General features: G+C 31.8%; 3 protein-coding genes across 5 annotated transcripts; 2 read left to right on the forward strand and 1 right to left on the reverse strand.

The window, feature by feature from the left end:
- Positions 1-368: 368 nt before the first annotated feature.
- Positions 369-2507, forward strand: LOC139529005 (toll-like receptor 4). Its single transcript, XM_071325242.1, has one exon. It carries the CDS (start codon positions 369-371, stop codon positions 2505-2507), a length of 2139 nt encoding a protein of 712 aa, XP_071181343.1.
- A 12896-nt stretch (positions 2508-15403) lies between these two features.
- LOC139529006 (toll-like receptor 4) lies at positions 15404-20038 on the forward strand. Its single transcript, XM_071325243.1, has 2 exons — positions 15404-17622; positions 19399-20038. Exons 1-2 carry the CDS (start codon positions 15404-15406, stop codon positions 19727-19729), a joined length of 2550 nt encoding a protein of 849 aa, XP_071181344.1. The 3' UTR covers positions 19730-20038.
- Positions 20039-26072: 6034 nt separating this feature from the next.
- On the reverse strand, positions 26073-37201 carry LOC139526981 (T-box-containing protein TBX6L-like). 3 transcript variants are annotated; one of them, XM_071322183.1, is made up of 8 exons: positions 37001-37201; positions 36152-36326; positions 34194-34377; positions 31139-31406; positions 29292-29438; positions 28968-29035; positions 28511-28575; positions 26073-27266 (listed from the first exon to the last, which is right to left on the reverse strand). In XM_071322183.1, exons 2-8 carry the CDS (start codon positions 36282-36284, stop codon positions 26611-26613), a joined length of 1521 nt encoding a protein of 506 aa, XP_071178284.1. In that variant the 5' UTR covers positions 36285-36326; positions 37001-37201; the 3' UTR covers positions 26073-26610. The 3 variants fall into 3 exon arrangements, with proteins under 3 accessions (XP_071178284.1, XP_071178283.1, XP_071178282.1); XM_071322182.1 differs by lacking the exon at positions 37001-37201 and having other exon boundaries at positions 28511-28563; positions 36152-36528; XM_071322181.1 differs by lacking the exon at positions 37001-37201 and having other exon boundaries at positions 36152-36528.
- Positions 37202-72089: the final 34888 nt, after the last annotated feature.

Below are 72089 nucleotides of genomic sequence, written 5' to 3' on the forward strand. Positions count from 1 at the left end.
TTCAGACTAAGAACAGAACTTTTCCTTGTCAGTTTGAGAGTCGTTGTGTGTGCTCATTTACAAAGCAAAATTTGATTAAAGCCGACTGCGCTGCAAAATGGATTCGTGATATTCCAAAACTTCCCTCTGATTTGACAAACATATCGTTAGCGTTTAACCACATTTATAGGATTGAAAATGGGACATTTGAAGCATGTGAATATCTTCTTTACTTGGATTTGTCATTTAATCAAATTCGGGAACTGAATTCAAGATCTTTTCACGGCCTTTCGAAATTGGAGACTTTGATTATCAGTAAAAACCGTATCGACAATTCTGCTATTTGGATAAATGTTTTCAAGCCATTAAAATCCTTACTCCACCTTATTATGAAACACAATTTCAAACAACCCTTTTATCCCAATGTTTCACCTGTATTGAAGCTCAAAACTATACAAATCGATGCTGTGTCTAGTGGTAAGGATCCATTTGGTACTGAATATGAACATCTTCGTTTCCTTCAAGATGTGGACATATCTGGATCTTCGGGATATTGCAAGCTGAAAGTTCTTTCACCAGATACATTCAAATATATTCCTTATGTTCAACGACTAGATTTGAGCGAGTGCGGTATCAATGCGATTTTGAGGGGAACCTTCAGAGGTCTAGTTCATTTGAAATATCTTGATTTGTCGTTCAACAGATGCCTGAAATTTCGAGGACTAGCTAATGTCACCTATGATCTGCCATCAACTTCATTAGAAATTTTAAGAATCAATAAAATCCATCAAACTTTTGACTTGAATACAGTACTAACTAAGTGCGTACTTAAGCCTCTGGAAAGTACCAATATAACAGAAATATCTCTTAACAGCAACCGGTTGCAGCTACTCGAACAAGGAGCTATCGATTTTTTACCAAAATCTCTAAAAATGTTGTCAGTCGCTGACAACGAATTTAGTTTTTCTGGTGCATACATTTATGATGTAATTAAATTATTCGTTCACGAAGTAAACATATCACATATGGGAATGTCACATTACTTGAAGAACCCGGATGAATCTTGTGATCATACACTCGAAACTCCATCACGTTGCAGTTACAACCCCGACATGGACACGAACGTTGCAATCAAAACGCCCAACTTGAACAATGATATCAGCAACTCCCTTTTTAGTTTGTTTGATGATGATATAGTGTTGATTCCCTATCAATTGAGAAAACTTCACTTGAGAGAATGCAAGTTACGGTATTATCTCCCTTACATTAGGTTTTCAAATAACATGCTGGAGTATGTCGATTTCTCTTCCAATACCTTTTATGACTGGCAAGGTCCACTCGATAATCTAGATCAATTGAAATTCTTAAACTTATCAAGTAACTATTGTTCAGATGTCTCTAATGCATTCTTTGCAGGCATGACAAACCTTACAACACTATTAGTGCAAAGCAACCTATTAGGATTTGTAATACCGAGCGATAAGTACGGCCAGATACTAGCACCACTCATTCACCTTCAAGTGCTAGATTTATCTGACAACAGAATCCCAAGCTTGCCATCAGCATTTTTTAAAGCCCAAACACAGCTACAAAAATTAAATTTGAGCGGGAATATGCTTGAAACTACCACATTCGAAATAAGACACATGAACCAACTTTCATATTTAGACATATCAAACAACAGACTTTCCGTTTTGGATCCTTTTTTTACAAAACAGTTAGATCACATCTCAAAAACCGTTCCTAACCTGACTGTTGAATTATCGGGTAATCCCATTAAATGTTCATGCGAATCAATTGAGTTTATTCAGTGGTTGTCAATTACAAAGGTTCATGTTCAAAACTTGTTGCATCAAGATTGTCGATCTCTTGAAATGCATCTGAATAGTTCAAAAGTCATTTACGAATATTTGAAGAAAAAATGCTCCTCATATACGACAACAATTGTCGCTGTCGGATCATGGGTAGCCATTTTTGCATTTGTCATAATTGCTGGAATTATTTATCGCTACAGATGGAAGATTCGTTATGCCTATTACATAGTGAAAGGCAAACATCATGGTCAAATTAAACCTCTTAGAACATATGGTGATTTCCAGTATGATGCCTTCGTTTCTTACGCTGACGAAGATTGTACATTTGTTCATACAAAGTTGCTTAAACATTTGGAGGACGATCGAAATATACGTTGTTGTGTTCACAAAAGAGACTTTTTAGCTGGAAATGATATCGCAACTAATATAACATCAGCCGTTCATAACAGCAGAAAAACGATCGTAATAATGTCACACCACTTTCTCGAATCTGATTGGTGTTTATTTGAATTCAATATGGCAAAAATGGAGAGTATCTATTCAAGAAGTAAAGAAAACATTATATTGCTCGTGTTCCTTGAACAAATGTCATCTAAAGATCTTCCGTTGAATATTTTGGAATTGATTCAATCCAAATCTTACATAGAATATCCAAACGATGAATATGGGGATGTCGTATTTTGGGATAAACTCACGGAAACTTTGGCTAGCTGATAGCTCATAACAGTAATACATAATATACATAAACCTTTAATTTTCCCGTTTAAATAAAGGATAAAAAAAACTAGCTGTCCATGTCCTTGATGTTAACGTTCAGGATGAATTAACAGTTCCCCATTTTTCAGATTATTTCATCACACCTACGCGTTTCAGCATGCAATGACATCCCACCTTTTAATAGTGTATTTGTTTAGCTCAACTATTGTATTTGTATATATATGTAATTTTCATTGCGAACTTGTATTTAGTATTAAGAGAATACAATATCTACTAGTATATATCTTTCTATCTATCTAATAGACTTGTTTATCTTCATTATCGAAACAAAACTTTGCAGAGATACAGGTATATTTTTAATTTTACAAAATATAAACTTTATGCTGTGTTGGCTTCGCACGCAGACTTTTGTGGAAATTCTGAAATAAATCATGCGGTTTAACAGACCTATTGATAGATGTAGTAACACAATCGCCAAAACTCGGCCGATTCCGTACCTCATAAGGAGAGAAGCGAAGTCACCCGAGGATTGCCGATTGTGTAGTAACATACATAGTGTTTGATTGGTTTCGTTACATTTGGCACAAAACTGATTTATCAAAAACCTCTTTATTTCATTGCATTTCGAAAATAAAAATCCAGTATAAAATTTGACTTTTGTCAGTGCATGACAACGTATTCTTCTGAATTTCTTTATGACTTTGCCTTGTTGTATCTAATAGAGGATCACCTGTGTCTATCTTTATAATACTTACTTTATTGATTAAAATAAGCATTTCCAGCCTTTTTGTTTTTATTATACATGATTTCTTTGTTCATCGTTATACTAAATGGTTCAAGTTAACTCATCATAGATACCAGGACTAAATGTGTATATGTAACAAAATATTTGTTCCGGCGTGACATTAGTTCCGCTGGAACAAATTTCATAAGAAATATGTTCCACTGGAACTTATGTCACAGAAAACATGTTCCAGCACTATAAAATTTGTTCCGGAACTAATTTTTTAACCAAGTGTAAAATAAGTTCCGGAACAAAAACCATAGCACCACGAGTTTTGTTCGAATATTTAAATTTAAAAAAATAAGTGAAATAAGTTCCTGTGATATTAGTTTTAATAATAATAATAATAATAATGAAAATTTATAGAGCGCCCTATATAAAAAATAAAAATTACTCAAATGCGCTGTACTTTCAGCATGGTAATAACAACAAATCAAAGACAATTGACTGCTCCATAGGCTTACATGCAAAATAGCTGATCTTTGAAAATAAAAAAATAAAAATGCTACATAGAAAAAAATTTTCATGTTCATGTCATGTATGTACAAATGTGAAATTGTGATTTAATCGAAAAAAGAGGGTCTTGCCACGAAGAATAAAAAATTACGCAATCCTGAAATCAAAACATTTTTTTCTACTTTCTGTTTGCTATTTTTACTAGGCCGCACCACTTGCAGTAAACATGATATCCTTCCAATTTCCTGGATTGATATCCCCAAAAGATGCAAGATATTTTAAAATTCTATATACATTTTTTCAATTCAGCATAAACCTATAATCAAACAGAAAAAAATTGAGTTCAGAAAAAAATTCAGACAAAAATGCACTATTTTGTTTCCCTCCATGTTTTGACATGCACCGGAAATTGAAGTTGTAATTCAAGACTGGCACCTTTATACCGTTTCTAAATAGCAAGCTGCATATTCATGACTTCTGTAATTAACGGAAATCTTTCGTTCGACCTGTTTGAAAAAAATGTAATTATCAAATCTGATACTTAATATATTTACTTTCAGATGTGTTTTTGTTATTTAGTTGAAAGTGCTGGGAGAATGTCAACATTTTATTGTATCACTCTTTTGCTCATTGCAACGGAAACGGTTCAGACTAAGAACAGAACTTTTCCTTGTCAGTTTGAGAGTCGTTGTGTGTGCTCATTTACAAAGCAAAATTTGATTAAAGCCGACTGCGCTGCAAAATGGATTCGTGATATTCCAAAACTTCCCTCTGATTTGACAAACATATCGTTAGCGTTTAACCTCATTTACAGGATTGAAAATGGGACATTTGAAGCATGTGAATATCTTCTTTACTTGGATTTGTCATTTAATCAAATTCGGGAACTGAATTCAAGATCTTTTCACGGCCTTTCGAAATTGGAGACTTTGATTATCAGTAAAAACCGTATCGACAATTCTGCTATTTGGATAAATGTTTTCAAGCCATTAAAATCCTTACTCCACCTTATTATGAAACACAATTTCAAACAACCCTTTTATCCCAATTTTTCACCTGTATTGAAGCTCAAAACTATACAAATCGATGCTGTGTCTAGTGGTAAGGATCCATTTGGTACTGAATATGAACATCTTCGTTTCCTTCAAGATGTGGACATATCTGGATCTTCGGGATATTGCAAGCTGAAAGTTCTTTCACCAGATACATTCAAATATATTCCTTATGTTCAACGACTAGATTTGAGCGAGTGCGGTATCAATGCGATTTTGAGGAGAACCTTCAGAGGTCTAGTTCATTTGAAATATCTTGATTTGTCGTTCAACAGATGCCTGAAATTTCGAGGACTAGCTAATGTCACATATGATCTGCCATCAACTTCATTAGAAATTTTAAGAATCAATAAAATCCATCAAACTTTTGACTTGAATACAGTACTAACTAAGTGCGTACTTAAGCCTCTCGAAAGTACCAATATAACAGAAATATCTCTTAACAGCAACCGGTTGCAGCTACTCGAACAAGGAGCTATCGATTTCCTACCAAAATCTCTAAAAATGGTGTCAGTCGCTGACAACGAATTTAGTTTTTATGGTGCATACATTTATGATGTAATTAAATTATTCGTTCACGAAGTAAACATATCATATATGGGAATGTCACATTACTTGAAGAACCCGGATGAATCTTGTGATCATACACTCGAAACTCCTTCACGTTGCAGTTAAAACCCCCACGTGTACACGAACGTTGCAATCAAAACGTCCAACTTGAACAATGATATCAGCAACTCCCTTTTTAGTTTGTTTGATGATGATATAGTGTTGATTCCCTATCAATTGAGAAAACTTCACTTGAGAGAATGCAAGTTACGGTATTATCTCCCTTACATTAGGTTTTCAAATAACATGCTGGAGTATGTCGATTTCTCTTCCAATACCTTTTATGACTGGCAAGGTCCACTCGATAATCTAGATCAATTGAAATTCTTAAACTTATCAAGTAACTATTGTTCAGATGTCTCTAATGCATTCTTTGCAGGCATGACAAACCTTACAACACTATTAGTGCAAAGCAACCTATTAGGATTTGTAATACCGAGCGATAAGTACGGCCAGATACTAGCACCACTCATTCACCTTCAAGTGCTAGATTTATCTGACAACAGAATCCCAAGCTTGCCATCAGCATTTTTTAAAGCCCAAACACAGCTACAAAAATTAAATTTGAGCGGGAATATGCTTGAAACTACCACATTCGAAATAAGACACATGAACCAACTTTCATATTTAGACATATCAAACAATAGACTTTCCGTTTTGGACTCTCTTTTTACAAGACAGTGAGATCACATCTCAAAAACCGTTCCTATCCTGACTGTTGAATTATCGGGTAATCCCATTAAATGTTCATGCGAATCAATTGAGTTTATTCAATGGTTATCAATTACAAAGGTTCATGTTCAAAACTTGTTGCATCAAGATTGTCGATCTCTTCAAATGCATCTGAATAGTTCAAAAGTCATTTACGAATATTTGAAGATGAAATGCTCCTCATATACGACAACAATTGTCGCTGTCGGATCATGGGTGGCAATTTTTGCATTTGTCATAATTGCTGGAATTATTTATCGCTACAGATGGAAGCTTCGTTATGCCTATTACAGAGTGAAAGGCAAACATCATGGTCAAATCAAACCTCTTAGAACATATGGTGATTTCCAGTATGATGCCTTCGTTTCTTACGCTGACGAAGATTGTACATTTGTTCATACAAAGTTACTTAAACATTTGGAGGACGATCGAAATATACTTTGTTGTGTTCACAAAAGAGACTTTTTAGCTGGAAATGATATTGCAACTAATATAGCATCAGCCGTTCATAACAGCAGAAAAACGATCGTAATAATGTCACAACACTTTCTCGAATCTGATTGGTGTTTATTTGAATTCAATATGGCAAAAATGTAGAGTATCTATTCAAGAAGTAAAGAAAACATTATATTTCTCGTGTTCCTTGAACAAAGATCTTCCGTTGAATATTTTGAAATTGATTCAATCCAAATCCTACATAGAATATCCAAACGATGAATATGGGGATGTCGTAAATTGGGATAAACTCACGGAAACGTTGGCTAGCTGATAGCTAATAACAGTAATACATAATATACATAAACCTTTAATTTTCCCGTTTAAATAAAGGCTAAAGAAAATAACTGTCCATGTCCTTGATGTTAACATTCATGATGAATTAACAGTTTCCAATTTTTCAGATTATTCCATCACATCTACGCGTATCAGCATGCAATGACATCCCACCTTTTAATATTGCATTTGTTTAGCTCAACTATTGTATTTGTATATATATATATATATGTATTTTTCTTTGCGAACTTGTATTTAGTTTTAAGAAAATAAAATATCTACTAGTATATATCTTTCTATCTATCTAATAGACTTGTTTATCTTCATTATCGAAACAAAACTTTGCAGAGATACAGATCAGAGATGGGTCCGATTACTTTCAATGTATTTGATTAAATTACAATTACTTTGTCATTTGTACGATTAAATTCAATTAACAATTACATAATTTCTGAAAGTGGCTGATTAAATTAATGATTACATTGCCAAAGTAAATAAAAGGATTAGGTTTGATATAATATAAAATAATAACTTTAAACCTCATCTTTTTAATAAACCACGAAAGTTCACTACAAACATGAACATTGTGTCACTGGTTTGACCCATTACACTTCATCATGATTGATCTCTGAATTATTTTGACTTCAATTGAATAAAGCTTTATACAGAGTTTGCTGTTTGTCTTCTAATCTCTTCCAAACTAAATATGTAATTCAAGGTGCAGTTTATAGAAGTTAAAATATGAATGATATAAAGTTACCAGTAAAAATCTATGTAATTTTTTTATAGAATTGTTGTCTCTTCTTAGGATAATGATAACTTTTCAATACTGTAACAGTTTATTTTTTGCTGAAGTATACAAATCAATCAAAATGCTTTATAAAGTAAACCAAACTATCTTAACATGTAAAATATTTATTAAAAAAAAATTTAATTTCTTGACCATAAACACAGTTTAAAAAAATCATTGTAATCGGAATGTAATCGGAATGTAATCAAAATGTAATCAGGATTACAGAGTATTGAAAAGTACAAATGTAATTGATTAAATAAATTACATGTAATCATATTTTTGGCAGCTGATTGATGATTACAATGATTACTTGAAAAATTGTAATCAATTACAGCTGATTAATGATTACAATTACAAATACCCCAAGTCTGATACAGATATATTTTTATTTTGTTTTTTAATTCTTACAACATTGCAAAAATCTAAACACAATCTGTGAAATTATATATGGAATGCGAAATTTACAAAATATAAACTTTATGCTGTGTTGGCTTGGCACGCAGACTTTTGTGGAAATTCTGAAATAAATCATGCGGTTTAACAGACTTATTGATAGTAAATTAAGTAAGTAAGTAAGTAAATTTTATTTAGAGTCGGCATATATATACATAATAACAAGAAAGAAAAAAGATAGATGTAGTAACATACATAGTGTTTGATTGGTTTCGTTACATTTGGCACAAAACTAATTTATCAAAAACCTCTTCATTTCATTGCATTTCGAAAATAAAAATCAAGTATAAAATTTGACTTTTGTCAGTGCATGACAACGTATTCTTCTGAATTTCTTTATGATGTTGCCTTGTTGTATCTAATAGAGGATCACCTGTGTCTCTCTTCATAATACTTACTTTATTCGGTAAAATAAGCATTTCCTGCCTTTTTGTTTATTATACATGATTTCTTTGTTCATCGTTATACTAAATGGTTCAAGTAAACTCATCATAGATACCAGCACTAAATGTATATACGCCAGACGCGCGTTTCGTCTACAAAAGACTCATCAGTGACGCTCGAATCCAAAAAAGTTAAAAGGATGATAATAAAGATGATAAAAAAAGAAAACTGGTGTAACAACATTGAAATATTGAAAATGACAGTTGTCTGAACCTGCAAAGTACGTTGAGAACACAACAAATAGAACAACTGAATGTGGTGAAAATGATCACTTACTTTACTTCGATATAAAAAATTACTACAAGTATTATATCAGTTGACAATGCAAAGGAGTAGGTTCAGTAAGGCCCCTTTTTGACCCCAAAATATAGCAGTTTTAGAAAATTGTGAAAATGTAATCTCTAAACTATAATTTCGAAAGTAAAATGCTTCTGCTACATAAATAAGAGCTGTTTTTGACGATACAATGCACACATATCGCGTTCTAGCATCATTAAGTCATGCTAAATTACTGAAATCTTCAAAATTTTAGCATTTTGGTTAATTTTTAGACTGTTTCCGTCTAAAATGAAAGTGGCCGCATTCGTGTTCATTCATAATATTAAAATGTAAGTTGTATTTGATGATAACACAAAACATAAAGGTTGAGGATAAACATGGATGCGGTCACTTTCATTTTTGACAAAAACCATCTGAAAAGTGACGTTTTTTGGCATATTTGATAGATTTTTCATTTTAAGCTTGAATCAGTGCGTTTTTAATGACTAAATCAGTTAAAATCATCCACATAAACTAATCGAATCAATTGAATTAGACACTTAAGTGTTTAAATGTGTCCAAAAACTTTCGTTAGATGAACCTGAAATTTGAGGCCAAAATCGGCCCTTACCAGAGCTACTCCTTTGTAAACTTAACATATAGTCATATTCACATGCTTGAGATTCGAAAACTATAAAAATGGCCACTTTTGTAGAACAAAAATAAATAACACGATTTTTAAGCACAATAAAAATCTACTAAAAATATCGTCTAATTTTGTGTTGATTAATGTTACAATCTGGGAAAATACCTTTGTAAGTTTTAAAGGATTTCCGTGTAGGCTCTTCTTCTTCAATCAAAAGTTTATGTTTATCTTTTGTGTACCCTTCTTAAGTCAATGTACTAGTATTTGATTGGAAAAATCTGCATATACTTTCCTAAACTGAGAGATAAATAGGTGTAAATAATATCAAATAATTTTACATAATTGGTGAAAATAAATTTTTGAGAACTTTTTTAAATTTTGTATTCACTGTATGATAAAGACCTACAGGCACTACTGGCCCTAGGTTTATAAAGATAGCAAAACAAGGAAAACGGTAATGATACATATTCAAATTAATTTCTGAATATCATAATGAAGTACTTCAATTAACTTTGTATGTAGAATTTTAGGCAGTGTGAGAAAATTGTGACAACTTTTAAAAGGTTAATATTATCCCTATGGGCCAGGAAATACTACCGTGTCACCTTAACATTACCGTTTTAGTAGTAAAAATCGTTACATGTAGTAGTATAACGGAACGGATATGAACTCTTCGCGGGGGGCTTTCAAAGATAATTAGTGCCGAAAAATGGATGTAGACCATCAGTTATTAATATTCAATCCAAATTTTTAGAATTGCGATTAAATAACATACTGACAAATAAATATGGGATTAGACTATTGCATGTATCATAAAGGTTGGTGAAAAGAACAGTTGTTAGTAATAGATAAATCAATGTACATATATGCTATTTGTGTCATTTGTTTAAGCGAAAATTAAATAAGTTAAACATGTGATGTAAGTAACGGTAGGCTTTGACAATGGCTGAAATTCCGACTAAAGATCTTCCGTTGAACATTTTGGAACTTATCCAATCAAAATTGTACATAGAATACCAAACGAAAAATATTGGGATGTCGTATTTTGGGATAAACTTAAGGAGACGTTATCAGTCTAATAACTCGCGATTATTCAATTGACCAATAAGGTTGTGATTCGTAATACTGAAACAAATTCAAAAATGATAACATCATAGACATCCGGAATCCGCCTGGTTAGGGTGCAATCCTAATGCCAATATATGAAATAATTCTAAGATTGAACTAAGACAATTAATAATTGAGATAAAAAAAAAGTTATCAAAGGTATAAGGATTATAATTGTATACGCCAGACTCGCGTTTCGTCTACATAAGACTCATCAGTGACGCTCAGATAAAAAAAGCTATAAAGCCCAACGAGTACAAAGTTGAAGAGCATTGAGGTCCCAAAATTCCAAAAAAATGTACCGAATACGGCTAAGGTAATCTATGCCTTGGATAAGAAAATCCTTGGTTTTTCGAAAAATTCATAGTTTTATAAATAGGAAATTTACAAAAATTACCATATAATTGATATTCATGTTAACACCGAAGTGCTAACTACTGAGCTGGTGATACCCTCGGTGATACCCCTGGGGACGAAACTGTCGGGAATTGCATGAACTCCGAACGGAACGGAAATAATTGCGACGACAGGGTAAGCATCCCCTGCTATGTAACCGCTACCTGCTATGCGATCTGCACTAAGTCAAAATTTCACAGTTGGAAATTAGACACATCGTATCGGTAACAAATTCTGAATATTGTATTAATAGAATGCGAATGGTTAAGTTCACAATGAACATTATATATGTATTCTACTTGAATGTTGTATAGAAGTCTAATAATGTTTGCATGTAACACGATAAAATTTTGTTCAGCACTTAAGGAAGTTCGCTTGTCATGATTTGGGATTTTTGTCAGATTATCGGAATCTTTTGGTTTTATCCATTTGAATGCCTTAAAAAATTTTGCCTATGACCCCCACTTTTCTTTTTATAAATCTTTTACATGTATAATGATAAGCCATATGTTAAAGTCTTATAAAATTTTAATTTTTTTTTAATAGTTTTTGAGAACTTTAACATGACAATGATAAAGCTGTGAAAAGTCAAGAGAGAATATTTCCCCGCCATAAGTTCAATGGCTAATATCTCGAAAACTAGCACATTGACCTATATGTTTTTTTTTGCACTTCTGATTCCTTTATTAATCCCCTATCAATATAAACTAGTGTTTTGAAAAGTTAATTATTTTGAAACTGAGAAGCGAACTCCCTTAATGAGATTTATCAGGACAAATGTAAAAATGTGCACTCAAATGAGCGGATAACATGCCTAAAGTTACATTATCATCGCCTTATATGGAAACATTAAACAAATGTAGCAATTAGAACTATTGGCTTGATTACAGGAAAAAAGTACATTGTTTAATATCAAATAGTTAATCCTTTAATTGTTAATGAAAGTTTTCCTTATTTCGTATGCAAAACAAGCCCAAAATATGACGAACAAAACTTGTTGATGAGAAAAAGCTTTCAGCAATACTTGTGTGTTTGTTTCATTTGTATGCAGCATAATCTTGACGGCTGTAAGTAAATAAAGTAAGTATGACAATTAGTAGTATATTTGATGGATACACTACAACCAAACGATTCACATAATCCATCAGATTCGGATTTTGATAACAGACAAGTGTCTATAACATACGTCAAGCCTTAAATTTTCCGAGGTAAGTAAAACAAACGATTTCTTTAGAATCTTAGTCGACCGTTGGCTTACTGCCTAATGATCTTTAATTACTATAATTTGACTGTTCTTTCGGCGTACTCGTTTTCCTTAAAATCTACTAATATTTGACCGTGTTCAAGTATATAATATTTTGTCGGATGACAACTACATTTGGATTCTATATTTGAATCATAAATGACGCGAATTAAAGGGTTATAATTCCTATTTCCCTTCCACTTGTTTATGGTTGCATTATTCAAATTTCTTTTTGTTTGTAGCGATAACACTTTTTTTACATTATTTGCACATAATTAATGACTTTATTTCTCAAAGTGAAAGAAATCAATTGTAAACATAAGTATAAGATACAAATATAAAAGATTGATTAATAGATTGTTGGTTTTTAACGCCAATTTTTTAGCGCCACATTTAGAGTAATGCGTAACGGCAAGTTGTTATTGGTGGCGGGAGACGGAGTGCCCCCAAAAATCCCACCAACCTGCGAAAGGTAAACTGACAATCTTAGTCAATTAAGATTGAAGTCGAGTACATCCGAACGGGCGGGGTTCGAACTCACAACCTCAGTGTTGACTGTCTACAGATATTACTCGATTTATTTCACTTGACTGGGCGGAGTTTAACCGATTCGGTCACAATTAACCTGGGCCCGTATGCATAAAGCTACTTAAGTTAAGATTTTCCTTAGTAAACACTTAAGTTAAGGAAACTCCGCCCTTTTTATCTAAGTGGTATGCATAAAAAATCTTAAACTAAGTATTTCCTAAATAAAATCTTAGTTGTTTTAAGTCACGCCCACAAAACTTAAGTGGTATGCATAAAACTCCTTATACTTAGGAAACGCCTAAGATAACACTTAAGTCTAAGGTACCTATAGAGCTACCTTAAATTTTCAAAAATAGTTAAAAATTAGTCGAAAGTTTGCGTTTTTGGTAGAACATGATTATGTTACCTACAATTTGATTGATTAATAAATATATCAGTAATAAACTAATTATTCGTTTATTTATTGCTAAATAATAAGTAAATATTAAAGATCATCGTTATTTTCTTCGAATCACGTATAATCAACAAATCAAGAGATAACAGTGGGTAGTTATATATACTATTTCCTAATCTCGATGTTATGTATACCGAAAAGTACTGAGTGTTACACACATGTAATTCATGGTACTTTTTTTCTTTTGTTTAATTTGTACGTGAACGTTTTTTTTTTTTAATTATTAGAATACACAGCGCGGTATCAATTTTAACCGTTAGTTAAAAACCGAATCAAGGAATGAAGAGAGCATGAAAAACCACACTTTATATATGTTTGGGGTGGTTTCTGTTTTGCCGGGTGGATGGGGTTGGGTGGGAGGTGGTGCGTCATTTGAACTTTCAATTCAGTTTTATTCTAAAGATGTAAGGCATACCCTAATTTTTTGTTCACTTACCGGGACAAAATCAAAAAGTTTTAAGACCTACCCAGAGGTGGATTTCTTTCATAAAAGGGGGGGGGGGGGGTATGAAACAATTAGGTTGATTGTTTGGAATCACTGTTACGGCAGTCAGAAGTCCCCATGGAATTCGTCGGTTATATAAGGTATTTGTGATACCTTACTCGTTTTAAATTATTTTTTCATATTACCTTATATATTCAGAGATATATTGCGGTTCGAAAATATTTCTAAGTTCGTTAAGATGTAGAGAATATACTTACTGTAATAATTTGTTTTAGTAAAGATTGTAGGACTTTTGAAATATACCCTAGTTTGTATATGGATTTCTGGAAAACAATCTACCCTCCCCCTTTTTTTGTTGTAAAAGGGAAGTGATAAAAATGTTAATTTCACATCAAAATAGATTTTTTTTAAACTATAAGCAAATGTAGGCAAGGGTTCTGGACAGGGAGATGGCAGCTCATAATAAGCTCAACGATAAGTGAACATTTTATTGAAAAAAAGTGTTTTGTAAAATTATTTGTTAGCACATGTATGCTTACAATGATGTACTCAGTCTTGTGCTACGCCACTGCTTTAACCTTGATCATGTTTTGTTAGAGTTTAAAACATATTGTTGTCTCCAGAAAATATTACACCCATGAAAGATAATTAAAGATTAAGTAGAGGAAAGTTTTGGATTACCAATGCTCATCCGTCAAAGCATCAACCATAAAAAGCGTTGTCTTATATGCGCCAATTGTTCATCATTAAACTATGTTACGTTCTATTGAATTGTTTTACATGCCTATATCAATTTAACCCCAGCTCTTTAAAATAAAAGCATGCATTGATCAATAAATTAAAATAATCATAACAAACTTTTACACGGATGAGTACATGTGATGAGCTAATATTTATCATACGGTAACTAGAGAAAGGTTCCGATTTAAGTATTCCTTAGTTAAGTGAATACTTAAGTAAGTTTATGCATACCATTTAAGAATTTGACTTAACTAAGGAAATTCTTAGTGAAATATAAGTTTAAGGAATACTTAAGTTAAGATGTTTTATGCATACGGCCCCAGTCCATCTATAGATAGGATAAATTCATCAATGAAGTGTCCAATCATTGTTTTGTAAATGCCTTTGATGACACTGATAGGTGATTAGAAATCAGTAATAATCATAACGGCAATCATCTTTATCACACACATCTTCTGTCCTTATGCAAATAAATACGTAAACTCCGCCCGATTAGTTGAAATAACATTGGTAATAACAGTTATAGAAATACTTAAACCACTTGGCCACCGAGGCCTCTCAATTATAAAATAAAGATGAAAGATAACAAAGGAACATTCAAAGTCGAAAAAAAACACGGAAAAATTCGTGTCAAAAAATGAAAAAGACAAACAACATTATAATAGAAAACACAATTTATAAACCAAAGACTGAGCAACATAAATATGCGTGTGTTAATAAAACAAAAAAAGTAAATTTGGTAGACTGACTTTTACATTATTTTGTAACTAAGAATGAATATGGAAAAGATAATTCCATTGCAAGTTGCATATTTCTGTGTTCTGCTTTAATGACAAGAAACTTTCCTGTTGATCTTTTTTTTTTAAACATGAATTACTTCTAAATCTGATACTCATTTTGTTCATTTTCAGATTTATTTTTAATTATTTTATTGAACGTGCTGGAGGAATGGCAAACCAAGTAACATTTTATCGCATCATTCTTTTGTTCATTGCAACAGAAATGGTTGAGACTTCGAATAAAACTTGTCAGTTTGAGAGTCGATGTTTATGTACATTGATAAACCAAAATATGATTAAAGCTGACTGTGCTGGAAAAGGTCTTAAAACTATTCCAAAACTTCCCGTCAATTTGAAAAACATATCGCTTTCGAGTAACTTTATCTCTAGAATTGAAAAGTTGACATTTGAAGCGAGCGAATACCTTCTTTACTTGGACTTGTCAGACAATAGAATTCGTGAACTGTCAGAATTATCTTTTCAGGGTCTCTCGAAACTGGAAACCTTAACTATCAGCAATAACCCTTTCTATCATTCCGCTATTTCGATAAATATTTTCAAGCCATTAGGATCCCTGCTGCATCTGACGCTAAAACGAAATTTCAGACAGCAGTTTTCGCTCAATGTTTCAGCGTTGGTGAGACTCAATACTTTAAAAATAGATGCTGTATCTTATGATAATGATCAATTTGGTGTGGAATATGCCAATCTCCGTTTACTTCAAGAAGTGGACGTGTCTGGTTCCTCTGGATACTGTACACTGAAAATTCTTACACCAGATACATTTAAATATATTCCTTATGTTGAACGGCTAGATTTGAGCGAGTGTGGTATCAATGCGATATGGATCGCAACCTTTAAAGGTTTAATTCATTTGAAATATCTAGATTTATCGTACAACAAATGCCTTAGATTTAGAGGATTTGCAAATGTGACACAGGATTTACCATCAACCTCATTGAAAATTTTGAAAATTAACAAAATTCATCAAACTTTTGATTTGAACACAATACTGACTAAGTGCGTACTCGAGCCTCTGCAAAGTACCAATATAACACAGATATACATTAACAGCAATCGGCTACAGCTTTTCGAAAAGGGTGCAATTGATTTTTTTCCAAAAACTTTAAAAATATTGTCAATCGCTGACAACGAATTAATTTTCTACGGAAATTACGTTGCCGACTTTATCAAATTGACCGTTCACGAGGTAAATATGTCGTACATGGGAATGTCACATTTCTTGAAGAATCGTGACGAGACTTGTGATCATACACTCGTCACCACTTCACGTTGCAGTTACAACCCCGACGTGTACACGAAACTTGCAATCAAAAGACCCAACATGAACAATGGTACCAGCTTCTCCTTTTTTAGTTCGTTAGGTAGTGATACTGTGTTTTTTCCATACAATTTAAGGATATTTCACTTGAGAGAATGCAAGTTACGGTACTACCTTCCGGATATGACGTTTACTGAAAATTTGTTGAGGTACGCCGATTTGTCTTCCAACACCTTTTATGACTGGCAAGGTCCACTTGGGAATCTAAATCAATTGAAATTCTTAAACTTATCAAATAACTATTGTTCCAAAGTATCTATAAGATTCTTTACAGGAATGCCAAACCTTACAACCCTTTTAGTACAAAGCAATCTATTAGGATTTGTAATACCAAGCGATAAAAACGGAAAAATACTAGCACCACTTGCCAACCTTAAAGTGCTAAATTTGGCTGACAATAGAATTCCAAGCTTGCCATCAGTCTTATTTAATGCCCAAACACAGTTACACACGTTAAATTTGAGCGGGAATATGCTTGAAACTGCTACATTCGAAATAAAACATATGACAAAACTTTCACATTTAGACATATCAAATAATAGACTTTCTGTTCTGGACACTTTTTTTACAAAACAGTTAGATCTCCTCTCATCATTTGTTCCAGGCTTGACTGTTGAATTATCGGGTAATCCCATTAAATGTTCTTGCGAATCAATTGAGTTTATTGAGTGGTTGTCAATAACAAAAGTTCGTGTTCAAAGCTTGTTGCACCAAGATTGTCGATCTCTTCAAATGCATTTGAATAGTTCAAGAGTCATTTACGAATATTTGAAGAAGAAATGCTCCTCATATACGACAACAATAGTCGCTGTCGGATCATGGGTCGCCATTTTTGCATTTGTCATAATTGCTGGAATTATTTATCGCTACAGATGGAAGCTTCGCTATGCTTATTATATAGTGAAAGGCAAACATCATGGTCAAATCAAACCTCTTAGAACAGACGATGATTTCCAGTACGATGCCTTCGTTTCTTACGCCGACGAAGATGAGACATTTGTTCATAGAAAGTTCCTAAAATATTTGGAGGACGATCGAAATATAAGGTGTTGTGTGCACAAAAGAGACTTTTTGGCCGGAAATGATATCGCAACTAACATAACATGAAAACACAGAAACTTGTGTGAAAATAGACCAACACAGGACAAACCTTTTTAAATCAAATATAGGAGTAAGACAAGGGGATAATCTCAGTCCCTGTCTCTTTAATATATATTTAAATGATTTGCCAACCTATTTTGACCAAACATGTGACCCAATCCCATTAAATACACATCCTTTAAATATTTTAATGTATGCTGATGATGTAGTTCTTTTATCATCATCAGAGCAAGGACTTCAAAATTGTGTTAACAAATTAAATAAATTTACAGTTGATTATAAAATGACAGTTAACATAAAAAAGACCAAGGTTCTTGTATTTAACAAATCAGGAAGACTTAAAAATATTAAAATATCATTAGGAAACCAGACTTTAGAATGTGTACAGAACTACACATACTTAGGTATAAATTTTTCATCGTCTGGGAGTTTCCAAATAGCAAAGAAAGAACTTTATAACAAAGGAATGAAAGCATATTTCAAATTAAGGAAGACCTTTTCAGTGGAAAGCCCAAAACCTAGTACTTTATTACACATCTATAACCATACAATCCGACCAATCTTGTTGTATGGATCTGAAATTTGGGGTTATATACCACATAAGAAACAAATACATTTGGATAACTTTATATCAAAAGAAACTGATTATCTTGTACTAGAGAAAATTCATACTAAGCTTTGTAAATTTTCACTTGGAGTTAATATAAAAACATCAAATATGGCATGTAGAGGAGAACTAGGTTCACTCCCTACACTGTATTATGTAATAATGAATATGGTAAAATATTGGATCCATCTTATGAAAGATATTGAACCTTCAAATATTATTCTAAGGGAAGCCATAAATCTATCTCATTCTATGGACAAACATAACCAGGAATCTTGGATAGGAAGCATTAAACATATATTTAAATTTCTAGACTTAGAATATCTATTTGTTAACCAGTCAAACTTTAAACAAAACCATATTCTAAAAAAAGTAAAAACATCTTTAACTATTAAATTTAAAGAAAGCTGGTTAGCGAGTTTAGAAAGCAATTCTGGGAAGTGTACTAATTTACAATCTGGCAATAAATTAAGAACTTACAGAAAATTTAAAAATATTTTTATGTTTGAACCATATTTAAAAATGATTTCAAAAAAAGACAGGCAAATAATCACAAGATTTAGAACTAGCTGTCATGATCTCGAAATAGAAAGAGGGAGGTATATTGGAATTAAAGCTGAAGACAGAAAGTGTAAGCTATGTAAGAACGCAGTTGAAGACGAACTACATTTTCTTTTAAAATGTCCTGTTCTAAAAGATACTAGATCTCAACATCTATCTAATTTAAATTCTAAATTCAAAAATTTTTCAAGATTACCTGATGAAATGAAATTTGTTTGGATTCTTTCATCTGAAGATTTGTTTGTTACTTCAAACTTATCTAATTTATTGCACTCCCTTTTTGAAGAACGAAAGAAAATTATAGAAAATATTGTTGTTTAAAAAAAAAAAAAAAAAAAAAAATAGAAGAAAAAATATATATTAGATATATATATATATAAATTAAAATTGATCAGGAGTTGTCTCCCATAGACCTAGAACTATCCTAAAGATTTATGTAATTTCTCCAGGTCACAGTGGCACCCATAACAACTATGTTTTGTCAATAACTTGGTTTATATCAGGTTAATTAGTGTAAATGTGTATTCATGTGGTTTTTTGTTTAATTGTACTTAAATCATTCTAATCATTTTCTGTGCTTTATTTTGTAATTCATTTGATTGTATAGCTCAAATTTTGGGCACCATGATTGGTTAATAAAATTATCTTATCTAACATCCGCCATTCATAACAGCCGTAAAACGGTTGTAATATTGTCGCAACATTTCTTACAATCTGATTGGTGTCTGTTTGAATTTAATATGGCAAAAATGGAGAGTATCTATTCAAGAAGTAAAGAAAACATTATATTGCTCGTGTTCCTTGAACAAATAGCATCTAAAGATCTACCATTGAATATTTTGGAACTTATCCAATCAAAATCGTACATAGAGTATCCAAACGACGAATACGGTGATGTCGTATTCTGGGATAAACTCAAGGAGACATTGTCAGTCTAATGATGCGTGATCATACTGCATATATCGAAATAACTTTTTGATCATCATTAAGTTTTTGAAACTTTCTATTAAAACCGAACAGCAAGGGGCGTTTGGAATCTATTTTTCCTAGAGAAGTTGTAAATCTGGTAGGCGGGTTCTCTCCCTTGCATCATCTTAGACACCCTTGTTAAAGGACAGAGAACCAGTCTATGAATCTTGTATTGAAAAAGATTGAGCTGAGAATTTCATGATAAACATGTTGTCAAAACTTATGAACTAGACTATATATGCATGAACAAATATGTAATTTAATTCTTAAATTGTGAACTGTATAGCTATTATATAATAATATAAAATATAATTTGTATAGTATGGCTTCTGTTTAAACTGATCGTTGAGCTATTTTTCAGTTTTCAAATAATTTTTGGGTTAATTAGATATTAAAATACTTCCTTCTGTTAAGTTTCCTTGTAGCCATTTTGTCCTTTGTATATAAGCAACTATGAATGTGATGATTGTTGGGGTTAAAAAATAAATTAAAACAAGAGTAGAAAAGGAACATACTTTACAGGAAAGGCAATACGTAACCAAAAATAATTGGGAGACGAAGCAAACAGAAATTACAATTTACAACGACCGGTAAAAAGACTCCATGATCTCCAGCGCTGGACTTAATTTCTTCAGCACTTGAGATGAAAATCCAGGGCTTTTATTTATATCTTCAGTGCTGGGATTTGTATCAATAGAACTAAAAGAAATCCAGCGCTGGACTATACATCTGTTGCGCTATTTAGCTACCCAGTGCTTAAGTATACATCTTCAGCTCTTGACTTTACATCTCCTTTCTTAATCTTTAGTGCATGAAGGTATGAACTAGATTTGTAGATATATCAAGTGGATTTTATATGATTAGCACTTGAATGAATATCACTAGCAACTGAGCTCACATTTCTTCTGCTGGCCTTTGTATCTTCAGCGCTCACGTTTATATCCGCAGTCCTAGAATTGAAATTCCTATCGCGGGACTTAACGCACATTTTTCTATTTTCAGCTCTTGGTTCTACAGTCAGTTTCAGATTGGTAATTTATCTCAAGTGCTGGCTTTTTATCATTAGTTTTAAAGTTAACATTTTATACTAGAGTTTGTATCCTCAGGTCGAGAGCTTACATCATCTGCGCTTTAGTTATCATCTCTTGTGCTGGACTTTGATCTTCCGCGTTCAACTTTATATCAACAGCGCTTAACTCAGAATAAAATCATATAAATCTTTATTTGTATGAGACAAACGTGGTCTTGAACATTTGCCAGCCTGGCGATTCGAACAGTCGGTGCGGAGTGTCATTATATGTGTGTATGTGCTAGAAAAGAAATAGCACCAATAGGAGAAAACCATATACCTAGTACATACTATACCAAAATATATAAATCTCAGCTAAAAGTAATGAGGCTATTTTAATATTTTAAGGTTATTATGGCGTATTAAATTTTTTTATTTTTTTTTATTTTTAGAAATAGAAATACCATGTTTTTTTTAAATTGTAAATTTATGTATAGATGATTATCTTTTAATTGTTGTATACCGTTGTTTTTATAATTTACTTTACTGTTGATATGTCCATCAATATTTGCAATGTTTTAATTGATAATATTAGAAAAGTCACCCAGATTTTGAAAAAGTTTGTTTCAATCTAAAACTAAACTATTTCGATCAATGCAAAATATATATGTTGTTCTGTGTTTATATTGTCTATATAAAGTTATCTGTATTGTTGCCAAAAAGTGGTTCATATTTGTCAATTTTATATATACTAATGAACAGATAAGGTACAAGTTTCTATCATGTTGTATTTAAATGTTCTGCTTTGCATTTCTAAATCAGTTTCTTTATTGCAATACAATTATTCCTCTAATTCTGCACCATTTAACCCGGTTCTAACAAGTTTGATAAATTTTGATGCACCACACGTTGGTTACATTGGTCGTGCGAAATTGTCAGTCATATCTAGTCGGACCAATACACTTGGTATTTTCCCTAAAATTCCAATTGGTACTGTCCTTTTTACCATTTTTCAAAGAAAAATATTCTACCACTTTACTCCATTGAATACGAATTTCTCAATTTTTCTCGAATGGCTGAATATCGCAATGAACGAAATGATGGAGAAGAAGCTATATTTCTAATGAATTCAACAGAAGTATCCACATTTAAGGACGAAATCGTGATTAACAAAAACATGATACGAAGTGAGCGATACTAAATACTTGTTGTCAATTTTTAATCAATTTATCTTGCTAAAATGACTTTACAATTATGGTTATTTGCAGAGATATTCAAATTTGATGAAATTTATACATTCAAATTACTCTGTAATAAAAAGACTGGTTTACTTCTAACATATGGTTAGTTTAAGTATTCAGTATAGGATGTCACGTGCGTCTTTTTATTTGGCTCTACAATGTGTTTATCGTCTGCCAGCACGTTGATCTATGAGAGAGGTGCAAAACAGTAAATGTGGACAACATTCACATATCTTACATGTATTTTTTTCACAACTTTTTTCATCTGATTCAACTTATGAATCTTCAATTTTTTTTATAAAGATATACGTAGGATTACACAAAAGATATTCTGATCAATGAAAATATCCCTTTATAAATTTCGTACCTTGGAAGAGCATTTCTGGATTTACTGATCCGCATAGCGTATTAACTAAACATTTGAGATAGCAATATACCAGTATGTAGACACATTAGGGGCTATATGACTAAAATGACATAAAAGAATACATGTACTTAATTTATCCATCTACAAGTGTATGGTCATATTTAAAGGTTATATCTTGTTGATAAAAAGTAAAATAACAAAGATACCTAACTCCTGAAGAAAATGCTAGACCAAAAGTTCCTCAGCTACAAGCAATGTGCAAAATCGAAAGCTCAAACATATCAAATGAAGAATAAAATGCAATAACGTTATGATATTTTTATCGCAACAAGCTTAAGTTAGACACGTCCATCCCCTCTCCCTACCAATTACACTTTGTTTCAAAGACGAAACAAGTAATTTCATTATCTCACTTAGGACTTTGCTGTGCTGTTTCCGAATCCACGAAGGTTGTGGATCATTGGAACGTTTGCTCATCATGATAAAATCTAACCCCTAGCCTGTCAGCTCAAAGATGGTGAAATCGAACCCCGCACATAACAGTACTTTCTTAGCGTTCAACTCAAATCGACTATAGTATTGCTAGTTTTCCTGTCGAAGTATGTCCTCCCAGTCACGCCGGCTTCCTCCGTCAATAACACGAAATTAAAGTAGTGCTGAAAGTTGCGTTAAACGAATTGAATTCTTGTAATGTAAAAATATTTAAATTATAATAACTTTACGACATTGGTTTGTGCAACAATGTTTTGACTTTCACAACATACTACGGTATGCATTATATCTTGAAACAGTGATTTGTACACAACTGTTTGGTGCATTTTATTCCCACACTGACCGGAATCCAAATTTCATTGTTTCAAAAACCCACGTATCTCATTCTAAACTATCGAAGGCTAGTTTAGAAAAAGCTACGACTCTTTTTCATTAATCTTGAATGATGACCATGCAACCAACGACAACCACTGAATTACATGCCACTTATATCACCTAACATATAACAATATTCATTGGCTTTGCTCAAAACTAAAAATCCTGATATACTGTTGCTATTTAAATTATATCATCTTATTTTTTTATTTTGATTGATTGGTCGGTTGTTGGTTGCTGAACGTCCAGTGGCAAATAGGTTTTGCATGACTAAGGACAATTCTCTTTTATTAAGTAGTATTTTTGCTTGTTGTATATATGTCTCAAGATGGCGTATTCCGAATATATTTATTTGTGAAATTATCTATTTTTTAATGAATCATTATTATCATTATTTTAATTAAAAGGAGAAAATCTTCATAATTATTTCAATATCATTTGTTGTGGACTTAAAATAACACCTGTAGATTAGTTGTTATGGATTGCAGCAAATGTAGTTAGGTGTCATACCACCTTTTGGTTCCCCACTAAAATGAAACTTTATTAGACTAATAATTGACTTAACAACGTTCATCAAAGAAGAATTTGACGTCTCTAGTTTCAGAAACCGCTTTAAATGTAGAATTACCTGTGTGGTCTTTAATGTTTAACAAAATACTGATATTTCATTGCTATCTGTTTAATTTTAATTTATTACTGTCGGTGACTTTCAAATCTTGTCATTCATTGACAAATTCACAACATAAAAGACACTTGGTCGTATATAGTAAACAATCTACAACGTCATTAAAAAATGTATTTAGTGGTATACATACGTATTTAAAAAACACATCTAATATATTTCCTTGAATAAAAGGAGATATGGGTATACATATGTCAGTGCGACACCAACCCAACGACACTTAAAGATACCCAAACACGTAGACTGGTTCTTCGTCCTTTATCAGTTTGGCTCTGATATACCCGTATGTTGCAAGGGAGAGGACCAGCCTACCAAACAAGTAAAGGAAGAATATAATCTTGTTCCGAATGTCGTAGTACAGAAAAGCAAGAGTGCCTCCTGAAAATATTATTTTCGCGATAACAAATATGTATAGTAATGTTTTGTGGTTTCTAGTGCTATTAACTTCATTTATTCCCCGCAAATATAATACAATTAAGTCTACATACATATGTATTTTAAAAACAAATCTAGCAGATGTATTGCATACATACATTAATGCGACAGCGACTTAATTACATACAAAACCCAAATACTAGAGGCCTTGTCTCATCTTTTACCAATGGGTTGGAAGATCATTAGCGCTATTCGAAGATTAGTTTTTCTTATAACAGACATGCAATAGTATCTTTGAAAAAGTTGTGTAGTGATATCAACTTTGGTTCTTCTGGTATTAATTTTTGATTGTTTTGGTGTTAACTATCACAAAACCTGAATGCTTCATATTGTCCTTAAACTTTTGATAATGCTTAGCCAGTTTACCAACAAAATTTTTTTTGAAATATTTTTTCCATACTACCAATGACTCCTTTATGCCATCTTTATTCTGATTTGAAGCAAGATTGCCTAATTTAGAGTCGAAATGTGAACATATATTTGCTACATATCCGTAACTTGGATATACATATTGGTCTAGCAGGACGGTTGTCCCATACGGACGAATTGTGCCCGCGTTTTTTTCCGTTCTTTATATCCTTTAATCAATATCAACTCCCTCAGTCAAATCTGTATCTGTAACTTGTTTTTATTCGAGCGTCACTGATGAGTCTTTTGTAGACGAAACGCGAGTCTGGCGTATATACAAAATTAATCCTGGTATCTATGATGAGTTTATTTAGACTTCGGTTTTTTTCTGTCCTACTTAGACCCTTTCAGTCTTAAGCTTTGACAAGTGTGGAAAACAATATCTTTTGATTCTATTTTTCGTCCTTACTTAGGTTTATTTTCGACCTTTTACGGTTCATAATAGCTTTAAAATTATATTTCATAATACAAAAAAGATGTGGTATGATTGCCAATGAGACAACTCTCAACAAGAGACCAAAATGATAGAGAAATAAACAACGATAGGTCACCGAAAGCCTTCAACAATGAGCAAAGCCCATACCACATAGTCAGCTATAAATGACAATGTAAAACAATTCAAACGAGAAAATTAACGGCCTTATTTATATACAAAAAATGAACGAAAAACAAATATGTAACACATACGCAAACCACAACCACTGAATTACAGGCTCATTTTTATTTAAACTACTGACAAAAGCGACCTCAGTTGATTGTTTTTTTTTTAAATAGATTTAAGTAGTTGATTGTATTTTTTAAATAGATTTAAGTAGGACATTTTTTCAGTTTAAGTAAGATCATCGCTGTTCTACGCATGTCTATTATTTTGGATGTTATGTACTCTAGATGTTTGACTAGTTTGCTTTTGTTTCTTATGTCGTTGTTTTTGTATTCATTTTGTCGACACTTCTTTGAGTTTATATGACATTTGGTATGAACACCTATTGTGCCACAGGGGAGCAGGATCTGCCTATGTTTCCGGAGCACCTGAGATTAACCCGGGTTTTAGTGGTTCGTGTTGTTCAGCCTTCAGTTTTCTGTGTTGTGTTTGTGAACTGTTTGTCTTTTCGTCTATCTCGTTTGTCAGTTTGTTTACTTTTATCTGTTTGATATTTTGTTTCTCTTTACATGTTCTTGTTGTCTTTACTATTAACGTTGACATTGCATTCTATCTTTTTTAGACACTTATATGTTGACCTCATATATACAGTATATATATATCTATATCACCTTTTATGAATAAAAAAAGAAAACGTCAGTACTTTTGAATATTTTATTTGGATCTGTCAAAGATACCAAAAAAGAAGCATTTATAATACAAAACAACATTTTAACAATAAATTGTGAATTATTATTAGCACCGTTCTAATCTCCACTCTATCAATACACCACATTTTTGCAGTAGTTCATAATAATAATAAAATCTCTTTTGCTATTTACATATATGAATATTCAACCCATACTATACAAAGAATGTGTAGGGATAAGTATCCGTCCATTTCCCGGACATATATAAATACAATTAGGAATTCAAGATGGCTGACCAAACATGAGGTACAACTAATAACTCAAAACAAAACAAGGTCACATGTTTCATACAACTAACAAAGTTTTAGAAATATCTCTGAGTATCCGTATATTATTTTGATTGTCACAAACAACAAAAACCTGACCTTCATGGTCAGCACAATCTTGATACGGGTCAATAACATGACCTTCATGGTCAGCACAATCCGGATTTGGGTCGAGGCCCTAACTGTTCATGCAGAATTATTGTAATGTTTTTTTTATACACTAGTTCAAGACATTGACCCTGGAAAGTTCATATTCATCATGTGTACATTTGGTGCAAGGTGGGTTGGGTACGGCTGAGACGGCTGCATGTAAGTACATGATGGTAGAGATGGATGCTGAGGCGGTGATGTCCTGATACCATAGCTGTGGTTGACTGATGACAAGTGCCCGGATGGTTGGCGTAATGCGCAATCGCTAGTTTGACCGGAAAGACGGCATGCTTGCATCTGTTGATGGCTGATATTGTGCAGACCTAAACCTGACGATGATGGTTGTAACAAACTTGATGAAGATGATGAGACTGGCATGAACGATGTCGGAGATCTGTTGATTGATGGATGATGAGGGTAGTATGATTGGTCGCCGACACTGGAAAATGTATGACTAGAATAAGGTTTTAATGCAGAACTCATGAAGTCACAGGAATTCGGGCTGATAGCACTTTGTTGTTGTTGTGGGCTTGTTGTCTTGTTGAGTGGAATACTTGTGTCTTTAATTCGGCATGCTGTAAGATCGTTGTCGTGGTTACCCTCGTGACTAGCTTCAGAAACAGAATCGTTGTCATCGTCTGATTTGGCACGTGAGACATTAGTTGCTGGCATGGTAACCCTTTCCGGTGTTGTTTCATCTTCAGATTTCACTTTCTTTGAAGTTGGAGAATCTATAAAACAAGGAAATTGTTATAATAAAGAATGATAAGGTATATAATTTCATTTCAATCGAGATTTTTAAAAAGCAGAAAATGACACCTTGTTAGTAGTGTGTATGTATATAAATCTATATAGTTAACATTTTGCTTGATATACCAAGTATATAGCATTTAAACAGTGTTGACATTAATTTGGTTTAAAACGAAACAGAGTGGTGAAACTAACTCCACCAAGAATAAAAAGATGGCAAATAACTTTATTTAATTACCCGTAGTCTGTAATTTCACAAAAGTTGTTTTTACAGAAATAGAAGTTATTTTGTTCACTTAATATTCATGGAATGTAAAAGAATGCATAACGCGCATTTATTGCGCATATAACTGACAAATTATGTGTTTGATGTCACAAGAAGCATAAGAAAAACAACAATATAACGTATGATTAAGTTTGACAGCGATGAATAGAGATATCACCTACGTAAGTTCGAATCGCATTAGATTTCGCAAAATGTATGGTAGTTATAAAACATACAACCGATACAGACGGACCAGATATCTGTCAATGGTGTATTGAGAGTCTTTATCACTTAGTTATTAATTAAAGAAACCGATTTATCAAACAAACATGAAGATCATATTCCAATTCTTTACTTTACTATTGCAAAAGGAAATCAATCGAATAAAGTTGTGGTTTTTGTACTCTTCTTTATGTCAATTAACCATTATTTAATTACTTCACAAGAAAGAACTGAAATGATTGGCTGCTGTTTGAACTAAAGCACGTGATCTTAAGCATCTCTAGAGCTTTCGATAAAAGCAGGTGTTGCAAGACGGCAGTCAAATATTAATATAATTACAGCAACGGAAGGTGCGAAAAGTTTCGATGGTATTTCAGCAAACACTTTGCTTATCTAATTTGCTACCGTCATCAATATATGGCATAGCGAAGCTAATTTGATCAAGAATACGTTGTGATCGAATTCCCTCGTCTCTTTACTGATCGTATCGGACAAGGTGACAGAACTAAATACACCTTCGGTAAAAAATGGCGTTCCGAATAGCAATAAACCCGCCAAATCTGTCTAAATGGGGTGCTAGAATAGTGTTACGATTTGCCCTGCTAGCAGATTTCAGATGAAAAAGTGAGTTATATTTCGACAGACAATTATTTAAACAGACAGAAAATTTAACAATAATGTAACGATTTAGCGTAAAAAATGGCGAGGAAAGGAAATCAAAACAAATCTGTTTCTCACCTTTTTCTGAGATGTCGTCAGATGCTGGTCTTTTTACGCTCAGTCGATGGTCCCTGAAAGAAGAACTATTAAAATTTAATGCATATCGAAAACAAAACAATCTGAAATCGGCTTCAAGATATATTGAAAAGCAAAAACTAATAAAAAGCTTCAATCAAGTTTAATTATATTGCTTTACCAAAGCTAGGAGTCGACCCCATTGTGACTTTAAGATGAAGAACAGTAATAAAAATGTTTTTCCCATCATTATATTATATAATCATCTAAAGATTCGAAGCAAGATTGGTCCGTTATAATGTTAATAACGTAAATTTAGAAACTTAAAAATGTTAATTATTAAATTCTTAAGCTTAAAAATATTAATAATTTAAATTTTTAAGCTTAAAAAATGATTAATTTTAATTCTGAAACTTAGAATTAAACAAAACAGCTTTGCTTTAATGGAATAGCAACTCACCTCCTACCCATTCCGTTGTCTCTGAACCCTTTAGCAAATGGATTGTAGTCAATTTTCAACTGTGTGATCTGTAAGAGAAACAAATGATATAAAATATTTTGCCAACACGTTGAAGAAGTTATACAAATAAATTTTAAAATTTGAATAACATAAATCAACTTTTCAGAACTATTTAAGATTGCATTAGACTCCCATTCATAGTTTTTACTTCGTTTATACATTGCATATTATTTCCCGCAAATTTTCGTTATCAAATTGGTCAGAATTGGTTAAGATTTTTTTCTTCTTTTTTCTTAAAGGTGTACAAATTAAAAGACTGATTACCTGTTCGTTCTGATACGCTGTCACTGCAATGAAGGTTGTCTCTTCAAAAGCATAGGTGTTGAACGAGTTCCATCTCATGGTGAAAATGTCGTTTGCTTGAACTATGTGAACACGTGGTTGATACTTGTGCATGGAGTTTAGGATGATCTACAATATAAAGGAACAGTTAATAATAAAATGGTCAAATATCGTAAAATTTAATTAAATAAAAGAGGCTATAAAAAGCTAAACATAAATTGAACAACTGGAAGTCTGTAAAAATTCGTTTCTTCCTAATTTTGCGAAACCAATAAGAATAGAGACACTATAAATTGTATAGCTAATAACCACAAGAGTCCAGACTTTTGTTACGTTCTTTTTAAATATTTATGAAGTTAGGATTGTAAATGATTTATGTACATGTTACATGTTACGCCTAATAACGCGAAACTAATGACAAAATAGTTCCCTTTGGAACAACATAATATACATCTTATTTCATTTATTGTCTGTTTTCGTACCTATAGCTGTCAACATTTTACCATAGCAATATATCTGAAATTCGCCAAATCAAATATGAATCTACTTTTTATAGAAATTTTATGTTCTATTTTGCGGGTACGGTGATATCCGTTTCAAGGAAAATTGGTCATAAATAGAACGAAAAACATGTAAATCTGTCCGAAAGAAAATTAGATTTCATCACTTGATAATAGTTGTTTTGTTATATTTGTAATTAGTAAAACACACGTTCTTTGTACTTTTTTATAACCCATCTGTTCACAACATTCGTTTATAGTATGTTTTCAGCAAGGGTCGTTTTGAACTTTTTGTTTCACGAGGAATCGGACAAAATTGATATGTTACATCAGAAGATGTTCATTTCAATTATAAATGGTTTTTGAAATTAAATATCTGATCAGAAAATTAATTAAGACACAATTAGCCATTTTCTCAATAGCTGTTAGATGTTTATCGGAAGCTTTCTGTGTTGTTCGATAGCCTCTTTTTAGACCGCTAAATGGCGTAAAAGATTTGATAAATGATAAGGCAATTAAAACCAATTAAGTTGTTCAGAATGAAAGTGCCGGGGTGGGATAAAAGTGTAAAACGATTCTGATCCTATCCTGATAAAAAAGAAACAAAATGAGAAAATCAGAAATTGAGATATTTCAATCTCCAATAAATAAACATTTTTCATAGAAAATAGATGTCCATTTCGGGCATTATTGAGTGGTTTCTTAATAATTTACGACAGAGTAAAAACAAAGATCCGTGTGTTGTTTATATGAAACTCCCTTTCTGCAATAACTAATTCATTTGGGAACTAAAATCTATTAGCTAGTAGCGTTCCTTTCATGCGCTTAATACATGCAATTATAAAAAGTGATCTTCTAACATAAATCGCGACCCCATAGGGACCAAAGAAAATCAACAACTACTCTATGATGAAGCGAAAAACAGATATTTCTTTTAAACGTTATTCACCAATTTGAAAAACTTTGAATAGAAATATGATAATTATAAAAGAATTCGTGGCAATTTGTTTCTTATTCACGAGAAGTTCCTCGCGTTCTTTGACTTGCTAATAAATTTTTCCATCTTTTTCAATTACGTATGCGACATTGATAGATTTCGTATCTTAAATGCTTGTGGTTAATGAATTTGAACATGTAAAGTTTGGCAATAGAAACAAGGAATTGAGCTATACTGTTTCAATTTTGACAGAACCATAGATGACAGAACTAACTAAAAAACTAAGAAATATAGAAAATGTTTGCCGGCAATTTCCAAACATGATAAAATGTTGTGTTAATTCGAGGGGGAAAAATAAATAGATATTAATATAAATAAATAAATAAACTTACATGTCCATTTTGATCAAGGTTGTTGTTGGTCAATTTGAGCTTGTGGAACGTAAGCGGCTGTTTCATCCAGTGGGAACCGGAAGCTGGAGAGTCTGGGTGGATATACAGTCTACCAGGCATGTGGGGTTCAGCTTTACCGGTGACGACCCATTCTGAGTTGTGGTACTTGTAGCGACAGTCATCTACGGGTACGATGTCGACCAATAAAATGTACTTTGAGTGAGGATCTAAACCTTCCATGGCAACCTTTAGTGTTGGAAACATACGCCTGAAAGAAAATAGTTAACATTTATACAGATGTAAAAAAAAAAATCCTGCATTTTAAAAATGAAAATAACCACGACATATAATTCTTTTCATTCAGCCTTTTTGTATCTGTTAATGGCGGAAAGACGGCACATGATTGCAGCATTTGTTAGTATCAATATTTATTCATGAAATGTATACGTTGATGAATTAATAATTCAAGTTAATTCAAGAAATATTTAAACTATAATTTCAAAAAATAATTCATTGTATTGAATATCAAATTTTCAACTTTTCGAGGACCTGAATAACCTTAACAATATGGAATGTTTGAAGTCAATAGGATTAACAAATTGGACTAATATTTTTATTTGTAAGTGTGATTTTTATGTAACTGCTTGTAAGTGTCATCACTTTTTAAAAAGATCTTATCTTCAAAACAATATTACACGTAACCTGATTCAATAAACACCTTGCATAAATATATTATTTCTATAAAAACAAATTCTATTGTGTTTTAAGACTGAAGTGTTTTGTTGATGTTGCTTGCGGCCCCCGGTAAAGAACGATAATACCTTCAAGTATGCTTCTGCAGAAAGGAAAAGGTGTTATAACAACGTGTTCAAATTATCAAGGACCCTTGTGGTGAGAAATTTGATTTTCTAATTGAATTAAGGTGATAAATTTGTCGAATGAAAAGACATACTTTTCTATGACAATGCAAGACATTTGTCCTTAGTTAGTACTTAATTAAGTGACGATTTTGTCAATTGGCAATTTACATACTTTCAATAGTATTTATTAAAATGCAAAGAGTTATGAGTCTTTGATCCAAACATAAGTGATTGTTGACCCCTTGCCTGAGTGAAAATTAACACCGTTTAACCTACTGGATATATTATTTAAAAATGACTCCTGTTTTGTCAATTAACACATACAATTGCATATTTAAAACAATTATATTGCTTTGATATAGTTATCAAAGGGAGAAAAAAATTCGCAACAAATTTTACAAACTTAAAAGTCGTATTTTGATAAACATAAAGAATTTCTAATAATATGCAGATAAAACTAATGAACAAAAAGTGGACATGGCTTAAAAGGTAACTCTACCAACCAACATATCAGAAATAACTTGATTCGATGTCCTCACATAAACATACTTATTCTATTTTATTTTTCTAATTTAATTTCAGTTGAATGTAATTTCATTAATTGGACAACTAAATAATCTTTGAAAAGACAGGAAAAGAAAAGGATTTATTCCGGTGAAAATCAACACCATTTTAACTTGCGCTGTAGGGATCCAAACAAATTGGTGGCCAAAATGTAACTTGACGCAATTCTGTGAATACCGCTGAGGTCGCGTGCGGCAGATGGACTTTAATGCTACCAGTCAAATTGCTGGATTAAAGCCCCGAATAAGGCAACAGCTGACTACGATTTTAAAGAAGCGGTCGTCTTTTATAATAGTTAATTAGAAGCCAAATCTTGTTGTCTTCACACTTTCAATTTCAAATATTCACCTTTCAAAAATTATAGCGGATTACAAACAAATTATTTAGAAATTTTGGTGTTACATTTCGATAGTTGCAAAAAGATTTGTCTGGCGCGTGTCATGTAAATTGAGGGTCATTGGACCAAAATAAATAAAATTTAAAAAGACAAGTAAAACGATTTTTTTACAGAACAGTTCTTTTTAGTGAGAGAGAAAAACAGGAAAATTTTCAATTAATAGAATGTAAATTACCCTCTATTGATAATATTTCTGATTAATTAATTTCTACGGAATAATAGTAGGCGGTATCAGACTTTACGTCTCCTAAGGAAAAAAATCTTTCTTTTATAGAATTTATATAATTCTAACCTATTGTCATAAAAAAAGACGGTATTATCTTTGCTGACGCAATATGACGAATGTTAGCAATTTGTTGTATTTTTATTTAAGATTTCGTTTCTTTAGATTGAAAATAAAAAAAGAGATTGGGTTGCAGAGGAGGTGTTATAATCTTTGAAACTTGATTGGTTAAATTAAATCTGTTTTTAAGATTAGTAAAACGATATTGAAATTGGATTATCTATTTTCGATACATGATGGTACTTGTGAATTTAGCTTCTATCCTTAATTCATGAGTATGTGATTTTTTTATTATTATTTCTGAGATCATCAACAGAGGTATTTGTGTCTGCTGATAAATTTAATACATATTATTCAAACTTATGGAATTATTTAAAATAATTGATACCTATGAAAAACATAATAATTAATATGCTGTGATCACAAATAAAAATAAGTAGAAAAAATAACTTTCCCACACTGGTCAAAAATATTTCGTGAAGCGATAAATACAGAATATAAGTATGCATTGTGCATCAATTATGGATTTAAATAGGTCACAGCGACATGAAATGTCAACTGTTAATCTTATATTTACAGGTCAATAGAAAACAAACTTGTAAATAATAACGCAGGCCGATTATTAATTCTCAAAAGTCGGATTATATCCTTAAACAATTGGTGTTAATATTTCTATTGTTAACGCCGACTTTTTTGTTTACAATTAATGATTGACACAAAATTTTACTACCGTGGGAAAATTCATACTTCTAAACAAGAGAAAAATAAAACAATTGTCAAAAAGTTGTAATTTCTTTTTTAATTGTGTAATAATTACTTTGAAGTTTTGATATTTAATAAACTAAAATAATAAAAAATCAAAACACTGATTTCCGTGCGAAATTATTTGTATTTCATATGATTTTGAATGAGCAAATTTTGAATAGAAAATAAATAAATAAGAATTCATACCTTCCAGTTTTTGTGATGATCATTTCTGTACCAATGTTGTGGAACTTTTGCCAGAGGTCACGGTTTTCCAATGTGATCTTGATGTTCTTGTCTGAAGTCTCATTCTGTCCTGGTCCGCCCAACATACGCTTGTGGTCCGAGTGGGAGCCGAGTGAGGGATAACCACCAAACTGTTGGCTCTGGCCTAAATTATAAATAAAGTTTTAAGTTATGAAATAAACATAATATGAAATAATTTAAGACTAGACGAAGAGTTTATAATCTTAAGAATATATGCATTTTTTCCATAGTTAAGATCATTTGTGTTTCAAATTATTTGTTTGCATATAGATCTCTTCGAAATTCAATTCTCAGAAAGTTGTACATACTTATAAATAGTGTTGTTTCGTAAGTACAATTACGTTTTGTCTTCTTTATTGCAACAAAGTGTTTTTTTTTTTTTTACCAAAATCTGTAGATAACAACCAACAAACGTTGAACTATTTTAATTTACGAAAAGATTTTTAACTGTCTTATACCTTGTTAAATTAAACCAATGTATTGTTGCTTTAACTACGTCGTAACTTTCAAAGATAAACTAGTTATTATGGTATTTTAATACAAGATTGTCAAATTATAGCCTTCTTGAGTTTAAACCGTACGTATAGAAATAAACATAAAAGTGAACAATATATTCACAATTTCCTTCTGAATGAAACAGAAAATTAATACTTTTCACAAGAGTTGAAATGGAAACAATAATTAGTGTATCACCTTTAGGTATATAAATTATTTGATGGCTTATTTTGCTGTGAATTTTTTCAATTTCTGATTGTAATTTAAAATACCAAATTTATACAATACACTTTTTTCAGTGTATTTTATATTACTGAAAAAATGTTTTATATTAACTTTGACAAATATATATATATAAAGGTCCGAAATTTTAATCAATATAATATTCAAGAAACATAAATTTGAAATGGCGGTAAAAGTTAAAAATATGTATATCTTAAAACCACTTCTCTTTTGATCATCAAAAGAATCTATTTTATTTTAATATCATTTTTTACGTGTCATGACATGGTTAATCATGTAAATAATATGAAGATGTTTATTAATAAATTGTTACAAAAACAATGTCTCGTCTAGTGGTGAAAGTGTTCAGACCTTGGTTTTGATAACAATTACTCTCGTCTGCTGGCCACGTGCGATGCAGACGACGAGTAGTTTAATACGAGCTTATTATTACTTTAATTACTAATTACAACCTCACTTTCTTCAACTCCAACCCATAATTAGTTATGTGTAAAATACAACTCAAATTAAGTAAATTATTAAATTGCAATGTGTATTGTAAATAATTTGAAATAAATGTATTAAATATACATTTAAATGTCGAAGAAAAAACTATCGATAGAAATGAAAGGATATTGACAAAATATTTATATTTCTAAATATATAGATTCTCAAATTCTGAATACATTTGATATATAATTCAAAAATAGCATAATTAATATTTGATGAAAACCACAGGAAAGTTACCAAATTTGCTCGAAAATGATTAAAATTGATTTCTGAAAGATGTGCTACTGACATCTTTTGTATTTATCTATTAAAGACTGTAAGATAATTCAATGGGTGAAATATAAAACCTGTCAACTCCAAAATTCTAATTATTTATTATGTATAAATTCCAATAATTTTACCGAAATATCATTAATTCATCTTAAATTTCGTGTTCATATTAACATTTATTGAAACCGTTCATCACAGTTCGAATTGCAATTATTAGCAAACACAATAACGAAATACGAAAATATTTAAGCATACATATTTAACTTGAAACAATTCACTAAGATTCTTATTCTGAAAATCTAAATATATTGTTACTTAACCATTTAACTTTTTTCCCCCCAATTATTTCGTTATCTCTCTCTATTTTATTTTAATAATTTGCATATAGATTTAATACTTACTAGAAAGACCCATTGGGTCATGTGCTGGATGGACGGGAAATCCGAAAGAAAATGCTTGTGGCGATGGCATAAGTCCAGGGTGTCCAAGAGGAAAGTGTCTGGCTCTCTGGCTCATGAAGTCATCCTCGTACATACTGGAGGGTGCTGCTGAAGTCGGTGTAGAATAGTGGTTACCCTGTAACAGGAGCATACTGTTGTAACACAAAAGTCCAAGTATAAAATATCACAAGTCTTGTAAAATATCCGTATCTAAACACTAAATAGATTTATCAAGTATGGTGAAGTTGCTTGCACCTTAGTCGAAAACAGAATACTTGAAGTTGTGTCGGACTGTCCTTAATATTGGATTTGAATGTTTTTCTAAGCATCCCAGAATTACTTATTTCGTTGATAGTTTGAGTAGTCCCTTTGTTCTTTTTGAAATGTTTTGTCAATCAGCTGTCAATCACCCAGTAAGGTGCAATTATCGTCTGCGCAAAAGGTAAAAATTGCTATTTCGAATTTACCTGTTGGCTTGGACAATTAGTAGGCGTGGCCAAGCTACCCCATCAAGATTTTGAGTACTTGGAGAAAACATACACGCTTACAAAAACGAGTTTTTAATTAACCATAACTACTTTTTTAATTATTAGTCAAAGTAAAATTTTTAATCAAAATAAATCATTTTGAATTTTGAGTACAAAATGGCATTTTGAGAAAATGTAAAATTGTTATCATTTTATATTTTCTTTAATTATTCTAAATGACATTTTAATACAATGATAAAAATAAATAAATAAATAAATTTATATCGAACGGAAATATCCCAGATATTTTTACAATTATTTACCATACAAATATTGATATTACCTTAGGAATCTTCAGTTATTTCTAACAACACAACTTTCACACTTTAAAACGAATTAACTCTTCCTTTCTTCAAAACTTGTAAAAATTTCCAGTTGAAAAGTGCGAAGCTTCAAACAATGGAAGAGTAAATTTTAACAAATTTAAATACACTTTTCTGAGAAGATTTTTGTTCAGAGTGACTATTGCTTATCAAATTTAACAATCTCGGTGCTAAAGCTTTCCGATAAGTCAAACACGGTGTTTTGTTCCGCATCGTATCTGGCTCCGCCTCCGTTTTTCTAGAATCCGTAATTATATGACGAACTTTGGAACATCCCTGATGCTGACGGAAAGATTCCTTTATAACTGTGATTGAATACACATTTAAAAAAGTTTGTTTCTTTTTCAATGAATTACTCTATAGACTAGTTTATTTATTGGGACGTGGGTTTTTATGTAAGATAACTTAAACTGATGAAAAACAAAACCGTATGTGCTATTTTCATATTCTTTAATACATAAAATATACGTAAAAATAGTTTTCTTCAGAAAACTTTCTTCTTAAATGGAGAATACGCAATCTGCATTGCGCATATTTATCTAAATTTATTTTCATGTATATTCACTGTACTAATTTATTTTAAGGCTGTCATATTCGAGATCCCACACTTAATCTAAATATTACTTTCAAAAATTAAAGGAAAAGTAAAAAAGAAGAAAATGTATACAAGCTTTTGATTTTATAAGAAAAACTGCGACGGTACAATGCTTATTAAACGCATTTTTAGAAATAGCGACAAATATTGTTCCTTTCGTCTTGTATTTTTCACTTTATGAGTATAAATAAGTGAAGTTTGAATTTGTTATATATTGATATATATTCCATTTATATTGTAGTTTAAAATCTAATTTATGAAAAATCACATCTAAAGTATAATATACGTAACAGTTCGTTTAATGGAATATTATTATTTTTATTTGCTAATTTTATTACGGATATTCGGAAAAGTGTCTCCTTTCTAAATGTGTATCATGGACAACCCCTTGTTAACAAATTATCGTCAAAGACTCGAACAAACGAGATCTCTCACCTGATACAGACTTATTTCCGCTTTTTAGTCAAATTTCCGCGGGGGATGATGTTTATCTATATTTTTGTTGATAGGTAACGGGTTAAATTATCAATAAAGATAAAACGATTTGCTTGTAGATTTTGTTAAATAAATTAAAAACCAATTAGATTATTTTAATAATTTCGATTGTAAAAAAGGTTTCGTGTAAAAGATATTATATATATTGCATGAATTCTGTGAAGGAATTTTGAATATTAATTGACGATTAAAAAGAGATAAATTGACATTAAGACGCAAAACAATAAATACAATTTTTATTAGAATTCAAATTATAATTTCAACAAGCCTTCAAATTCAGGACACTGTTTCTGAAGATTGTCAGAATATTTCCGGATAAATTTCTAGAATTGGTGCGTTTATAAGATTGCTTATACCGAATGAGATATAATTGAGGAATATAAATACCAAACATACTGAAACTAAAGAATATCTTGGAATGCATGATTCTCTATTTTTTAGCTTGCTGTGTTATATTGGACACTTCCAAAAAAAGGAGAAGGTCAAAATATGCTGAGAGTATTGGTGGAAAGGGGACCTTCATTTTTGCATTCTTTACTTTTAGGCCATTTTTTCAAATGATCTATACTGCCAACTTATCCATTAACAATTCTTTGGGGCAATCTTTTATTTCATTTATTTTGTTGGCAAATATATAGATTACGTATCTATGCATCCACTGTCTGCATAGATACAAATGCTGATATGATGACTTTTCTTGTATTAAAAGTTTCCAAGTAAACAAACCTTAACAGATTACTTACCATAAAATTTCTTGACCAAAAATGAGCAATTAAAAACCAATCAGTCTTTTTATTTCCCTTTAAAGATGGGAACTTTATTTCAATGGAGTCAAGTTGTCTTAATGCTTATTACATCTGGATACCTGCTTTAAAATCCGACCACTATGGCTTTAAATGTCAATTTTAACGTTAATTTTACGAGTAAATCTTTAGTTAAATTTAAGCTTTGATCACTTAGAAAGGAGGTTGAAAACTGAACGAAGTCCGTTTAAGGATAATTTCATTACGACCCGGAAATAACAAGGGTGGTCAATTGTCCATGATTTAAATATAGATTCCTACACTGCAACAAGTGTATTACGATATTTCTCCACTCGAGACAGTTAAATTTTATTATTTAAAGCGCGAGGCTTGCCGAGCTCTTTAAATAACTAAAATTTAACTGTCGAGAGTGGAGAAATATCGTAATACACGAGTTATAGTGTAGGAATCTGTTTCTCTAATGATTTTTATCCTTCTTTTTTAAAGATTTTCAGAAATTTGTGTTCTTTATATGCGACGTCATCAGGCATGGTCGCCTTTTTTCATGACGTCACAATAGAAAAATTCAGAGGAAAACAAAACATTTAGACGTCATAATCAAATTTCGACCAATTATTTGCCGAGAACAGATTTTTCAATTTTTCTCACACCGGTCAGGAAATGTGAAAATAGCACAAAAATTAGAGAAATGCCGTTTAAGGTTTACAGGAGTGTTCTCGCTGTCATGTGAAAATATTATTTCAATTTGAACGCAGAAGATATTGACTTTTTTGTAAGACTGCAAACACCTGCATATATGTTATTATTTGGGAACTAAAACGTTTAATCTATAAGTATTAACTAGCTTTAATAGAAATGAAGAAGAACGAAATGTGAACCCTGTACCTCCCCGCTTGATGCCCGGTCTGTTTAAGAAACTAGGACTTAGAAAATTACAGCCTAAAAACACGATTTTAGAGCTGCAAGGCTTACATTTGAAGTATTTGCTCAAACTATACCATTTAATATCATACAAATAAAACAAATGTTTGGGTATATGTCAAAGACACCCCAACCCAATAACACAGAAAGGTCAGACATGACAACTATTCCTTATATATTTGTACAAAGCGACAACTTTATTATATTCGGAGACACAGTAGACATGCTAAGTGCTGCTTCTGGAATGATAGCAAATGATCTTGTCGAAACCTCTGCTTTACATCGATACACGGCTATAGGGATACAGTTACTCAAACAAATTAAAATGAATAAAGATACCAGACGTATATAAACTGTGGAGAACATTTGTTTGATAACAAATCATCTGTCTCTTAAATATGACCAATGTTTATACCAAATTCTAAAAAAATGCAAAAATTGCTCTTCAATTTTCCGAGGCCGTTAATTGACAAGGGCGTATATTTCCCCTCCCCTTACTCCATTCCTGGTTTTCCTTTTTTGTTTTTAATCCAATACATACAATTCCTAGCCTGATGGCAAAACATGTTCTGTCGTCATCACCACCTCGGGTACCAGTTTTATCATTGATATAACCCCAGAATTAACAAGTTTGCCTTTTACTAATTAATTATCATACAGATCTGTCAACACTTTGATATCTAAAAATCGAAATTTGATGAAAAAGGGAGATAGTTATATCAATAGTTCGTTGTTAATTTGTAAAGAAATCAGTGATGATTTGTATCAAGATAATAAGATGTTCTGTAGTACTGTACTTGCATACGTAATAATTCGGTATGATTCGACTCACAAAAGTTGTTGCACTTTGAATGCTGTTTTCTCGCTCATTGGAGAGAGAGAATTGTATTCATTTTTTTAAACAGAGAGACAAAGAGACAGAGAGAAAACAATCATTATTTGGGCACAGAGAGGCAGAGAGAGAATTTTATCCATTATTGATAAACAGAGAGACGGATGGAGAGAGAATTTTATCCATTATTGATAAACAGAGAGACGGATGGAGAGAGAATTTTATCCATTATTGATAAACAGAGAGACGGATGGAGAGAGAATTTTATCCATTATTGATAAACAGAGAGACGGATGGAGAGAGAATTTTATCCATTATTGATAAACAGAGAGACGGATGGAGAGAGAATTTTATCCATTATTGATAAACAGAGAGACGGATGGAGAGAGAATTTAATTCATTATTGATAAACAGAGAGACGGATGGAGAGAGAATTTTATCCATTATTGATATACAGAGAGACGGATGGAGAGAGAATTTTATCCATTATTGATAAACAGAGAGACGGATGGAGAGAGAATTTATCCATTATTGATAAACAGAGAGACGGATGGAGAGAGAATTTTATCCATTATTGATAAACAGAGAGACGGATGGAGAGAGAATTTTATCCATTATTGATAAACAGAGAGACGGATGGAGAGAGAATTTTATCCATTATTGATAAACAGAGAGACGGATGGAGAGAGAATTTTATCCATTATTGATAAACAGAGAGACGGATGGAGACAGAATTTTATCCATTATTGATAAACAGAAAGACTGATGGAGAGAGTCAGATTCATTACTTGAAAACAAAGAGACAGAGCGAGATTATTTTCAAAAAAATAAAATTTAACTTCAAGGAGGAACTTTTACACAAATAACTTTATGTATACTAAATTTTACGTTATATTAGTTTCAAAATATTAAAATTAGTTTGTATATAAATAAAGTGTATTTCTATATCATTTGCATTAAGATTATAAACTGATTTCTGATGCTAATAGGAATGTCTAGAGGGATGATCTTTAGACGTCTGGGTTGAGAATTATACTTCTTAATTTATTTAGTAATTCTCAGAAATATAATATCATCAATTTACTCTTTTATATCCCATTTAGTAAATTTTCACATATTCAACCGCGGTTACCTTTAATGTTTTAATTACAGAAAGTACAACTCGTTAACGGCCTTACGTTAATCCGAGATAGAGGACACGAGGCCGAGGTAGACGGACTAATACTCGTTAGTCTCGTTCTCGATCGTCTCGCTGCATTTGACCTAATTACGATTTTTGTAAAAACATGGCCAGTCTTGCTTATTATATTCTTATACATTATTAATTGGATTAAAACAACAAAATTTAAGTCAGAGGAAATAGTACTTAAAACAATTATCATATGTGTAAAATTGACGCTTTTATTTTTCAAATTTGAGTAGATTGTTTTTTTGTTGTGAAATTTTAATGCAGTAAAGAAGCCACACATCTGTCTGCCAGAGTTTGTCTTACTATTTTAGTAAAGAGGAACTGAAAGTGATATAAAAACATATCTTTAAATCATTTTCTTTTGGTCAAACAGTAAGACAAATTTAAGAGGTGAAAAGGAAAAACAAAATTAAATAAAAGAAATAAAACTTACATAATTAAAAAATAATATAATAATAATTAATATGTAAAGATTTTAGAAAAAAAAAAAAAAAAAATTTCATACATAAGCGAGTGAAAAAAACGAAAATAAACATGAAATGAATACATGTTCATTGCAATTTCGATGAAATGATATTTTTTTTTATCTAGATCTCTTTTTTTCTGTTCTTATAAAATAAATTACCGTCTCTATTATTTCTATAATTCATTTTTTTTTATACCGTATTACCATTCTGCAGGTATGATTTTAATCTTCACATTTTATGCATTTAAACTTGATTTATTTTGCCGTTTGCATAACGAGCAGTGACATTTATTTCATTAATATTAACCTATTCCATTCCAGTGTGTATAATTTTTATATTTTAATTATATACATTAAACGTATCAATTGATTGTTGTTTACTTAACGTCCAGTGACAAATATTTCATTAATAATATCATCTTGTTCCCTTCCTGTATGTACATTTTTTTGTATTTTCTTTTTAAACATAGAACATATTTGCTTGTTGTTTGCTTAAAGTCCGAACACAAATATTGTATTCCTAAAATCGTATTCCTTTCTATACCTATAGATTAGGCATTTTACTTTTTATTCAACTTTTGTTTGCCTAACGTCCAGTGACAAATATTTTATTCGTATTGTCTCATTGCTTTTCTGAAAGTAAAATTTTGGTATTTTAATGTTATTCATTTAAACATTAAACGACTTGCGTTTGATCAACGTCCAGTGACAAATATTTCATTCATATTTAGGTAGTCTCCATCTTCTGCAAACAGATGGCACCGACTTTCAAGATTGTTTCCTACCATGACCTTGTATCCGAGTCCTATAAACTCTTTGAAGAGATGGCGGTTTCATCCCATATCAATTAGAAATTAATTTCTTGTAATTAAAGCCTAACGGGAATGTTTAGGGTTCTTTGTAGCGGAGTCAATTACAAAGTGTCAAAGACTCTATAATAAATCAATTTTAGAACAGAATTCTGAATATTGTTATTGGAAGTCGTTCCACAAGATATCTTAAATGAAAGGTCCATTTATATCAAGTGAACAACTAGACTACAAAACTTATAAATGTTAAAGTGGACCGTATAGGTAACTAATTTTCAGTATCAAAAAAAAAAAAAAAAAAGAAGAAGAAGAAAATTAAGACTCAGCAAGGTTAATTAAAATATGAAAGACTTGAAATTGTCAACTTAGAATATAACACTTCCACGACAAAAACTACGAGAATAACGAACAGTAATATGTGCTTTACTCATTGCTGAAGCCGTACGTTGACCCATAAAAGCCAAACTTCAGTCCTTTGACCTCTTTGGTATTATAAGCAGTCGTACCATATATCCATATTTTCACACTGAATGGGATATACTGTAGTATCTCTGATAATTTAGCTGTTGTATCTCATTGTGTTTGGTTTGCTAGGTTACAGTAAAACCACATCAATGGCGAGTATAGTATTCACTATACATATACATTTCTGAATTGAGAAAGTCTTACAAAAGATTTGACGAACTTACTGTACTATTTTGATTTAAAAATGAGACCATTAAAAAGTTTATCTGATAATTGTGACAATCTAAATTGAAAACAATTTTAGATATAGCATATCAAAGATGAGTACAAGAAACATTCGAGTTGGATGTCTTCAGAATTATTATTTTTTCGAAAAAGGGACGGAGAAAAGTTAATTATAATAAGTAAACACGGGTTGAAAATATTGACCTCCAAGTTAAATCTAAGTAGGTGAAGTCCATAATATCGACAAATCAACACAAGAAATGCTCGAATACATATTAATAAATCTCCAATAATAAACAAGAACATAATTTGTTGCAAAATATTGTTAAAGACTGAAGGCCGTACGGTGACCTATAGTTGTTTTAAATGTCTGTGTCATTTTCGTCTTTTGTGGATAGTTGTCTCATTGGCAATCATACCACATCTTCTTTTTTATATTGATTGTTTTGTAAGAGGATGCAAACGTATCAGTATTTGAAATACTGTAACATATACTTCATGACAAGAAGCCGTATCAGCCCAACTCATCTGGACATACAAGCCACCGCGTGCTGTTGTGAGCATATGGTGGAGCTGAATTATTGAATACCTATCCCGACCGCAGCATCAATGTAGTGTTCTATTAAGCGAGTAATATACCGTTATCATCATATTAACTACCACATGCAGAGAAAAATGATACCATAATTGGTAAAATGTTTGCTTTATTGATGAAGAAGGCTTTTATTTAGATGTAGCAACTTATGGCTTTAGAGCATGCACAAGTGATCCCATTCTGAGGAGAAGGGATATTTAAACCTCGGATCATAACTATAAAACTTAGTCGAGAGGAAATTGGCTTTTTTTTTTAAATTGAAGAAATTAAAAAAAAAAAATTACCTTTAAACTTTTTTTCAATGTTCGAAGTTTTATAACCTGAAACAAAATTCACAGAAGTTACGGAAGAGGGTTAAAGCACATGAAAACAATGTAAAATTTGACAACAGGTATAATACGGAAATGATTTAAAAAACAGGGAAAGTTATAAAACTCGACTTTGAAGTTTCCTACTATAAGCAAGAAACCTTCAAACTAAAACGTCCGTTGTTTTAGACAGATTGAAAATTAGTAAATATAAAACCAAAGAACATAACCTGTTGAAGTTATGCTTATTTTATTGACGAATTAATATGATAACATAATGGGAGATTTTAATGCAGAAAAGTCAATTTTTATGTCATAAACCTGTGTAAATTCACCTGTTTCATCCCGTATTGTCTATTTTATCATATTAAATGTGAGCCAAATCCTTATCCACAAAAAAAGATACGTAACACACATAAGCATCATCATATATGTCACCTCCTTTTCAATGTTCTAGCGAAAAATAAGTTTTGATAAGGCATTGGCTTTAATCTTTATTTTATTGACATAATTGAAGGTTGAAGCTCTTGCATTGTACAAACAAATCACACAAAGTTAAAATATGAATGCTTATGTACGACATAGTTGTGTCTAATGAACATGATTTATAAAACCTTTCAATTTTACTGGCCAAAAATGGTATTTTCATACATTGTTAATTTGCCGGAACCCCTTTTCATAGGGTACTACTGTTTTTGAAATAGGAAGCATGCAGATTTTAAACTTATCCTCTATACTATTCCCAACGTTCTAATTTTTTTTTTGCATTAATAAGGAGAATGCTAATTATTGTTCAAATTTCGGACCCTTGATAACATTCACATAAAAACACACGTCACGTTATATGATTGTATAAAACACTTCCACATTGAAATGACTAAAGGTGTTATAGTGGCATTATTGGACTATTTCCGGACATATTACAGACAATACACACACGTTGCCTGTTGATTTCACTGTAGTGACCACAAGATCTTCACATTTTGATTTCCCTTCTATTTGGCAATAAATCCCATTGTTTCGCTACTAGGTATATTTACAAACCTTTATCAATATCTATAAATATCATCAGTATCTTTCTTAAGTTAAATATATTTCCAGTACCCCATAACCTAAAGTACACTGTAATTGATAGATTGATTGTTGATTGCTTAACGTCCAGTGGCAAGTATTTCAATGTATATGCAAATACAATTTTATATAACTTCAACGCATCATCAGTGCTATTTTGGATCGGGTGATCTTCATCAGGAACACTTAAATCCTGAAAATATGTATAAATATCTTGAAAACAATTCTTATGTATATTTCTCATTGTTGAAGGCCGTACGGGGCCTATAATTGCTTACATGCACTTTATTTGCAGTCTGCTGGGTACATGTAGTTGTCTCATTGACAATCACACCAAATCTCCTTATTTATATTTGTATATATTAGTTTAATGCAACTTATTTGTATACATTTTCCCGTAAGTAAAGCTAACTGAGATATATCAATAAAACAATCACCATAAAATAGTCTAGGTAATGGTTATAGATATATGGACATTGAAATGTACGTGTAGAAAATGTCATCATTTGACCTCGACATCGAGAGAAATAGATTTGAAGTTACACCAAACTTGGCAAAGTAAATTTAATTTCTTGCGAGAACATTAACAATTTGGATCATTTTGTTCGCTACATCTCTCGTCGTTTTCAGCTAACGTGAAAAATTGACAAGGCTTTTCATCTTTCTTCACCAGAAGTAATATTTCTTTATTACTTTTGCCGTTTTAATATAAAGATAGGTGGGAACGTCATCGCGCCTTCGATTGAAAAACTGAACACGACGTATAGACGTAGACACGAACGATAGTGTTAAGGGACACGTTCTGGCGTGATGGGAACGCGTTAATATAGAGTTAACCAAATTTGACAGATTTTGTAAAATATACAGATATATAAACGTATATGATCGGACAGAAATTTTATTGGAACTGGAAAATAACGGATTATTGAAAGATTTGATTAACAAAGGCACGAAAGTACTTGATATATTTTGATCTTACATGCAAGAAACTAATTGGTTTATAACAAAATTTACATATTTGCAATAAAACATTTGACAGTTCATTATATTCATATCAAAAATATTCATACAGTATTTTTTATGATGCTGTAATTCTGTAATGGGTTAAATAATGTTCCAGCATATATTAAGTTATAAGCCGTACGGTTGCTTATATTTGCTAAGGGAGATACCATTTGATTTTTATGGGGGGGCTAGGATGAAAATTTTTGTCCTGCATTTTTTTTTTAGTTGTAATCTCTGTCCTGCCTTTTTATTTTTCACTCCATTCGGTCCTGCCTTTTTTTTTATTAGTTTATCCTGACTTTTTTTTACCTAAATGGTCATCCTGCCTTTTTTTTTTGCAAAGTGTCCCATCCTGCCTTTTTTTTTACTCAAAACTCCTGTCCTGCCTATTTTTTTCAAATTTCATCCTAGCCCCCCCCCATAAAAATCAAATGGTAGCTCCCTAACATCCACTTCTTTTGAACTTCGGTAGGTATAGTTATCTCAATTGCAATCATATCGAATCTCCTTATCTTTATATTATCATTTCACGGGAATATGGTCATATAAAATAAGAAGATATGATACGATTGAAATTTGGACAACTCTCCACGGTAGCTGAGACCAAATGACATACTAGTAATAGCAAACAAATATGTAGATCACCGTACAGCAATCAACAGTGAGCGAAACCCATACTGTTTAATCAATCTGTTTTAAATCATACTAAGAAGTCTTTTATAGCGTATACCATATAAGGTATGTTTTGACCGTGTATAGTGCCTTTTAGTTGTTTACCTCTTCTGGTCCTGTGGTATCAGGTAGATTGTTATCTCATTGGCAATCATATCAAGAACTTGATTTGTTTCTTGTCCCTGAATGTATCTTAAGAGTTATTGTAAAAGAGCCGCAGATAAAGAACAGCCTGCGAACACAAATTCTGGGATGTACGGACGGTACTCTTTTCTAAGACCGTTTCGACTAGGATGTCGAAGGCGCACGTGCAGGACATTTTGATAATCATGTCGCAGCCCTTAAAGAATCTTAGGAAAAAGTCCAAAAGCGATATTTTGTTCCAAAATATTTGAAGATATAAGCTAAGGACGGTTTCACAGAATCGTTCTGCGTTATCCTATCCCCCAACTTGTGTAAATAATCTCTAAAATTCGAATATATCTGCAGTTTCGGAAGTAAAAAAGCATTTAAAATATGGTATGAGTTTTGCTCATTGTTGTAGGCCTACGGTGATCTTCTACCTCATTTTGTCTCGGATGAAGTGTTGTCTCATTGACAATCATACCACATATTCTTATTTTCATAACATGTATTTTTTAATACTTTATATTTACATTCATAACACCATAAAATTGGAATCTTTAGTTTTGATAATAACTTTTATAACTTCTAGCTTTGAACACGACTGTAATATTGGCTACTGGAATAAACCAAAACTCAAGTAATTTCTCCTCAGGATACAAAAGTTGTCTGCTGCAGATGACTTTATCTAAATTTTGCATATGTAGGCAACGTAAAATTTTCACTAGACACTTATAACAATTTTAAGATCAACCAAGGACAATATTTGTAGAAACTTATGTGAATGAGGTAAATATAGATTAATAAACATTTAGAGCAATTTTTTTGCATGAGTTAAAAATCACACATTTGTTTTACTGTTGATATATACTTATATCCAGTATACATTATCAATTTTATGAATAAATACACTGCTTTTATTCAGCAAACGAAGCAGAATATATATTTGAATATTTCCCACTGAAATTATCAATTTCTTGACATATTGTGATAACGGACGGACTGTTACAGATATATTTTTAACTGACTCACTTTCATTAATAATTTTTCATGTCCATGTCAATTTTAAATTGACTTCTAACAGTAAAATTATTCATTAAACTACAATTATATAGTCATCTTATCATTCTTAAATAATAAATAACTGTTCTGGGATTATTTAGTCTCAAATAATTATCCTTCTTTTATTCAGTCTTCAAACGGGAGGCGGAGTAGCTATCAGTTTCAACAGCGCGTGCCAAATGTCACCATGTCGCGTGCTTAACGGAAGTTCCAAACGATTAAACGTGTAATGATAACAAAAATGTTGATAAAAAAATCTGAAACTTTAAATCAGCAAACATTTAAGATAAAAACGGAATTCAATTGCAGATTTTACTTTTAAAGTATATTTTATATGTTAGTTCGGATTCTTTAGAATAACAACCAACAGTCTTGGTTTTATTTCTTATCATTATTTGTTTTCAGAACTTTTACTCTATGTGTATAATTATTCATTTAATGCAAATCATGGGATAGCAATTTTAGTGTTTATAACACTTATTTGGAAATTTTGTACCCCCTTCCCTGAATAATTATTATCACCAATGCTTAAATATTACTACTTCCTTAATGACAAGTTTTTTTTTGTCTTACTGGCGCATTATTTAACTTTATGCACATTTTGGTTACGAGACAAAAGTATTAAAACAAGTATTTTGTCTCGCCCAATGCGGTTCAACAAGCACTAAATCAATGATATCAAGACTTAGTGAAGACCAATTTATATCCATCTGTTAAATTAGGGGTAGTTTAAAATAAAAATCTGCAAAGTAGTACCACGGGATACATAAATATTCACTCTCTCTAATATTCCAATTTCTAAAATACAGATGAAGCTGAAATTTGAAACTATTAGATGTTTGAACAAAGATAGTAAATTTCGTTTAGAGTATTTCCTGAAAGCATGCGGGTTGGACATATGCCACAAATGATAGCAAAAAGTAAGATGCTGACAAAAGACATACAATTTGGTATTTGTTATTATACCAAATCTGACATGGTCATGTCGACATACGTTTGGAATAATATACTAGTATATAATTCTTTATTCCCGTAAACCAAAGTACAATTGTATAGAGACATAAAAAAATACTAGTAAATGAAATTATAAATCCAAATATAAAGTAGAGACATAAAGTGGTTAACAAGTAGATTCTAGGCATTCAATAACTATTTGTATGAATATGTACAATTTATTAGGTCAGATGGGGTGTTGCTATTCATAAAAACTTGAAAATTTTAAGCATAAGACATATAACTTTGACTTGGAGAACGTTAAAATGCGGTATAAAAAATGTGATCTGATTAATTGAACAAACACAAGGACTACTAAGTTTAAGTCTATATATACATTGATATTTAACCTTCATAAAGCTAAAAAAAAAGATCATAAAATATTTTATAATTTTTTGATTTGGTAAAGCAAGGTTATTTTGGATTTTTTATTGTGTAATTTTTATTTTCGAAATGTTTGAGTACGGAAAGAATCCTTTTTGATTTAAAATGTTTTCTTACTATTGCCCCGATGACAATTATAATGTAATCACAATCTTGATTTTCTTGCAATTGTCGAAGGAAACCCTCTTAAAACAAAATTTAAAAGTTTCATGTGGCGTTATATTTTCTAAGCATCAAACATTTATTTTATATAAATCTTTTATTCACATTACGCCGAAAACAACAGAACAAGATAATCAAATATCAAAAAGATTAATATTACAAAAATAATTCAAAAAGTGTTTTGTCAATTATAACGTCTTGAACAATTATTCTCATCGATAATATCGTATAGGATTCTATTTACAATGACATAAAATGCTTAAGAAATCATTGAAACTTAATTCCAAAACAAAATATCCATTTCTACATTAAGAAATGTACATTAGGGCGTATTCCTATCATTCATATTTGGATGTTAATTATAACGGAAGGTGCTAATTTCAACTGAAATTTAATTATTTCCTTTTATAGATTTCAGATATGATATGTTTAATCAAAAGTTAAACGTTCTGCCGCAGGGAACTGCTTTCTAATTTTCACACTTGCCGTTTTTCTTTTATCCGGGGTGTTAAATAGGGGATCATTTAGGGGAATAGTTATAGAAATGCATTCGTTACGAGATTTTTTTGCTGGTATTCTTGTTAATTTTTATGAATGACTTGTAAGGCATGCTCTTTGCTTTTGTTAATCTTATATACTTCTTTAGTTTCGATTGTTTTGTTGCAACCGTCTTATAGGACTTGTATACTCCTACTGCTGTAATAAGGCTAGTGCCATAATACGGAAGCCGATAAGGGCCATTAAAAAAAAAATAATTATGTCGTAATTACGACATAGCATGTCGTAATTTCGACATAACATGTCGTTATTACGACATCGCTATGTCGTAATTTCGACATAACATGTCGTTATAACGACATCGCTTTCGACATAACATGTCGTTATTACGACATCGCTATGTCGTAATTTCGACATAACATGTCGTTATAACGACATCGCTATGTCGTAATTTCGACATATCATGTCGTAATAACGACATCACTATGTCGTTAAAACGACATAGCTATCGCTATATATAAAAGAATATGTATTATGATTGCCAAGAGACTAAATGACACAGAAATTAACAACTATAGGTCATCATAATGCCCCCAATAATTAGAAAAGCCCCACATAGTCAACTATAAAAGAGGGAGGAAAGATACCAGAGGAAGAGCCCCCGAAATGCTGTGTGGCAGACAGTGTTATAATTAATTATTAGCTCCCTTGGTAAAACTCCAAATTTTATATTTAATGTATTTCATTGTTAAATAATTTACATGAAGCTTAATAAGTACATATTTGTGAATTGCATAGACTTTGCTATTTGAATTCATTGCTTAAAGATATTTATTTATATTGTAAAGTTTAATATTTGCATCGTTGCAAAATCTTTGGTTACCTTCTTTGAATAGATTCAGTGAGAAACTTATATATTTTATAGATTCCATGTAATTATTCAGACCCGACCGTGTATGTTAGGTCTAACAATCATTCCTACCAAGGCAAGTCAAGCTGTTCATCTCCCTACAAATTAGTGCAAACTTCAAGGCTTTTTGTTAAAAGTTTGAATTGAAGTCTTGATTGCTCTATTTCTACTTTCAAACGTTGGGCACGATGTTCCTACAACGCCTAGGATTTAAAACAGAATCTTCGAAATTTCATTCGCAAAACAAAATAAAAATAAAAATGTTAGAAAACACGAAACAATATTGTAACAAATTCAGTATATGTTTTAAATTATGTTTTTACAGCTCTTGATCATATACTAAGTAATATCTAGTTTATTTGAGGATTAAAATAAGAAAGCTATGTGAAAAAAACGGATGTCCAACGTTACATTTAAGAAAAACTGTTTTAACTCTTATGTATAGTGATCCTATTTCTTATTCTCTGATCTTCTTGATTCTTGGCAGGAACAACGACATGTGTTGGTTCTCTGTGCCGTTAAAGCCGTTATTTTGCCAAATTTCATTTGACTCGGTGGCTGCATATTAAGCTGGAATAAGAAAAATGTCCAACGACGTTTTTCATTAACTCAACATCTGAAAGTGAATTTTATAAGTAGATAAAGCAGAAAATGAATTAAAAGAGTAAGACAATAATAATATCTAACAAAAGTACAAATATTTGCCTCATGTGAGTTCAAATATTGCTGATTCAATAAAATCTTCTCTACACAGTCGTTTTTCAAACGGTAGCCATTTTGTCCAAGTTGATATTTCATTTTTCAAATCAGTTAACGCGTATTTTTTATAATTGAAAAGAACAAAAGTTAGATACACGAAGAGTAAAAAATGCCAAGATTCTTTTCTTATTACCTACATATTTGGGTCTTAAAGGAATAAAATGCTTCTACACATTACAAAACGGTAGCCAATTTGTCCAAACGTCTGAAAACGCCTAAAATCCTAAAGACGCTAATTTCCGACGTTACATGTGCTAAAGTTTCAATTAAATGTTCAGGATAATTAAAACAAATCATGTTATGAAATTTGGAAAAAGAGGTTGATGATTGCTGCCGAAAAAAAAGAATAACGCATGTTGCTATAGACTCCGCCCGGGGACATAGGTTCGACACAGGTTAAATTTTGCAATTTTTATTAATCGTTTATAGCTTTTAACGATTTATTTAAAAGAATTGGGAAATGGGGAAAACATCCCATTACATGAACTTCGTCCAACTTTTGCAAAGACAAATTGGAGACACCAAGACAGTCTCTAAATGTAAAATGCGAATTGAAATTTATGTTACGGAAGTACTCCGAAATAGATCATTTAAAGTCGTCACTTCAGTAAGGTGCAATCACCAATATTAAAAGACTTAATACCAGTTCACGGAATGTTTTACTTCGCGATTTGTCCTGCTATTCATGTTATAACAGTCGTGATGAAAATAATTCCTGTACTAGCGAAGCCGGAACTTTTCGTCAATATAAACTTGTGCATGAAATGGAGGTAATTGAAAGACGAATCCCAAACAGCAACGAAAACCGTTTCATCGAATTTATAAAAACCCGGGATTATATTTGCCGTTTTCGCGGACGATCCAGGAGTAGATTACTATATTTTAAAATGTATATCAGAAGTTAAACGCTATATATGACTTGGGAAATAATTCTCAAGCCAAGGTTCAAGTAATTGAAGGGGTGTATTTCGACAACTTATTTGCCAGGGAAAATACAAATTTAACCAAGGGTAAAAATGTTCGAATTATTTGCAGAGTGTCAGATATATTTGTATTGATTGAATTAAGATATAGAAATTTTACAATGACAGATGATATGCACCTTGAAAGTTAAACATCCTATGATAAAACAAAAATATGGAAAACCGTATACATGTACTTCCGTCCCATCTTTCCTTCCTACATTACTTGCGACAGTACTGCATTTCTAGTTGAAATAACTTAAAGGGTAAACATTATTAAATCGATTTCCACAACTCGAGGTAATGTTTTATAAAATGACATCACAAAACGAACAGAACCAGAATCAACCAACAATATAAAAAAAACGAATAAAACTTGCAAAAATTAGACGAAGTCACAAGCCTTCTTCGACACCGCAATGTGAAAGTGTAACGTCGTGTTGTAGGAATGTCGTGCCCAACGTTTGAAAGTAGAAATAGAGCTATCAATACTTCAATTCACCCTTATTACAAGAAGCCATGTAGTTTGCGCTTATATAAAGGGAGATGGAATGATTGGCATGCAATGTCAGTCCTCATATATTTCCACGTCTTATTTGTCTATTTCAAAGTTGTCTGACTGAACAGCCCTTCCACGGCAGATATCTTATAAAACTTAAATGGGATTTTAAAAATATATAAGTTTCTCACTGAAGGTATTCAAAGAAGGTAACCAAAGATTTTGCGACGATGCAAATATTAAACTTTACAATATAAATAAAAAACCTTTAACCAATGAATTCAAATAGCAAAAGCTATGCAATTAACAAATATATACTTATTAAGCTTCATGTAAATTATTTAACAATAAAATACATTAAATATGAAATTTGGAGTTTTACCAAGGGAGCTAATAATTAATTAATAACACTGTCTGCCACACAGCATTTCGGGGACTCTCCCTTTGGTATCTTTCCTCCCTCTTTTATAGCTGACTAATCGGGGGCTTTTCTAATTATTGGGGGCATTATGATGACCTATAGTTGTTAATTTCTGTGTCATTTAGTCTCTTGGCAACCATAATACATATTCTTTTATATATAGCGATGTCGTTATTACGATATAGCTATGTCGTTTTAACGACATAGTGATGTCGTTATTACGACATGATATGTCGAAATTACGACATAGCAATGTCGTTATAACGACATGTTATGTCGAAATTACGACATAGCGATGTTGTAATAACGACATGTTATGTCGAAATTACGACATGCTATGTCGTAATTACGACATAAAATATTTTTTTTGAATGGCCCTTATCGGCTTCCGTACCATAATATAAGACTTCGTAGTTCACATATAGTTTGCGTTCAACAATTTTTATCGGATATTTTTTTTTACTATCAATGCTGTACCATTTCATAGGTTCATATATTGTTTGCATTCAAACTTTTTGTTTTGTTTTAACGGATATTTGTTTTTACTATCAATGGTGAACCACGTTCTTATATTATAGGACTATATTTTTAGCATAAAAATGATTACACTTGTAATTTTTAAAACTTCCCATTACTAGTTCATATGTTGAAATAATATTTTCACTCAGAGTCGGGTGCCAAGTTCAATTTGTCTATTTTAAATGAATTTCAAAAGGTTTGTGACGATGACAATTTAACAAGTAAAACTACTGACAGGATAATCATCCATTAATAAAAGTAAAGAAAAAAAAAGATAAAGACATAGTTGTATATCAAAGATGAATCTCTGGAAATGTTTTAAACTCCTATCTAGTAGTCTACTTCCGTATCCGGTATAAGAAGAAGAAATCAATGTTGAGCTGTTTTAAATAATGGCATTTGTTTTGGTTTTAAGTTCATCTACTCATTTTATTTTCAACGGTAATATTATATTTTTACACAATGCCGTAAAAATGTACAAACATTCTATGTGAACTACATTGAAGGCCTCACTGTGACTTTGATATGAAGAATAGCAATAATAGTGTTTTTGTTTAGGTTTTTTTTTGCTGTGCATGTACCTTTGTTGTGTCATGAATATCTTTTCGTTTCAACCACATCTTCATACTGTGAAAATTTTATATAAAGATAGCAGTTATATTCACGTTAGAGCCAGGGTTCAATAAAAGTCGGGGCATCGTCCGTAATGATATATATATTTTGAATTATGCTAAAACATTTTTTTCTAACCCTCTACGTTCCTAACTGAACCTGAGAGAGAACTATGATCATGTTATGCTCAGCATTTTCATCATGCACACACACGCGATATGCATGATTAATGTACATTATTTCAGCATATACTATGTGTGTTTGTCTGTCTGTCTGTGTATCTGTGTGTATGGGTGTTATTTTCAACATGGTAGAAGTTAAGCAGACATTAAACAGTGCACATACTTCTAAATAGAAAAACAAGACTGAGAACACAAAGCCCATATCATGCGCTCTGGAAGGATAGGCAGACCCTGTTCCACTAGTGGCATCCGTCATGATGCTCCCGGTGAGAACATTCGAGGATAAATCGCATACTGTGATCCTATAATTGATGAAAAAAGGACTGGATTGTGGGGACGACGACATTGGAACGTATCTGTGTGATATGTGGCACAGATAATCAATACCAACCCAATCCGTTAAAAACTCTCGAAGATACCAAATAGGAACTCATAGTTCAATAGATTTCTTGTATTCAAAGCAAGCATCTACGTACTAGTATATAAAAAAATCACGAAACACGTATTTGCAGGGATACGAGTAACTGCTATAATATAGTAACTTACAATCTTTCGTCTACAACGTGATTATTTACTCCGTTTGTTTTTTGGTCTTTGGTCGGGTTGTTGACTGTTCGATACATTCCCAGTTTCTGTTCTCAATTTCATTTCAATGTCCTATCTGAATTCTTGTGTCTTTTTTTTTTTGAGGGGGGGGGGGGAGATACAATTAAAAACAATGTTATTCAGCGTATCTACCAAAGCAATTGCAGTGCGCTTTTTAATCTTTTCATTTCGGATGAATAAGTTAGTTACATTTTCATATGGTGTGATGTTACCAGAGCCCAAAACGTCGCGAAAGTTGTAAAACTGTATATATTTACTAAAATTTGGAAACCTTTTAAAATGGAATATGCTTTAGTTGGAAAATTATTTCAATCCACCAACCTTTTTCTAAGCTATTTTTTTTTTATTAAAATATAATTTTTACATTATTTCTCTTTTTAAATTTCATAATTGTGTTGTGTTTTGGGAGACGAATCCCATGTTTTGCCTCCTCATGATATCCTCGCTGATTAAATTTGAAGTGTTATGCAACACGTCTATGGGTATTATAAAAATGAGTGAAAATTGATACAGATAAGATTTTCTTGAACCATTTGGTATTCTTATTGCCGTTAGCAGAACTGTTTAACCAATATTTTTCACACTTCCGCAGCGTTTTGAGATGTTCACGCGATTTGACCACGTGGACGTGATTTTACCGAGTAAACGGGACAAAATTGACAGCAACCATCGATAACGAGGTGTTTGAATCATAAGTGCTGAGCACCTTCATATTCTTCCATATATAAATCAAGGCTTGTTTTGGTTGTAGATAAAGAAAACTGTGACTGTTTTTGGATTGACTGTTAATCTATATCTCTGAAATCAGAAAGAAACGATATTGTTGTTTAAAAAATCTGAAGAAAATATAGATAGTTCATATTGTTATATATGTAAAAAAAACCAACAAAAAAAAAAAACAAAACAAAACAAAATGAAAAAATACAACGAAAAATACATGTTTGCATTTATTTTTAAACCAATACCAGATAAATTCACGATGAGAATAATACCAGTAGTATGATATTTCCCCCCAAAAAAATGTATTCCCGACAAACTCAGTCGGATATACATGTCCTGAGACAGGATAACCGCATAAAAGAAACTTTACTTATATTCACCAGAAGAGATTGGAAACAAAAACACTAAATACAACTGTATATTATATAGAAACCCTAAAATTCAGTGTAACCGAACATTGTATTTTCTCAAAGCGGCAAATTCAATTATAGATAGCGACAATAAAGAAGGAATAAAATTCTAACTGCTAAAAAGTAGCTAACATTTTGGAGAATTTTAGAATAATCGGTTACGTAATAATAATTTTAAGATTTTAATTGAAATTTCACCGATGATTGCTGTTGATAACTTTAACAGAGTTTTTGTATTCCATGAACATCGCTTTGAAAGCTATTTGAAATTTGATTATTCCTAATACACAATGTACATTTTAAACCTTTATATAAATTTAGGTTTTAATCACTTTATTGTTTTCGTTTTTTCTTAGAAGACCTACAGAATAAAATGTTTACGAAGAATTTGTTAGCATTCTGCATCAGAGTTCAATACAAAGAAACAGATCAAATGCAAATAATATAACTTAAAACAAATATAACCACGTCAACATGATTTTTTGTATTAAGCTGTCAGATCATAAACATTTTGAAAAATTGTCTAGAAACGGTAGGCGGTATAGGATATTTTACAATTGATATAGTCTATCTCATTTATAATGTCCAGTCGAAGATAGTTGTTACATAAAATTGACTTTGATATTGAATTAACAAGATTTTCACAAATATCTGACAGAAACCACAACGAGACAACTTTCCGAATGGGGTGCTCCCGTAGACAAAATTTAGCGCCATTTATTTTAAAAGACGTGTTGATATTGGTACGTGTTAATCACGTGTTAATTTCACAGATTGTAGTCTGCTTTGGACAAATAAAAAAGTACCCTGAAGGTCATTTTGTGGTTGCTAAAATTTCAATAAAATCGAACACTTTCAAATGTTACAACGAAATCACAATAGCCATGACGATAGAACATATAAAGATGACTTAACATTTTTCGTTTTGGATAATAACAACTGACTGTTATACGTGATGTATTTTTTTTCCGATTTTCGATCATGTACGCTGACGATCATTTTCATACAGAATCTGAAAACGAATGGAACAATACTAAAGTATCAACGTATGTCACATCTTTATTTAATCCCTTCTTAGACCATGTACCAATACCTACTCTAATTTTTATCCCCTATCATAAAGTCTTTTTCTGCCATTTTTGATGAAGTCACAATGTTGCTCCCATAGACTCAATATAAAAAAAAATCCCTACCCTGTTTTTTTCACATGTGACAATAAACACAGATACTTTTTTGTTTGTCCTTAATATATATGTTTTATAAAAAAAGAACATAATTGCACTACAAAAATATAAGATCAGTGTAATAAACAAGTTGTTTTTCCCATAAATATACATATGAAATTATGTTCTTTTAATTTGAAAAATAACAAAATGATGCATCAAGTGGCTGCTGTTCATTTCTGTTGTATACCGATCCGTGAATAGAATTGTGCTTTTAACTTCAATTCCTCAAAGACCTTGATTGTATGTCCAAAGAACATTATTTTTGTGTCATCTGAAGATCCAAATGTATTGTATTTTAATCAATTACCCATTTCCGTATTATCGTAGACATAAATTCAATTACAATTTTATGTAGCCATTTTGAAATATCAACACTCTAAATCCCAATAGACGGACGGCCTATTTGAAATTGATGCTAAAACTTTGGTCAATTGTATCTAATGTTTCGCTATTGTTCCATTTCATGTAAAACTATTAGCGCCACCTCTCACGAGACCACTGTCGTCTGCTAAATCATATCGGACCGTCTGCTCGGTAACAGAAGAGCGACCATTGCTTTTAATTTTCCATTTCGATTGTCATTGAGAAAAATAATCGTAAACAAGGGGTTTATTTACTTTTTACCATCATTTAAAGCACTTAGTTTTCAAAGAAATTACCCGAATTTAACTGTCGATATCCATCCCACGCGGCGAATAGCGAAACGATACAAAGTGATAAACGTTTATATATATTCATAATGGAGATGTATGGTATATGTCTATGAGACAATATTGAAACAACAGGGTTAGAAAACATCTTTTGGTCCACGTGGATACAGTCTATATTAGTAGTGTCTTCATTATATATCAAGCTCTACATTACTTAAATTTTAGAAAAAGAACGTAGACTACTATATACATTATTTTCCTCCTTAAAAGACGAGTACAACAGCTTTAATTTTGATAAGGTACCAGAAGCACAGGCGATGTTCATGACCAGGTATATGTCAGAGTCACCAGTCTATTGTGTTGTTGCCGCTGCTTGCATTCAGTCGTTATTGTTGTTTGTTTATTAGGTTTAACATAAATAAAACTTGATTTTTCATTTTTTCCCAAGGTTATCATTTTTAGCCCTTCTATAATTCAAAATCTGGTGACTATGTTAAACCCATCTATCCGGCGATAGAGCTTGAGATAGTCCTTACTATTTAAACAGTATGAGTTTTGTCAATTATTGATGTATATATATTGATGCTAAATGACGGCAGCGCTAAATATCAGTTAAAAAAAAATAATTTGCCGAAAAATTCGTGCTATATGGGAAGTTGTGATTAAGTTCTTACGGAACAATTAATATTTCTAGTTTATCCCGCATACTGACGATCTCAAAGACGCTGGATGAACTTGAATTTAACAGGGATACAGGCGATCCCCTCTATCTGGTAAATGACACCATAAAGGCGAACAACATTGACAAACGTTTCAAACGAAGGACATACCTCAAAATTTGTCTATTGTCAAGTATTTGTTTTTCCCGGCAAAAGTTCTAACCCACTACCCCCCGATCGAACACATGACCAATAACCCCGAGAGGTATTTATGTTCATTATTGAAGGCAAGGTAATCGTTAGTCCTTGGCTTTCATCTTGGGTGGGTACATATATAATTGTCTCATTGATATATTCATACCGCATCTCCAGATTTTTAAATCAACATGTAATGGGATAAGAATATTCTTAAAAAAATTTGAACCTACCCACTTTCATACATAGTGGAACCGAAATCAAGATGGAGAGGAACGCACACAAAAAATATATGCAGTCTTCTTTATAAAATTTGTATTAACACAGGCAAACAAAAGAGCAACAAGTAAAACAATACTGAATAAAACCTTATCAACATTGAAAGCTTTGTTCTCTTATATACCGACCACAGTGCTGTACTTTTTAGCAGATTGACTACACCAACTTCAGGAGTCATCGACTATACCATTAACATGTTACATGTAAATGGCCAAATATTTAGTTCACTGAATTTTTATATGACTAGTAGACAGAAATATACTGTCAGTGAAAAAAAGCGCTTTACTGATAGCAAGATGATAGTACATAATGTTTAACATTTTTACTATCATACTAATACCCATGGCAGAATCTGGTCCTCACAGTTCCCATGCAGCATCACCAGTCCAGTGGTACTCGAAATCTTTTGTCTCAACTTGCACACAAACATTTTTATAACCATAGAGTAAACCACCTCTGCAAATCGACTTAATTTTACACCATTTTTTTTTATAACAGCTCGTAAGCATGCATGGGTATACCCAACTTCTTCTGAAAGTGACTGATTTTGATATCAACTAAAGTTATAATTTTCTTAATCAATAAACTATCAATTTACTCGTCAAAGAATGATTTTCCTTGAAAATCTTGTATGAAATTTAAATTTGAATTTGAAAAGAAAGCTAAATTATATTTTATTTAATTTGTAAACATATATCTCTCTACCAGGAAGGTTTGAGGAAAATCAAATGAGCATTAGTAATCGTAGTTTCTATTTACATAACGAAGTGTGATTTGCTCTAACTTTTAACGTTTCTTTTGTTATTCTTTGCAACCAAAGAAGGTATGTCGAAGTATACTCCTACAAACGAATAAGTAAATTATCAATATAATTTGTTATAAAGCAAATAATTGCTATTTTGTAACAAATATGAATGTTTGTACTTGTATACTTTTAAATTTGCAAAGGTACATGTATCACCTCCTCCAAAACATTTAGATATATAGTCTTATAAGAATATGAATGTTGTTTAAATTTAGATATTATATGTTTGTAATGATTGTCATGTTTGTCTTGGTAACAATCCAATATTTGGATTTTACACCAATAAAATGATTCGATTTGATTTGTAACTGCGAATACTCTCAGATCTGTACTTAGTGTCTTTTTGATGTGGGGCTTCCACGTTCACACTGTTTTTGTTAGATGTATTTCAATTTGTTTCCCTCTGATTAGTTTATCCTTTTTCCGCAGATTTTCAAATTTGTTGAAATGTAGTACTGTAGCACCCCTGTCCCAGGTTAGGGGAGGATTTGTGTCTTCAAACGAGTTTAATTCCGCCACATTCTGTATGTGCATGTCCCAAGTCTGTGATTTAGACGTTGTCGAGTGTTGCTGTGTACCATATTTGTTTTTCGTTCATTGATTAGGCCGTTAGTTTTCTCGTTTGAATTGTTTTACACTTGTCATTTCGGAGCCTTTTATAGCAGACCATGCGGTATGGGCTTTGCTTATTATTTAAGGATGTACGGTGACATGTTGTTGGTTTTATTTCTTTGGCATTTGATCTCTAGTGGAGAGGTGTCTCATTGGCAATCAAACCACATCTTCTTATTCATATATTGTCTATAGGTCAGTTATATACGCCGTTATCCTGTATGTGCATTTATTAAAAAATATTCTTGTACCCCCAAACTTTTGTTGGATAGTAGGGTTAAAAGTTTTAGGTCCCTTTTTATTCACATATATCTCTTCAACGGTTTGGTATTTATACATCCTTGACTTTTTAACATTCGGCTTTGATCGTAACAGATGAAGATAAATCCAGAAGCATAAAATCTTCATTTTTTAAAAGAAATTCACGTAGACGAAAGGGCTATACATCTGACTTGTAGACATGACTTATGGTTTTCACAAGTCATTCAAACCTTGGAACAGTGTAAATAGACATTCTCTAATTCTTAGACACTTTATACCTTCCTGCACTCGTTGCATAAAAACATTTAATCAACGTGTGGTTGTCGGTGATATCAGAAGATGATTGGATGAGTTTTAGGGTCATATTATCCTTATACTAATCAGCTAACTGAATGAATTAAAATATGCTAACAGGTTGGTTCATTGACAACTTTGTGAAATGTGGAAGGCAGTCGAAGGGGATTTTCGTTCAACAAAAAATGTTTGTTTTTAATCATTAGAGAAACAGATTCTTACAAAGTATATCGTGGATTTTCGGATTTATCCATTCTCGATAGTTAAATTATCAACTTTAAAGTCCTCGCCGAGGCTCGGACTTTAAAATTGATAATTCAACTTTCTCGATTGGATAAATCCGATAATCCGCTGGTATCAATATAAGAATCGGGATCGAACATGATACAATATTTATCCACTCGAGACAGTTAAATTTTCAAAATTAAATCGCGAGGCTTTCAACTGTCGAGAGTGGATAAATATTGTAGTGGAATATGTTTCTCTAATGATTTTTTAGACGATATGATATGTAAAAACTTTTAAATTCCGTTTTAAACATGTCTTTTTATTTTCGCATCTTTTAAAAATACGGAACAGTGTTATGACACAGTTATGATACAGTAAGTAAGAACGCTTTGTCAGGTAGGATCATAACTAAGCGATGTCAGTTATAGGAGATGTGGGTATTCAGCAAGAAGACAATAACATACTTAAGCTGGTGACAAAATTAATCAAAATAAAGACATCTAACATGTCTAACAGGCAAAACAAATTCCTCAACAACATGCAAGACCAAGTGTCTTTATACATTTATAACTAAGCGAGTTAGTAGATATGCTTAAGTCTTTTAAATCAAAATTATTTTCTGGTCGAAAACATGAATGGAAACGAAATCCATGTCTATAATTTTACAAGAGTTATCTTTCGTTGGACAATTTTATTTCTGTGACAAAATTAATAGTTTTTTTTTTAAATTACATACACACAATTCAATTGATTTTTATCTTTTATCGATTCTGCAGTGATATGAGGTGACATTACATTCAATGATAGTGAAACTAAATGGTTAAGTAGAATGTAAAATTGAGAATGGAAATTGGGAATGTGTAAAAGAACATGGGCGAAAGATACAAAAGGGACAGTCAAACTCATAGATCGAAAACAAACTGAGAACGCCATGACTGAAAAAAGAAAAAGACAAACAGACAACTAATATTACACAAGACACAACATAAAAAACTAAAGACTAAGCAACAAGAACTTCACCAAAAACTAGGGTGATCTCAGGTGCTCCTTAAAATATACATTGAATAAAACAGTAATTTTATAAATTAAAATACAAGTGCCATTCTATAAAGAATTATGAGAGACTATAGAAATCAATATAAATTATTAACTTTATATTTATCATGTCTATTATATATTTTTTATTATGTAAAACTATGAAACTTCATTTATCATGTCTATAAAATATTTCAGGTCTGTAAAAACATAGTTATCAATTAAGCATATAAAAACTATTTCTTCTACTTAAAATATTAAAGCAGGTTTTGGCAACCATATCAAAACAATCAGTTCTTTTAAAAAGGTATATAAACTTCTCATCATTATATAAAATATTAAAATCACTATTACTTCTTTTAACTTTATGAAATAAACTCACGTAAATCTGTATATACAGGACAATCTAAAATAACATGTTTCTCATCTTCAACTTTATCATTGCACACAAAGCAAACTCTTTCATTTACAGTTTTGTTTTCATAACGACCTGTTTCTATTCGCAAGGGGGCACACCCACATTTAGCAAATGCACTTCTATATCGTAATACAATTTTCGAGCACGCTTTTTGTACTCAGACTCAAGAATCAACCGATCAAAATACTGGATTTTGTGTTTCGAGCACTTATTCTTTTAAACATAGAAATCGGCTTAAATCTACAAATCGACTTAATTTTACTCTTTATTTCAAATAGTTCGTAAGTATGAATGGGTATACCCAATTTTTCTGAAAGTGACTGATTTTGAGATAAACTAATGTTATAATTTTCTTCATCAATAAACTATCAATTTACTCGCCAAAAAATGCTCCCATAAAAATCTGTGTGAAATTTTTGATTTGAATTTGAAAAGATAGGAAAATAATATTTTATAAAATTGTTAATCATACATATATTTATCAAGCAAATTATAATGGTTTGTAACAAATAATAAGCATATGCATGCACATAAAAGATTTTATTATATTAAGCCGAATAACTCAGCTTACCATGCCATTAACCTTAAAAATGTTATGATAAATAAGAGTACCCGCCTTTTTGATGCAGAGAATACACACTTCTTCAAATAAATATATGTTTCACATACAAACTAGTTTGATCTGGTATCATGAAAGTATAATAATTCAGAAATTAAAATGCTTGAAGAATTAAATTCAAAAAGAAAATTAGTACACAGCAAAAATATATAAAATTATCATCCGACGAAAGATAACTCGTGATCTATTCAATTTTAGAATTGGACATACCGGGTATTTTCCCCTATTTGATGACAAAATACAATCGCTGGTTAAATAACCAAGGGAAGGGGAAACAGGGGAGACTATAGGGAGCTCCTCCCTACATGAAGGTATACATAGACGTGCACTTGAAATCGTCCCTGTATTATCTGTCAAATATATCAATGCGGTGCTTTTTTCACAAAGATAATTCAGTAATGAGTCTACCGAACAGATGTCACCATATAACCTGCTAAAATCTAATTACAAGATATGTGAATAATTGCACGTGTTCAATAAATCTTCTACTAACAAAAGTCAAGTAATCCTTTTAAGTCTATTCTAGGGGTCAATGTTTGTCAACTGTATGGTCGGGTTGTAGTGTCTTTGACAGATTTTCTATTTACTTGCTCAATTTTAGGAACTGTGAATGAGTAATGATCCCCCTTGTATTTATATATATAAGGGTCAGGAGTAAAAAAAAAACCCTCTTATTTATGAACTGGTGAGTGTTAAACCCCAGCTTCACATCTGTACATAACAGCTTATGCTGAGACTAACTCAATTTTTCAGCTGTCATAATAATGATGACGGCGTTTAATGTGGCAATTATCACATGCATAACAGGACGAAAAAATTAAAATTTGATATTATAAGGACTTGTTGGTTGTGTACTGACATTTAAGTCTTTGCATATTTTTGTTTATTAGTTGTTATTTATTTTAGCGAGGATTTCTTGGCATGTAACAGATAGAAAAAAAACTCGGGGTTAGAATTCATAGAACAAAAAGGGGCAGTGGCAAATATTTCATGTATATTTTGAACACAGAGAGAATTATCCCGGCACTCTTTGCCAAAAGACAGTATTTTTTCTTATTTGTGCCATTCGGACTTTATGTTTTGAATTGTAATTTCACTTTCCATATTCGGTATTTATTCTAATATGTAAGGTGCCTGTGGTAAAAATCACGTGATGCAGGAATATAGTATCTTGGAGTTTTTCTTTTCGGGCGTACACTCCAAGCAAACCACATGCATGTGTATAAAGAAACTGTAGATTTTCGTATTAAATAAAGAAAGTTGCCGGTCCGGTGGATGAACAGATTGGTTAGAAAGCAAGGTTTTAATTGTAATTAGATTGGAATGCGTAATTCGAGGGTTGAAAATAGGGAGCACAAAAAAGGGGAGGGTCCACAGGGATTATTTTTATCTTATGAACTCTACCTTTGAAAGGTTTGTTATTATTTTTATTTAATCAAAAGAGAAAACGAATGTAAACAAATTGTGAATGGTCTTTCTACCTCTCTCCGAAATGTTTCCCTCTGATGAGTTAATCCTTTTTCAACAGATTTTCAAGTTTGTTCTTATGTAGTAATGTAGCACCACTGTCCCAGGTTAGGGGAGGATTTGTACCTTCAAACGAGTTTAATTCCGCCACATTCTGTATGTGCATGTCCCAAGTGTGTGATCTAGACGTTGTCGTGTGTTGCTGTGTAACATATTTGTTTTTCGTTCATTGATTATGCCGTTAGTTTTCTGGTTTGAATTGTTTTACACTTGTCATTTCGGGGCCTTTTATAGCTGACCATGCAGCATGGGCTTTGTTAATTATTTAAAGATGTTTATATACGGTGACATTGTTGGTATTATTTCTGTTGCATTTGGTCTCTTGTGGAGAGGTGTCTCATTGGTAATAAAAGAAATTCACGTAGACAAAAGGGCTATACATCTGACTTGTAGACATGACTTTTGGTTTTCACAAGTCATTTAAACCTGGGAACAGTATATATAGACATTCTACAATGGGATCGAGAAGGATACAATATTTATCCACTCGAGACAGTTAAGTTTTTAAATTTAATCGCGAGGCTTTTAACTGTCAAGAGTGGATACATATTGTATTGCACGAGATTTGGTAGTGGAATCATTTTCCCTAATGATTTTTCGCATCTTTTATCAAGGAACATGTGTTATGACACAGTTAGTAAGAACATTTTGTCAAGTAGGATCATAACTAAGCGATGTCAGTTATAGGAGATGTGGGCAATAAGACAATATCATATACTTAAGCTGATGACAAAATTAATCAAAATAAAGTCATCTAACATGTCTAACAGACAAAACGAATATCTCAACAACATGCAAGACCAAGTGTCTTTATACATTTATAACCAAACGAGTTAGTAGATATGCTCTAAAGTCTTTTAAATCAAAATTATTTTCTGGTCGAAAACATGAATGGAAACGAAATCCATGTCTATAAATTTACAAGAGTTATCTTTCGTTGGACAATATTATTTCTGTGATTAATAGTTTTTTTTGTAAATTACATACACACAATTCGATTGATTTAAATTTTTATCGATTCTGAAGTGATATGAGGTGACGTTACATTCAATGATAGTGAAACTAAATGGTCAAGTAAAATGAAAAATTGAGAATGAAAATTGGGAATTTGTAAAAGAAGAGGGACGAAAGATACCAAAGGGACAGTCAAACTCATAGATCGAAAACAAACTGAGAACGCCATGGCTGAAAAAAGAAAAAGACAAACAGACAAATAATATTACACAAGACACAACATAAAAAACTCAAGACTAAGCAACACGAACTCCACCAAAAACTAGGGTGATCTCAGTTGCTCCGGAAGGGTAACATATCCTGCTCCACATGTGGCACCTGTCGTGTTGCTCATGTTATTACAAATCCGGTAAAAAGTTTAATTAGGTAGTTTAAACATATTTTATTGTTCAAAAATGACAAATGGATTAGACACAAGTTTTTCAACATAGTAACGTCTTCTCTTATTCGGTAGGTCACATTCGTAAAAAGGGAAGGAGCTTGTAGCTACGACATAAGTAACATAACCGATATTATTTGTGAAACGGTTATTCAATACCAGTCAACCAACTTGTGATGGCGTCTGTAAAATTTACGAAGGGATGATTTCAGCTTCAACACTTGGAACTCTTTGGTTTAATAGCATTCTTGTGAGCAGCAACCCTCTATCAAGGAAACCATGATAGGAAATGCAAACCCAAGAATATTGTATGCATGCGCTGTGGGAATGTTGCTACATAGAAATGGAGAGTTCACATTTCGGAAGCTGAAATCATCTCTTTTGTCGTAAAGTTTTGTTTTCAACCGACCCTCATTGTCAATTTCTAGATGTAAGTCAAGATATGAGGAAGACTGAAATGTATCTGATATATGCTTTATCTCTAGTTCGATGGGATTGATTCGTTCAACACAGTCACCAAATTTGGAATTATTTAGTGAGAGAATATCATCTATATAGCGGAAAGTAAAGTTAAAGGATATTGCTAACTTCTTATCTTTCTTCCTAAGAAGTTCCTGTATGAAGTCAGCCTCATAATATAAAAGAAACAAGTTGGCAATAAGAGGGGCACAATTTGTTCCCATTGGAATGCCGACAGTCTGTTGAAAAACAAAGAGACAACAACCCGATTAAAGAGCAGAAAACAGCCGAAGGCAACCAATGGGCCTTCAACACAGCGAGAAAATCCCGCAACCAGAGGCGGGCTTAAGCTGGCCCCTTAATAAAATGTTTACAATAAAAAAGAAGATGTTTAGTGGAAATGTACGTCACAGTAATTTCCGAAATATAAAGGAGAGCAAGAAAATTCGACGTCATAATCTGTTTTTAACCAATGAAGTACTGAGATCAGACGAACCACACGTTGATTATTTTTTTATACAATGGGTGCAGAAAGGGATAACTTGACGAAGAATTAGAGAAACTAGAACACACCCGTGATATCGATATCGCGTGTTCGTGACTGAATTAAAGTATATAACTATGCGTAAGCCTTATTTTAGTATTGGTATTGTCATCTTGTAAAGTCTGAAAATGATTATAAGATGCACAGTTTCTCTGCTTTCAAAATCTTTCTGTTTGAACCCGTTGACCTGGAACTTATCAATTTTTGGTAATATTAATTATTTGGTAAACAAAAGGGCCTGGAATGAAGTATTTTTTAATCAACAGCATTTTCATATATGAGTTATAAATAAAGTTCAATTCTTTGATTTTCTGTTTTACGTCATTCCGCTAACAAATTGAAAACTGTACCTATAATTTAAGTCCAGATTTTTAGTATTCATATTGTCATCTTAGACAGTCATACTGATTAAAATACTACAATAGCGAACAATGTGAAAATGATTGAATTTAGTAGTGTCAACCTTGTGATTATGACCCGTGTATATAGTAAAATCCTAAATACAACGTTTGGTGGTGCGCCTGTCAGATGCGGAAAGTACAGATAAGGTAATAGGTAACAGGTGAATATACTATTGGTATTGGTATCGGATTCGACCCGGAACTTGTTAATTATTGGCAATATTAATTATGTGGAAAACAAAATGGTCTGGAGTGGTTTAATTTGTAATCAACATCATTGTCCTATATCAGCTATATATAAAGTTGATTTTTTTTAATTTGTCGTTTTTACCCCATGACGGCTGACAAATTGGACCTCGTTGTTTTATAGCCTGGGGTCCTGGATACACCCTGGCTACTGATTTGCTCCGCTACATGTTATTTATCGACGTAGTGTGATTAGGCCAGGTATCCAGGCTACGACGCAGTATGATTTGGCCAGGTATATAGGCTAGTTATTTTAGTATTATAGATTGTCGCTAAAAATATGTAACATGTACAATTGAAGATTCGTGTTAACGATTAAATGATGTCGGATATCAAATATGAAAAGCGGAAACAGGATACTATTATGTGCAACACAAGTATCATGATAATCATGTCAAGTTGTTTATTTGTAGATTCAAAATGGTACAATGGTCACAGCAAGGTACCATATTATTGGTTTATTTTCCATGTTAGAATAATTAAGCTAGTACATGGATTACAATTAAGAGGAAATAGATATGGAAACAAATTTGTCACTGTTTATACATACTTGTTATATTCATGTTGTAATGCTGTTTTACTTAGTTAATATTTAGTTATAATGTATGTTTTCTTCGTCTTCTACAGAAAAATAAAAAAAATATACCAATTTTTCGTTATTACTTGACAGACTTTTATGTATCTTTTTAAAGTTGCTACATGTCACTGGAACCCATGTGGAAATCTTTTAGAATATTCAAATGAACCACGCACTAGTTTGATTGGTTTGTATATTTGTAACAATATTAACATGCCTTCGAAATTTATAGATTGCAATAAATCACGAGGGAAGGAGCGGAAAGTGTTTGATCCATTCATATTACAAAAGGAAAAATAATTGCAAATTAAAATGAAATTGATAGAGAACACGGGTCTACTAATAGACTAGTATTAAATTTTTGTACATAAATTAGGCCGTTAGTTTTTTCGTTTGAATTGTTTTACATTGACATTTCGGGGCCTTTTATAACTGACTATGCGGTATGGGTTTTGATCATTATTTAAGACTGTATGTTGACCTATAGTTGTTAATTTCTGTGTCATTTTCGTTTCTTGTGGAGAGTTGTCTCTTGGAATCATACCATATCTTCTTTTTTTTTTTTTATATTAGGCTATATAATATTTATTTTGCTTGTCACTTTCAAAAGTTTGACCCCGAACTTTTCAGGATACACTTACGCCATAATTTAGAACTGTACCACAATGTCCTGTATAATATGAATAATAATAAGGAAGGATACATATATATAAAAAATGGAATCATATGGCACCGTAAAATTTGTAACATAATTGGAGCATGGACAAACCGGTATACACGGAAAAGATAAAATTAAAATAATATTTTTTTTAAAACCTTGAATTAAAATGTTTCTGATCCTTATATCGATTTACACTGTTGAACCTATTACGGAAATTTTCAACTTGTAGCCTTAAATACCGACACATTGTATGTAAAAATCGTAAAACAAAAAATTGCTGTTGAAAATATTTGATTATATTAAGCAGAGATACTAAGCTATTCTGTTGGTATACAAATAAGGAGAAGAGGTATGACTGCCAATGAGACAACTATCCAGCAGAGTTTAAATGAAGTGTCAGCAATTATATACAAACGTACAGCCTTCAACAATGAGAAAACCCATACCGTATGGTTGGCTTTATAAGGCCCTGACATGAAAAAATATGAAATAATTCAACTGAGAAATCTAAAGGCAAAAGAGGTAGGGCCAATATGCCGAGGATTTTTTTCACAGAAGGGCCAATTTCAAAAAGTGCCAACAGAGTAAAATTTACTCTAAAAACAAAAAATAAAAATGCTTTTTGATTAATACCTCGATTTACATATAGTATGATATGTGTGATCAATAGTTAATTTAACCCTAAAAAAGGATGAAAGGCCAATATCCGGATTTTCGGGTGTTTTTATGTGGAAAAAACAGGGAATCCCCCAAGAAGGACATTTCAAACCAAAAAAAAGTTATGCTTTTTATGACTGTTGTTATTCATACTACTTTTTACTTCAAAAATGAAATTGGTTTAGTGTGTCCTAATAACATAAAAAACAACTTTAAAAAAAAATAAATTGTAACATCGATAAATTGTACCAAATGAATATAGCTTCTAAATAAGAATAAGAATAAGAATAAGAATAAGAATTTTATTAGTTTGAAATCCAAACAATAGGATTGTTACTAAAATACACAACAAAAAAACAAACAAACAGGCATATTAAAATTACAAAACGATAGTCAATAAACAGTTACACTACAAACATGTAGCATTGAAAGAAAAACAAAAACATAGATCAATAGTATTAATTATAATACTATTTTTGACAGCACATAAATAAGAAACATTTTGATAAGCATCGCCGTAGCTCCACCAGTAGAGTACAGAACTACTAATAAATGACGGTTTTGAAGAAAGGGTTCGAACCCCGCTCAGAACTTTTGCATTTTTTTGTGTTATATTAAATTTTAAAGTTTCTATAATATATTTTCGGATGTTTGCTTGATTCATAGAGTCATTCTGGTTCATTTTGAGTATTCAGTTAGTTTACTAGTATATAATTTTACGTGTATCAAAGAAAAAATAATGTATCGCTTATTGTGTGCAATCCTATGACTGTCCATACTTTTGAATTACTTTCTATTCGTGTGTTTACATTGTTACATATATCCAAGGGACAACTGCCGTCAAACTGATGTAGGTACCTGTACATAACCAATAACACGAGAATTAATTCTATAGAAATTAAGCCTGCATGTTGCGGGTGTAATATACACATAACTTAAAATAAGGCCATTGTATACAAGTTTCATAACAACAAAAAACAATTCGTCGAAACCTTTTTTGAACATGGTATTGTTATGCGTTTATTTTTCTACATTGGTTAGAGGTATAGGGGGAGGGTTGAGATCTCAC

The sequence above is a fragment of the Mytilus edulis genome, chromosome 6 (genome assembly GCF_963676685.1).
Source record: "Mytilus edulis chromosome 6, xbMytEdul2.2, whole genome shotgun sequence".
NCBI lineage: Eukaryota > Metazoa > Mollusca > Bivalvia > Mytilida > Mytilidae > Mytilus > Mytilus edulis.

Coding starts and splice junctions, on each gene's coding strand:
- LOC139526981 (XM_071322181.1), bottom strand. CDS start 36,341: ATGCTCCTGTTACAGGGTAACCACTATTCTACACCGACTTCAGCAGCA. Junction 29,036..29,291: donor CAGCGTATCAGAACGAACAG/GTAATCAGTCTT, acceptor TTTCTCTTACAG/ATCACACAGTTGAAAATTGA. Junction 28,576..28,967: donor GACAACGGAATGGGTAGGAG/GTGAGTTGCTAT, acceptor AAATTTTAATAG/TTCTTCTTTCAGGGACCATC.
- LOC139529006 (XM_071325243.1), top strand. CDS start 15,404: ATGGTTGAGACTTCGAATAAAACTTGTCAGTTTGAGAGTCGATGTTTA. Junction 17,623..19,398: donor AATGATATCGCAACTAACAT/AACATGAAAACA, acceptor TTGATTGTATAG/CTCAAATTTTGGGCACCATG.
- LOC139529005 (XM_071325242.1), top strand. CDS start 369: ATGAAACACAATTTCAAACAACCCTTTTATCCCAATGTTTCACCTGTA.